At 44.5% G+C, this 72089-nt stretch overlaps 3 protein-coding genes and 1 long non-coding RNA gene across 5 annotated transcripts in view; 1 reads left to right on the forward strand and 3 right to left on the reverse strand.

Moving 5' to 3' along the window:
* Positions 1–7983: 7983 nt before the first annotated feature.
* On the forward strand, positions 7984–9405 carry LOC133117868 (uncharacterized). The gene is made up of 2 exons (XR_009706326.1): positions 7984–8120; positions 8658–9405. It is a non-coding gene; the product is annotated as an uncharacterized LOC133117868 (long non-coding RNA).
* Positions 9406–16750: 7345 nt separating this feature from the next.
* LOC133118610 (homeobox protein vent1-like) lies at positions 16751–17998 on the reverse strand. Its single transcript, XM_061228722.1, has 3 exons — positions 17995–17998; positions 17107–17321; positions 16751–16996 (listed from the first exon to the last, which is right to left on the reverse strand). Exons 1-3 carry the CDS (start codon positions 17996–17998, stop codon positions 16751–16753), a joined length of 465 nt encoding a protein of 154 aa, XP_061084706.1.
* Positions 17999–19467: 1469 nt separating this feature from the next.
* On the reverse strand, positions 19468–59185 carry LOC133118611 (kinase non-catalytic C-lobe domain-containing protein 1). The gene is made up of 31 exons (XM_061228724.1): positions 58914–59185; positions 54972–55170; positions 51831–51889; positions 45906–46052; positions 44479–44593; positions 43109–43761; positions 42608–42722; positions 42375–42446; positions 41894–41955; positions 41178–41336; positions 40085–40162; positions 39570–39648; positions 39222–39414; positions 38232–38977; positions 37688–37826; positions 33559–33872; positions 32776–33161; positions 32283–32315; positions 30987–31080; positions 30376–30473; positions 29996–30204; positions 29171–29281; positions 28185–28332; positions 27682–27846; positions 27190–27405; positions 26482–26558; positions 25999–26152; positions 24510–24632; positions 23842–23901; positions 23309–23466; positions 19468–21027 (listed from the first exon to the last, which is right to left on the reverse strand). The coding sequence occupies exons 1-31, from the start codon at positions 59016–59018 to the stop codon at positions 20796–20798; spliced, it is 5499 nt and encodes a 1832-aa protein (XP_061084708.1). The 5' UTR covers positions 59019–59185; the 3' UTR covers positions 19468–20795.
* Positions 59186–68526: 9341 nt separating this feature from the next.
* LOC133118239 (adhesion G protein-coupled receptor A3) overlaps positions 68527–72089 on the reverse strand; it is a 106059-nt gene continuing 102496 nt past the window's right edge. For both annotated transcript variants that reach the window (XM_061228068.1, XM_061228069.1), the window contains 2 exons: positions 71444–71539; positions 68527–70773 (listed from right to left, as the gene is read on the reverse strand). In XM_061228068.1, coding sequence (XP_061084052.1) covers positions 69510–70773; positions 71444–71539 — 1360 coding nt within the window. In that variant the 3' untranslated portion in view covers positions 68527–69509. The remainder of the gene's footprint in view (positions 70774–71443; positions 71540–72089) is intronic.

The raw sequence follows: 72089 nt of genomic DNA on the forward strand, positions 1-72089 counted from the left end.
CTGGAGCGACCTTTAGATCTTAATATTTAAATAATCCATGATTGAGCTTTAATTGGAGTCCTGCAGCACCATTAGCAAGGATCACACCAGCATGTCAAACCAACCAAAATTTGGGCCTGGAAGCCAACCCATACGGATATTCAGTGTAAAATACAATAATAATATTCTTTAATCACACAAAATTAAATCTGCTGTTTTGCCTGCAACTTAACCCACATCTATCCCATTATTCTTTTTCAAATCTTCAAAAACTGTGATTTGGAAGACAAGCCACTCGTGTCTACCTATTCAAACACACAAAGGCAGAATTACTATCAATAATTGTTTGTAAGATGACAGATGTTGTTTACATCAGAAGGGAAATACATCATAGTTTATATGGATTTCAGAAGGATTTCTCAGTGAGCTTCTGGTGAGATGTGGATTGGCTGAAGCATGACCTCACACAGTGCTGATTGGCAGAGAAAAGCGGATGGTATGTAACTGGAACTCTATGGATAGATGGGTGCACCATCATGCATAGTGACGGCAGTGCCAGTTCCATCTATGACAGGGCAATGGACAGCGTTTGGGATCGTTTGGGACAGTGTCAGGACACTGGATGGGACGGTAGTGGAGTGGTCGGTGTGACTGGCAGCGCATGTTACAAGAAGGCAGTGATGAGCCGTACCTTACCGGGAGCCCCGGATAACCATGCAAGTACTACCGACACAACTACACAAAAACCAGGCGAGCGCCATTTCAGGGCAGAAGATGAAGATTAAGTGGTCACACAGCCCAAAGACAAGGGACGCACTGAACTGTGAGGTAAAGTTGGTCTTTAACAGAGTGAGGAGGGCAGCCCACACACCCTACACACCATTATGTTCAATAAATAGTCAGACATTCACAGCCTGCGTCATGGCTCTTCAAAGCAATTCAGGAAGAATCCACAGACAAAGGTAAACTGACAAAACCAGACAACCCATAAACACAGGTTACCATTCTGCAAGGACTAAATGCAAATGGACAAAGTTAATTTGCTGTATACAAAAGGCATAGAAACACACACACAAACACAGGCCTTGAATCTGACGAGGAACCCCACATAATAGGCAATACTGACGGTGAAGGAGTCGGGGACCAATGATTCAGATTGACCTTGAGAGCTGAGCAGATAGTGAATATATGCAAGAGAACAGTGGCGCACAACGTAAGAGCAAAGAGCCGCGGTCATCTACATCAGTAATTACAGCAGTGCTGCAACTAAGCTTGGGAACATCGTGATTACATGGAAACTGTTCCACACAGGGACATAATGATGGAACAGTGGCAGTGGAATTCCAGATCGAGTATTTATTTATTCACGCATTTATTTATAAATTGAGAAAAAAATATATATCAATGAAAGACAGGACAATTAATAGTTATTGGTTAAAAAAAAATTAACGAATTAAAAGAACAATTGTTTAAACGCATCACAAGAAAACCCTGTACTATGGTATCCTTGTGTTTTGTTTACCGATTTCCATCAGAGTAACACCTTATTTGCAATGTTAGGTGAGTTTGAAAATGTACAACGGACACGACCAGTCTACAGACCAAGTTATGAGTCTACGCATCAAAATCATCAAGCACTTGTAGTGTAGTAGGAAGCGCCTACCTGAATAGCGGAATTGTTTAAATCGGGTTATATGCATGCGTAGCGTCTCTGCATTTGGCCAAGCGTGAACTTTTTTCTGTTAGGCTGTTCCAGTACGGTCATACTTTCCCACTGTATTTAGTAGAAGTTGACGTTACATCATGCCTACTACATAAACAGTCGCTACAGTAACATTAAAGTAAATACACGCCAAAGCAGTGTTATTTCATATCATTATCTTTTATTTTACTCATCAAACGGCAGGATTTGTATTGCCGCGTTTCCTCCCAACTCAAACCAAAACTGGCCATTTCGAATTAGGCCCCAGCAAGCTGCGCATGCACACTCGCTCCAAAAAGGACGCGTCCGCATGAATAGCGCTTGGATCCCTTATTGGACAATGTACAGTATCCTAATAGTCCTTTTGGGGCAGAGCTAAGAAAGTAAGAGCATTACTTTGAGTCTGCCTTGGACCAGCTGATTGGACCCATATATGGTGTTTTTATTTGAATTCCTTTTCTATTTATTGGTTTGTTTGTTTTGCTTTTGGTTATTAATGCAGTCAGTATTTTTTGCACTTTTATTATTATTGCTCTCCCACGAGTAACAATAAACAAGGGTGCTACTGCATCAACACCATCAGACTTTATAGTATTTTATTCAGGATCTGGTACGGGCGTGACACTGAGATGAAGGCAAATGTCCACTTATTTCCAGTAGTCCATGCTAGCACTGAAGTAAAGAAATATGCAGGCACATTCATTCAAACATTAAAACATTATTATTAAAACGGCGTGTATAGCCTGCTTCACTGCAGTGGTTCAGTGCTCTGAAAACCTTAGCCTAGTAAAGCTCCAAAGCAGCATTAACCTTAGGTGTGAAAAGGGTCTTTTGATCTTGAATAAGTTCTATTTGAAATGTTTAATTTGCTGAATCAAGAGTCTTTCTTTTCCGTTCACTTTCAATTAACTTCTGTTTTTGATACACGCATCCGTGCATGAAATGTATGTTCCAAGAACCTAATCACCAGATTCATCTGTTCTTAGTTTTTTTTTTTGAAGAGAAGTTGCAGGGGGAGGGTTGCCATTATGGAGCAATGGCAGGTGTTGCATCTTCACAGGGAAAGAGAGAGTGAGAAAGAGGGAAAGGGAGGGAGAGAGATGGATGGCTCTGCAGTAGCCCTGGGAAGGGCTCACAAGTTTTCAGGACCAAAAGTCTTCAGGACCACGGCCATTCTTCCCTTTAGTTCTGCAAATATGCTTGCTGATTTTATGGATATTCACATTATTATCCCTGTCTAATTTTATTATTACCCTTTTGATTTTACCCCTTTAATTTGATGTTAATTGGACTGAAAAGGGAGAGAGGGTAGAAGACAGGGCGTGAGAAAGAGGCAAAGCAATAGGTGTGTATTTTTCTTTATTCCCAATTCAACTTTGGATAAGTTTGCATTTTATGCTCATATTCAGAATCTAACAGAAAAAAATGGTACCATAGGGATGACTAGCCTATTTTCAGCTGGGTTCAAGATTTGATCATCTTTTCCCTTCCCTGGTTGGGCTAATAGGAAGGGCTATGGTCTGCCAAAGGGTATAGCTGAAGAGGGTATAGGTGAAAAAAGGTAATGGGAGGGAGAAAAAAGAAGGGGTGGATAGCCAAGAAGCTTGTATTTGAGCATCTACTTTTGCTTATTGTCCAGCAAATGATTCTGGGAATGCAGAGACGGTCAAGATTGCATAAGTATAGGATGCCATGTTCTATGCGAGACAGAGAGAACACTGGTACTAGAAAGGACCATGGTGATTAAGGCCTGTCACCCCTGTATTAGTGCACAATAATCACCCCACCCCCAGGAAATGCATAACTACTCTAAGCAAACAACTAAACCTACATCCTCACCATTTCCACATCAAACACCTGCATCCAATATATCACCGCCATGGAGTTTGTGTCTTTTTGCCACTGTTTTATTCTTTTTAGTCCTCTTTTTCTCTCTTGTAACCAAGAATATCTATCTGCTTCTTTTATCGCTGCTGTTCTAAATCTAACAAATTGCTGGAATGAGCAGCTGTTGCATTATTGAATGGTCATTTTTCATTGGTGGCTGGCAGTCCACTCTGCTAGCCTGGAACAGGAACCCCGGTACTCAACCTGATTCTGGCACAAACTGCTATGACTTGGATCGCAGCTTGTAGGTGCAAGTGAGAGCAATTATAATGGCTTGTAAACACCTGGCATACAAAAAGAACCGTGGTGTTGGCGTTAAGCCAGTGTATAATTTCAGAACACACGCTGCGAATTTCCACAATGATCTGGGCTACGGGGAAGCAGAATTGCTACTTCTGCTACTGGGAATAAATGGAGACTAAACATCGCCCTGTGTTCTCTGCTCTCAAAGAGCTTCGTTCGTGTGCCATGAGCTGACGGTATTGATGAACACTTTTTGGCCTGATACGTGCCTTTGCTCACAGTGCAGGATTCCTCGTAAAGTGTTCCTGTCTCTACTTTAACCAGCCAATCACGTGGCAGCAGCTAAATGCATAAAAGCATCTCAAAGAGCTTCGTTCGTGTGCCATGAGGTGACGGTATTGATGAACACTTTTTGGCCTGATATGTGCCTTTGCTCACAGAGCAGGATTCCTCGTAAAGTGTTCCTGTCTCTACTTTAACCCCCCTATTGAGCCATGGAGGCCAGCAAACGCCTTCTGTCAATAACAACCTTGTATGAAAGAGCACACGGTGAGCTCAGACACTTTATCAAAAGGAAACTTTCAATGCCGCGTCTGAAGGTTATATAGCGAGTGTCTAAATTATCCGCTATCCGAGCACTGCTGAAGCCGTCAGCAGTTTTATTCCTTAAGTTCTTTGCAAAAGTGAGAATAATATTGCAAGTCTGAGAACACATTTGCAATTGTCTAGTGCTGAAGTTGTCAGGCAACTCAAAAATGCCATACCTCACACATAAAACTCAACATAACAGTGCAGGCCTCATACAAATCAACAAGAGCATTTATTGTTTATGGGCATAAAGCTTCTCTATGTCCACACTGATTTATCTGGCTTTTTCTTGCACTCACAGTGAAAAAACCGAATAACGAAATAAAAATGGAATAAATACATAAAATTATATCGAGAAACACTTTTCAACTATGCGGTTTGATCTTCAGGCCAAACAAAAACTAAATGTATAAGAAGACTGGACTAGAATGTATTCAATAGTCCCGTCTCGATTTGCCAATACTGTTCCATAACTAATTCCCACAGTCCTCTGAGCATTATATGGTTATTTATTGGCAAGCTTGGATATAGAAGATTTCATGTCTTCAGGGTGCCAGCTTATTGCTGGGTCTGGCCATGAGTCCTCTATTCTCTGTGTGTTTCCCCACCAATCTCATCGGGCCAAGTTTCCATTCTGTACACTTCTGCATTCTTCTACAGATATTTATATAGCATGTGGTAGCATGCTAAATCAGGATTGAAGTACTAACCAAATGTTTAGCATGGAACAAAGGCAAGATTTGGGCATAATTTCTGATGTTCAAAAGCCATTAGTCCCTTCAGGGTAGGATCATAAATAAGGACATTTTATTTTGAATACAAGATAAAGGTCATAACTAAAGATAAAATGAATCATTCTTTCTCTGGACTGCTATGTGCTCATCACACAATAATGACTTAAAAACCATGCATACACAGACCCCACACACCCACCCACACACACACATACATTTCTACCACTATATTAGGTTGACCTGTACACCAGCTTGTTAATACAAATATTTAATCAGCCAATCATGTGGCAGCAGCTAAATGCATAAAAGCATGCAGACGTGGTCATGAGGTTCAGCTGTTTTTCAGACCAAATGTCAGAATGGGGAAAAATGTGATGAAGTGACTTTGACCATGGAATGATTGTTAGTGCTAGACAGGGTGGTTTGAGTATCTCAGAAACAGCTCATCTCCTGGTATTTTCAAGCACAAGAGTCTCTAAAGTTTGCAGAGAATCCTGCAAAAAATGAAAAACATCCAGCGAGCAGCAGTTCTGCAGGCAGAAATGTGTCATTAATTTGAGAGGTCAGAGGAGAATGGCCAGGGAAGGTGATGGTAACGCAAATAACCACGTATTACAACAGTGGTATGCAGAAGAGAATCTCTGAACACACAACATGTCAAACCTTTAAGTGGATAGGCTACAGCAGCAGTAAATCAATAAGTCTGAAAAATAAGCCTAATAAAGTATTCACTGAGTGGACATATATACATGCACACACATCCACACACAAATCGCACAGACTCACGGGCACACTCTCATACATACATTGATATTATTATTTTTTATTTATAAATACTGTATGAATATTTTTAGGCCTTTGCAGCAGATTTTAAATGATGAAAAAACATTTCTCAAGTGCTTGATTGTTCTCAGCAGTGTGCATCTCTCAAGGCCATCTGTGAAAAGAACACAAACTTACAAAAATCATCACAAATTATATTTCTCTTCGGTTCACGAATGCAAAAACAGTGCAAATGTAAACACAGAGTTCCAGACATTCAGCCCTGACCTTGTTCTCTCCCATATAAACAGGACTAATGATACATTAGCTTTGTTAACAGTTCAGTTCCTGCGTCCTTCCACTTTTAGACACAACTTGACATAGCAGTAACACAGCACTACTGATTAGTGGACTATCAGCATGTTATGTTAGCTTGCAAAGGTGATCATGGAAACAGTGCCCCTTTCTCAAGATGTTTTCACAATATAACGGAAACTGAGACAAAGTTGAAATGCAAAAACTCAAGTGTAGGGACGTTTCTCATTTTTCAATGAAAATAGGGCCTCACTGAGGATAATGTTAAGGTGAGAATGGCATTGGTGTCACTGCCATTCAAATGCACTACAACACCCAAAGTGCAACAGCACTTCAGAAATCCCGTTCCGTCAGGATGCTTCCTCTGCAGACACATCTGAGCAAGCGACAGCGCGAAGCAATAACAGCCAATCAACCATCTCATATGTCTGTGTGACAGCCAGGAAGCTGGCGTCTTCTTTCCATCAATGACCTGAGCTGCCTGAGCCACACACAGAGAAGGCCTGAAAATTCAACTAAAGTTTACCTGTGATTTGTAGAAATGTTTATATGCTGCCTGAACTCAATTCATCAATATCGGAAGCCTGATCAGGAGACCTTACAAACAAACAAACACATAAACAGTGCTATAGTCACATTTAAACTGTCCGGTTGGTGACTTTATGATACTATGAGCACGACCAGGTTGACACTCGGTCAACACTTGGTACACTTGGTAAAAAGGCAAATTACAATGATTACAGATCACAGCTAGCATATTGAAGTACATATGTACATACTGTATATATTGCCTATCTACTCACTGAACAATTTATGAGGTAGGTAGGTCTAATAAATACCTAATAAACTGCTCAGTGAGTGCATAACAGAATCTGGATTGTTGATTCAGAGTAGAAGTCTTGAAAACCCAGGTCCAGCAGTCTTGGGTCTTGACCTTCCTGGCTTAAGCTCCTGAATCTCTTCAAGGCCTGTTCACTGATCTCTTCAAAGCACCAGGAGGGGGTGTAGAACTGGTTCAGTGGAGACATTTAGCGGAGTGCTTTCTCCTGGACGATGCCAAAATCTTTCAGGCCACAAAGGCAAGGGCTTCAACAGCTAGGCCTCAGCTTAATCACACAGTTTATCCAATGATAGCAACGACCAACTGTTAGCAGGAAATGCTACCAGGTGTCTCTCTTGGAGCCTGTGTGTGTGTGTGTGTGTGTCTCTTTGGTCATGAGAAGTTATTTCCCTCTACAATATCTAATCAATCTCAAGCTTTGCAATGTCACTCTGTGCTAATATGCAGCAGTGTTGAGCAGTCCAGACAGTCCGAACATGCCTGAGAGTGACATTATCCCTGCCGAGCCCCGTGCTCTGGGGGAGCTGTGAGCAGGTTAAAGGCAGTGCAGGGCTGGGTCACGTCCTTGGTGAGCTGGGGGCCCCAGCAGAGAAGGTTCAGATCAGGGGGGGGGGCTTGCTTCAGGCCTTGAGCTCCCCTGGGGCTGAACTGGGCCGGACCCTGGGAGATAAGACACTTTCAACTGTTGGGAACAAGAAGTCCTACGTCTCCTGACTTTGCTCTGCTCCACTGACGTCTGAAGGAGAGATAGCAGATAATTTCTTTCCATCGTTAATCACTGTAGTCATAGCCAACCCATCTCACCACGCCACATGCATTTAGTTACATTCCAGGCACAAAGAATGTCTCTCTTTTCTTTTTTTGGTGGGTGTGAAGGGGGGGGGGGGTGTTGTTGAAGATAAATTTGTCTTGTGCTGGTCCCTTGCAGGTGTGGCTAACACCCTTGCCAAAAGAGGAGTATCCTCTGAGAACAGCTACTTTCTTTCCCAAACATCTTCAAGGTCTCCAGCGGGAATAAATTCTCTCGGGGGAGTTTGAGTCCGGAGGAGATCACCCCACCACTGACGAGGTACGGCCTGATGGGTTCCTTCAGATATCTTTTCCATTATTAAATATTCCTGAAATATTCTGTCTTTTTTGTTTATGAATGTTATTAAAGGTGTTTTATGCTGCTAAGGCTTTATTTGAGGGCTTGTTTTGCTCATTGTGCTGTAAATTAATTTGACATTTTTCTTACTGAAGATGCTTTCATGTCCTGGTGTCACATAGATCTTGTTCAAACCCGAGAAATATGCTTTCATTTCTTTTCATATTTATATTGTTAAACAGCTATGGTATTGACAGACAAAAAATATCCAGGGAAACTTACTTTATCAAGATGTTCATATATTGCTAATTTATTTAGCAGGATATTTACTGTGATTAATGATTCAGGTCAAGCAATTCTCTCTCAGGAAACTTTTGTAAGTGTGAGCTCAGATTCCTGACCAGTACTGCTGTTACTCTACAGCACTGAAAGAGGAAAGGGTTTCTAAACCAGACTGTGACTGTGCTGCTTACTCTGTTATGGTGATGCTGTGCCCCTCTGTCCTGTTCTCTCCTCCAGGTCCGGGCAGCGTGGCAGCACCAGCAGCGGACGCCAGGACTCGCTGTTCCTTTTTCCTATGCATATACCTCTTTGAGAGCTAGCTTTAAAGAGGCATGGCGTATGGGAAAATGGGGCTGTAGAGGTAATCTGCTGGGCTACTCTCCACCCTCATCTGCCGTCCCAGGACACTGCTCAACAGGGAACCACCACCCCCACCCAAACCTGCAGCAGGCTCCACCCGACGCCAGACGCCGTGGAGCTCCATCTTTCTCTGACTCCCTGAAGCTCCATCTTTCTCTGCCTCCCTGAAGCTCCATCTTTCTCTGACTCCCCTGAAGCTCCATCTTTCTCTGACTCCCCTGAAGCTCCATCTTTCTCTGACTCCCCTGGAGCTGCATCTTTCTCTGACTCCCCTGAAGCTCCATCTTTCTCTGACTCCCTGAAGCTCCATCTTTCTCTGACTCCTCACTGCCAGAACCTTGGCTCTGGTTCAGTGTCCATGTTACTCCTTTCATTTGTCATTGCAATATTCAGCACTTGGCTTAAAATATTATATTTGTCTTGTTTTCTGCTTGCTTGCTTTGTCATGATGAATTAAGGCTAAGGACAGAGAAAACAAATTTCATTGTTTAATAAAACCAGCTGTGCACCAGATACTGTTTGCCGTTTTTCATCTATTTCTGTAATCAGTACAACCTACTTGATTTATTCACTTTACCTGAGTACATTGCATCTCCAATAAAGTTGTTCTGTACAGTACATACAATGTCAGTGCATTTCATTATTTCTAAACATGTCAAACAAGTGTCTTGATTGTGTTTTTTTATATATGAGTCCTACATCGGTATATTTTTTAACTCAAATGCACATTTAATTGCAACATAAATGAAAAACTGTTGACATCCATTGATACTTGGTATTAATGGATTAATAATCCATTAATCCAATAATAATACATTTTTTTCAAGCAATTACCAAATCAATGATTTGATGACACTGAATTATAGGATATAATTTAAAAGTGTTTCTGGAAGTATTCACACTCAAACCAATTATCACTTGTAAAAAAATACTAAACAGGTCTAAATAAAAAGGTGTGATAAGCCAACCTGAATAAACAGGTGGTTATTATATATTCTATATTTCTGGACTTTTTGAGCCTGCTACTTTAGTTTAGACGTGATATTCACTATCAATATCACAAATTCAATTCAGGGTGATAATATGCTTCAGTTGGCAACTTTTTAAACTAATAAACCACTTTAAACAAATTATTTCAACATTTACAAAGTGTGTGTGTGTGGGGGGCATACCTGATGGTTACAACCCACGACTTTCCTCTTAGCGTTTAAGAATACAACATAAAGCACAGGCTATTCTAACTCAAGATTTATATTACAGTGGGTTTACTTTATGTCAGCGCCAAAAGTATTCATTTTTATTTTTATTTTATTAGTCTCAGCCAGCTCCGTCTACTGCAAATGTCTCATAACTCAAAAGCCAAGTTGGTTAAAACCCCCCATGTGAATAAACCTTATTTTTGATAACTGCATTCTCTGAAAATGATATGTAGGTTATATCTCCCTTGCCGGCAGAACATTCACACGAATGATTAGCCTTTTCATGTATGCTATTGGCTCTGGCTCATCTCTGCCAGGCTCCGATCTGTCTGCAGCTGTTCACTCCTGCTCCTGAGGTTACCCCTCTAACAGGGCTGTTAACACCCTCCTGCACTCAGAACAGTCCCGCATCCTCACGCCCTAACGTGTGCGTTAACTCGCCGTTAACCGTCACCGGGAGGGGACCTATGGAAGTAAGACCTTTTCAGGTTCACCCTCAATTAAATGAATGAATCATTCAAACATTGTGTGTGTGAGAGCAAGAAAGAGAGAGAGAGAGAGAGAGAGAGAGAAGAAAGAGAGTTTTTTTGGAAGGGGGGGGGGGGGGTGGTATAATTACTGGAGAAACAGAGGTGAAGTACCCTGCTTTAGGGTAGAGAAACTTACCGCAGTTTGGATCTGATTACCCTGGGAGTACTCAGTGGAGTGTTGTAAGTGCCTCTCCAAACAGCTGCAAAGATAAATTATGCATGAATTTTCCTACTTAGACAATATTTATATCACTATCGCCAGCTGGTTTGTCTTATCATGTTGATATTTAATGCATCCACCCGATTTTTCATTAAATTCATTGTTTGTATTTGTCATCACACAGAAATACTTACATATGTAAAAAAAAAAAAAAAAAAAAAAAAAAACTTCTGTGGTAAATACAAATGCTAGCTGCGATCCATAATAGAACAGTCTAAAATGCGCTTGGCTAATTATGAAGAGGGCTTAGCACCTCCAGGTGGCTGTTCTCGTGTCTGCTCAGCCTGTGTTTTGACTGGAAGGAGAAAGCTGTGGTTTCCAGGTGTTGCAGATGTTATTTCTCATCATTGCATCATTTCCCTTGAAAATTTGACCTCAACAATGCAGCAGATTGCTTAATTTTTCATACCAGTCTTGCAATCATGTCACAGCAATGTCAAACAGTCAGAAGTCAGTCTGATCCAAAATTATTAGAATGTGATGAAGTTCATTGAAATGAGGGCTTTTGATTTTAGAAAGGAAAATGACAAAGTTTTACAGATGCTCTAGAGTCTGCACAGCAGTCCAGTCTCCTTCAGAACATGTCTATCCTGTCCCTCTTGGACCTACTCTGCAGCTCTGATAACTGCACTATTCTCACCCAATACACAGGCTAATCCCTCTCTCTGCTATTTTCAAAGGTTACCACAACAGAAAACAATGTATTACTTGACTATGCTAATATTATTATTAAGTATTACAAATTATTACCAGAATACATTTTTTCATGATACCATCATTGTGCATTTCAAAGAAACGAATGACAACGACAACTAAAAAAATAGTGGTAATATAACAGCCTTTATGCCTCTGTAGAATTCGAGCACGTGAGCCATTATTTTTTTACTTAATTTTGGAAAGATACCAGACAGAGTGACATATTCACTAAATAATTTTCTGAGACTTTGTGTTTAAGAATTCTGAGGCCCCATATTCCGGCTCACACGGGTGTGCAAATAACTATGAAGTTAGGCTCTCTTGAACTTAAGAGACTTAAGTTAGCCTACATATCTTTTGACAAGACGGTACCTTGGAAATGGATCGTGGCTAAACGAATTAGATTTGCAATCGATCGGTGCTGTCACTACATTACGTTGGAATCATAAGAAAAATACAGCCTTGATTTAAAATTTAGCAATACTTTAATCATAGGCCTACTCGATGCCTGTGGCTGAACAACTTTCAGGAGCGGCAAAATACTATTTTTCACAGACTCTGTGGCGCCGAGCTCGCGCGATTACCCACCATGTGCGAACACTTCAGTTGAGACGCAATTAGGCTCAATGAATCTCAGTGATGGTCTGCTTATCTTCGCTTTGATGCCTCTTTGCACATGCAAATGTATTGCAAGGTGTAGGGGCCGGGAAGGCAGAACTGGATGTTCCCTGAAACCTTCTGGCAGAGATTCGTACATGAGTCAGGAGACAGACATCTGGTGTGCCTATGTGACAAACTTCAGATGATGTATTAATCTCGTCACATTCGAACAGAAGTTAACCCATGACCGTACAATGCGATAAAAAGCCCGGTCTACTGATTCAGTCTTAAGCGTTTATCTAAGTGTTGGTTAAATAGTTAGTCATTGGCTTGCACGTTGTATTAATAACAATTTGTAGGTCATGGTTGATTTAAGAAGAAACATTTCTACTGGTTTCTACGGCCTTCAACGTCAGAATACACGAAAATGTTGGTCCTATAGATATGGGCAGGCATATTGTGATGGTAATGCAAGGTAATGCAAACCAGGTTAATACAGGGATCAGCTCATTCACTCTTGAAAATTAAATAACGATAACACCAGCCACTGGTAAAGTCAATCTCGTTTTATTTTTTCATTGGGAAAAATAATATTTTCTTAGAATTATGACACATAAATATTATTTATATAAACATATATACAATTATATCTCTAAGCAATCAAAATTTACTTGCCATTAGTGCTTTTTAATATTTTTCTGATATTTACAGAAATAAATCTATAATCTCTAGCCCAAACCTTTAGGCCATCATTCAATAATATCCAGTTGTCAAAGTATTGTCCTACTGAGAATAAAATATTCGCAGTTCACATGTGTGTATAATAATGGGACTGGAGCAGCAGTGGGTGAATGAGCGGTGAGGGGACCATCTGCTGCACGGGAATCTGGTGGATCAGTGGTGGGTAGGCCGCGCTTGCAACGCGCTGTCCAACGTAGCCGTGGTGCTGAAGAGAAGCGGCGGCCGGAAAGGCCGACTGGCAGAGCAGCGCTGGGGCGAAGTACTCCGCACGCGAGTCCTGAACCTCGCGCTTCAGCTTCATCCTTCGGTTCTGAAACCAAGTTTTCACCTGATGGAAAAAAATGCACACGATTCAATTAGTGATTAACATAATGTTTTCGCATTATCAATATATTTGAAATGTCACCGTACAGTAAATGTTTACTGTAGATTGAAATCTTCTGATAAAGGAAATTAAATTGAGATATTATCACGTTTACCAATAGAATATTGGCCTTACCTGAGTTTCAGAGAGATGCAGCCTTTCCGCCATCTTCCTCCTCTGGGTTGCACCAAGATATTTGTGCTTGTTGAAAGTTTTTTCCAGTCTGTAGATCTGATCAGAGGTGAACTTTGTTCTCATTCTGCGGTGTGCGGAAGTTTCTCCTTCGCTGTCATCTCCCACTTCACTTTCGGAGCCCGATGTATACCCGCAACTGTCTGAAACACATCAATATTGTTAGTCTACGAGGAATAGTGTTTACAGTCACCATCACCAACGTTGCAGACAGCAACGCTTACCATTCCAATAAAAATGATACTTACTGGTTGGGGAAGCTGGAGTATACACGTTGCTTGTCTCTTTCAAATCTTCCTCAATGACAACTGGTATTTTCTGTCTGGTCTTAGGCTCCACGGAAACTTCCTTGTAGAAAGTTGGTGCTCGAGGCTGAACTACACAAGGAACGTGGGGTTTTAAAAATCCAATTGCAGCGTCTGTTGCTCTCTCGAGACTCGCCGTGGTACTGGAACTATGAAAGCTCTGAGAAAGCCATTCCACCGAGTAGTTTTTTGCCATGTTGTTATCCGGAGAGACTGTCGAGTTGTGTGAGCCGTAGGAGTCTGTTGTGAAGTAGAGGGACAGGCCCGTCGCCCTATAAAGCAGTTGGCCTGACTGTATTTGCATATGCAAAGAGATCTCAGCGGAACGATAAATGCTTAATAGTTGTTGTAATTGAAGTTAATAGATGTCGCAATTGTGATTTTCACACATCCAGTAAACGTGTTAAATCCAGGCGCCACGATGTCTGTGAGAATCGAAAAAACGTCTGGACAGCTCCCAACAGGGAGATCTCCTTTACATAAACAGAGGCGATTCGTTCAATATGGAAAACTGCTTTGGCGATGTTTTTTTAAAATTTACTGATCAATATATTCGATACACCTAGCCACTGAAATAGATTTTTGAGATTAAACAGTGAACAGATCTTAAATACATGGCTAAATAACTGTTGGGCAGGGATAGTTATCACAGTTAATGCATTGTTCAAGTTTTAAATAAATACATATTTTATCCGAAAAAGTATTACAAAAACAATTAATCTTGCCATGGTCGGAAATTATGGTCGGCACGGAAATTATATTGATTATTCCAATGGAAACGTAGGTTTACATTTTCGGGTACAAGCTTGGACCATGGGGAGGTAGCTCTGTTTTTGCAGCTATTTTTTAGATTGATAACAGATTGTTCAATAAAACCCATGGTAGCAGCATGTCTCCAGAATGCCTCAGTGTTTTGTTCAAAGTGCGTCTTAATCTCCTGCAGCGGTTCACAGAGTCACTGATTGTGTTTGACAGTTGGCGACAAACTCTGAGCTGATTGACTTGTGGTGAATCTACGACCCTATTGTTCCCCTTGCCACTGAAAAAATGGAGATGATTGACTTGGGCAAGCACCTGTGAGAAAGTGAGAGATTTCCTTTTGATCTTAATTGACAAGAGAATCTGAATTGGTGTCTGCCAGACCACTGGCGCCAGGTCTATGGGCCTCTGGGGTAGAATCCATCTCCGCCAATCTTTTATTTTATCACCGAATAAAACCGAAATTACCTTGGTGAAGTCTGTGAAATGTTATACTCGCATATGTGTGAGGACATTTTAAACCAGTTTTGCATTAAAACAACGCATCCTATTTGGCAAACATATGGTAAAGCACAGTTTGGTAAACTAAACCGCTCATGTTATTCGCATGGTTCAACAATCACAGAATATATGCAGTGAGTTGAGATACTGATAAATGTTGAATGTGAGCTAGTATGCCTTCACGGTTTATTATTTACAGTGCATTCACGAGTACAGGGGCTCTTGATTCGCCTGCGCAGATAAAACAGTGAGTTTCATTGAAATTGAAATCTTATCTTTCCGTTATACAGTCGGTTAATAACAGTACCATTGATCCGTTGAAATCGCCATTGCAAAAATCTTAATGAGTGTTTATTTTATTCTTATTTTATCATTGAGAGGACAGTCGTTTGTGTCGAATGTTGACGCTGTGGGCGATAGGGAGTGAACTTTAGCCCTAGGTAAAGTCGTACTGTGTCCACAGGAACCAGACTTTCTGGAGCCGGTCTTGCCAGCCTGTGTGGTAACTGTAAACTCAGCAGAGCTTGGCTTAATTAGTACTAATTGTTGACCATGATCTCTTCGTTAGGCAACCTTTGAAGTTCCGCAGTACAGACAAACAGTATTAGTTGACACGCATTTGAAAGCGCAGCAGGGAAGCGCGCCTTTCTTTGACCAGGTAGCGACCCTTTCTCTCATCTACTCCTGTGTCTGAAACGTGTGTCTGCGTCGCAGTGTGTGTGTGTGTGTGTCTGTGTGTGTGTGAGAGAGAGAGAGAGAGAGAGAGAGAGAGAGAGAGAGAAAGCAAGGGAGAGGGAAATGATTTGAGAGAGCGACATTCTGACCTCATAGAAACGTTTAGAAAATGTTTTCTGCTGTTTCTGAGATTTCCATATTAGTGAGAGAGGGAACGGTATAACGTTTGAACACTTTTTGTTTTGTTGTAGTTGTTGATATGCATGCGCACGGTCCCTATCACAGATCAGATTTAGATCGCCATAATAGCAACACCAAGTAGTAATCTGAAATATGAAATAACAATTTAAGCGCCATGCGCGCAGCTTCTAGGAACAATAAACGTTGACACATTACATTGATTAATCAATATGCTGGCCTAAACATCCACACTGTCATCAACCTGACAAAACAGTGCTGACAAGACCCTCTTCAACTGGTTATTGAATTTTTAATGATGAATATCGTGATCAATCAAAAACATTAATCTTCCAGATGCAACGACAATGCATGTTTTTGGGAAAACATTGTAAGAACACAACCCCGTTAAATGAAGGTTGAGATTTGCATTAAGTGTCTTCAGATTAGATACTGATAAGACTGGTGCGGGTTCACCTGTAACCGTTAATTCTGTCGAATGTCTCACCACTTTCACGGAATTACATCACTGGATACACAAAATTGCCATCATTACCATCATTGTGGTCGGTCGTTTTTACAACATTACATTAATGGCATTTGGCAGACGCTCTTATCCAGAGCGACGTACAGTTGATTAGACTAAGCAGGAGACAATCCTCCCCTGGAGCAATGCAGGGTTAAGGGCTTGCTCGAGGGGCCCAGGGGCTGTGCGTATCTTATTGTGGCTACACCGGGATTTGAACCACCGACTATATCCTATTAGAATAGCTTATAACTCAGCATAACCACTTGATGGAAAAGATCACACAGTGCTCCGTGGGGTAGTATGATGAATATTTTTATTTAAGAAAAATAAATAAATCTTCTCTTTACAATATTTAACAACACGAGAATACATTGCATTGTGCAAAAAAAAACAAAAAAAAAACAACTGCTGTTTATTTCCCCCTGTCCAGTGTCTTTGATGTTAAAGGTCCCCAGAGTCTTTTTGACGGTTGAACAACACATTCAGTAACAGATGGGGTGCAATAGGTGCTGCGCTCGCTGTGCTGGTATCTGCTCCAGTGGGCGCTGGTAGGATGCCAGTGCTGTTGAGATGAAGGGGTGTCGCTGTCCAGTGCTGCCGTGGTTCTGAAACGCAGGGGAGCATGGCAAGAACACCGCCGGGAAGCCAACAGCGGGAGTAAAGTGGTGCGTCCAATCTTGCACCTCCCGTTTCAGCTTCATTCTCCGGTTCTGAAACCAGGTTCTCACCTGAAATGAAAGGAATGAATGAATACATGTAAGCCAGCAAGCAAGTAACCGAGGACAGGTAGGATCACAAAACTTGATTGTCGTTCAAGAAATTACAGACAGACGCATACCTGCGTTTCAGAGAGGTTCAGTTCCGCTGCAGTTTTAACTCTCCCGCTAGGATCCAGATACTTCTGCTTGTTGAAGGTCTTCTCCAGTTTGTAGATTTGTTCGGAAGTGAACTTGGTGCGAGCTCTGCGGCTCTCCCTCTCTCGGGCCACTTCAACTGACCGGCCTTCAACGGTAGCAGCCTCGCTCTCGTAGCCGGAAGAATAGCTGCTATTTTCTGAAACTGAACAAGAATGGAATATTAGACTGCCCTATAATATTACTGTACATTGTTTATTTCAATTGTAAACCCTAGACCAATTCCAAATACAAGGTATCCGCAAAATATACTTACAGCTTGGGGAAGGGCTGCCAATTGGATTGTAAGAACAATTTGTGGAGGATTTGTTCATGTCGTCGTCCCCAGTGCCATTAGGTCTCGACTGAAAACAGACCTTGTTATTGCACGTAGAAGGACCAGGTTGAACTACACATGAGATGTGTTTTTTAAAATGTACCGGGGTACTTTGCAAAATGTTTCTGTCCTGTTCATTTGAAATGTCGTAATGGCTCCGAGCCAGCCAGTCAATAGAAAAACTCTTGACCATGTCGAACTTTGCGGTGATAATGTATCCACACGTTGTAGGCAATGCTTGCTCTGTCAATAATGACTTGAGCTTTTTAGGCGGTTTCAAATAGGAGCAGTCCCCGTAAATATTAGCATATGCAAAAGGACGTTACCACCTGACTGTTCTCGGTGATTAGAGCCTAATGGGTCGTTACAGGAGTTTTCACATTTTCTTTGACTGTGTGAAGACCTGGCGCCACCAAGTCTGTGAGAACCAGTCCACTCATACATTTGTATGCATCGAATTTGGAGGCGTAGCGCACCCTTATATAGATTGGCTTGCCCATGTTTGCCAAATGTATATTTGAAACTTTATAGAATCTGCATCGGAAAATAATGGACGGTTAGAATTGAGGCACCCTGTCACGTTCACGTGATTTTTTTCAACAAGATTATATAGGCCAATTCACTGTGCAACAGTAGAATTGTAGTATTTATGTTGGGAGGAAATGATAGGCTATAACCTCATGATCTAAATATTTTACTTTAAGTCGCTGTGAAGTATCTTAAGAAGTGTTCTATCTTTATTTATTCTAATGCAATCTGCTGGTTTCGGTAAATGAACAATTTCGTTTCACAATAAAAAAAGGCCAATAGCCACTCACCGCCTGGGAATGCAATATAACTGATAATAATAGCGATTACAATGAGTTTCTAATGGTCTGGTATTAACATGTTCTGGATTCCCCGTTGAGCACTGGCGCCTCCGCGATAGAACCGCACTGTTGGTGCGGGCGGCTTAACATTACAGATCAAAGGCATTACAGTAGCAACACAATTAAGTTTGATTGTTCTTCAAAATGCAAAGCGAAGGTGAGGCATGTGGTCTCCGGAACAGATGAAAACCCCGCCACTATCACATGCAGGCATATTATTGTAGTTTCTTACAAAAATAAAGAGGCTACCTCAATTTCGTGAACATAGGGTGAATTAAGAATAGAAACATAATTTTACTTAATGCCGCTCTTGGAGAAATACAATAATTCGTCGCCAAATGGAACGGTTCATCTGCAAGTAGGTTAACTACAGAGTAACAATAGTTAACAAACAAGGTTGGTGTAACCATGGCCACACACCTCAAAATCACTTTGAAAGGGAAATAGTGACCGAGACGCCTGGGCGACGAAGGTGCCACAGCCACTCAGGCGTCTGGACGCTTAACCTCAAAGATTCTGCGTGTTTGACGGGCAGGGCGTCCAACCGCGCGTAGACAATGTCCCAGAAAGGATCGTTTAGCAAAAACAATGCAGAGACGATGCTTTGCTGAATGTGTTCTTTATCAGCTATCTGTAGATACAAAGACTCAAAGATCTTTGCCTTCCAATTACGCCCTCTATCTAGAAGGCTTTGAAGATGGAGCCCGTGATCCTTGTGGAAAACAATCAGTGCCCTTCATCGCGGAGAGAAGCCGCCTCTGGAAGTTGTCTCCAGGGGCGCGTATTTCCTCGCCTTTATGTGACAATTTTCACAGCAGGAACAAACAAATTGGCAGCGGCCCTTTCCCGTTTTTCCTGTGAGGTAGTCAGAGGCCCTGACAGTTGTTATACGCAGTGATGGTAATGTCTGTGTGTGTGTGTGTGTGTGTGTGTGTGTGTGTGAGTACATATCAAAGGTACGCATATAGGGGTCATTCTTTCTCTTAATTATGCATCACTCAATTATAGTTTTATTCAAATAATGTTACTTAATCTAAATGAAACCAGCCTGACTTCACAAATTCTTCATGTGAATAACTAACTGCAGAGACAATATCATCAAGATTTTCCCACTCATTTTTAATTATTTAACATCTTTTTGTGGCTCTTATGGCAACATACAAATATATAAGTGGTTATTTACACAATTAAAACTTAAGTGATGTACATGATCCCAAAATAATTAAGAAGTGAAACGATTAGTCCTTCAACAACTGCAGTACATTTGGGGACAAAATTCCCTACATTTCATATGTTTAGACCAAAGAAATATGCAACACCAAATCATAAGAAAATCAATCAATCTTATATTTCAGTATACAATCCATTTGCTGTAAACTACAATTACATTTTGTACCTATAATAAAAAGACATTTTAGATTAATAAGACCCATACTTCAGATTTCACTTCAATCACACAGAATGGACATTAAGTCAGACTGGCACAGTATGGTATTGGTAGTCCGCAGTAATTTTGTAGTACGTGCAAATTATATGCGGAAAATGGCTAGCTCGTACTAGGATTAAGAACAAGCAGAATAACTAAAGCAGAATCTCACAGGAATACACAGAAATGAGCACCCTGGCCTTCAGTGGTGATATGATTATAGATTTACTGTCATATTAGACATTTCAATATAAGGTAGCTTTCAAATTTGTTTTAAAACCTCAGGATGGACGCACGCACGCGCTGACACACACACACACACACACTGTCTCAGACATGCTTACAGAAACACCAGCATAATGTCTCTATTCCTTCGTCCACCATTTTGAAGCAGCACTGAAACAATGAAGAGCCTTTGGTTTTCCTTTGCTAGCAGGAGAGGTTGACCTTATGAACCCAGACAGACAACACGTACAGAACAAGGGTAAAATGGGCTGTGTCCTGTTCTCTGTACACATCACTGCTGGTACAAATGCTTAATGAGAGAGGGAACGGAATCAGCTGAGGGAGGGAGCGGTATCAGCTGAGAGAGGGAACGGAATCAGCTGAGAGAGGGAACGGTATCAGCTGAGAGAGGGAACGGTATCAGCTGAGAGAGGGAACGGTATCAGCTGAGAGAGGGAACGGTATCAGCTGAGGGAGGGAACAGAATCAGCTGAGAGAGGGAACGGAATCAGCTGAGGGAGGGAACGGAATCAGCTGAGGGAGGGAACGGTATCAGCTGAGAGAGGGAACGGAATCAGCTGAGGGAGGGAACGGAATCAGCTGAGAGAGGGAACGGTATCAGCTCCGTCCTCTAACCCGCCGGAGCGCATCGAAGCTGAGCATGAGGAGACAGACTGTAAGGCCGGCTGTGAGATGAATGAGGGGAACAGCGTTCTGCAGCGCTAGCTCCGGGGCGTATCCTCTACCCCCTCCCCGAGCCCCTCAGCCCGGGGGCGGTCACTGAAAGGTGGCCTTCACCCGCCGCAGGGTGTCCTGGATCTTCTTGGAGTGGCGCTCGGCGGGGATCTGGTGGAAGTTGGCGTCGTTCTCGGCCGCCAGCAGGGCGATGTCGCTGTTGCTCAGGAGGGCGACGCGGTGGCGCAGGTACGCCTGGAGGTCTGGGTCCGGGACGTACGCGAACACGTTCTCCTGGAAGGCATGGACCTGGCTCACCACCTTTGCTATGTTCCTGCAGGAAAGAGAGAAACAGAGAGAAGGAGAGAGAGAAGAGCAGGACAGTAAGGGAATCTATTGTGAATATATTTCTATGTCTATTGGAGTATGATAAGACTAACAGAACAGACTTGGGTGGTGGCTCTCGCCCCTCTGTGAACCTGAATCCATGCCAGCACCAAGCATGAGCAGGAGTCCTGCTGGGAGAATTAGCCTGTTAGCTAGCTCCTCTGCCGACTCCTCCCACAGCTTCACCGAAAGAGCGTCTCCGAAAAGAACAGCAGCAAACCCGTCTGCGCTCTCCCAAACTCAGTCATCTCACCGGCGAGATGGGACCAGACATCCCAAATCGAAGAACAAAGAAAAAGGAAATGAAAAAGACATCAAAAATAAAAGTGAACCGAAGATTCTTCACATACACTCTCTTCCAGCTCAGAAGTAGTTGTTTTTTTCTCTTTCTTTTTGTGAGAAATGAACTTGTTTTCAGAACAGCAAACTGTGTCATTGCTATTCGGTTGGACGGCCCCCGACCCCCAGCATCTGCCTGCAAAGCTGTGGATGAAAGCACCTGGAGAGAGACGGGCCCCGCTATCGCTGCGCGTCTCTCAGGCCATCTGGCTCCTCCGCGCCTCCTCCAGTGAAACCTCCACGCTTTGGCAGCGGCGCTGCTTCGCCAGCTGTCTCCCCAGCACTCACCTGCTCTCCCTCACCCTCCACATCTGCCCCGAATCGCACGTCCTGCAGCGAGTTACACTGTCTCAGTCAAACTGCTCTATATCGCGTGAGCGATTGTTCCAGTCGGCCAAACGTAAAGGAATGGCTATAAATCCAACTAGTTATTTTGTCTCAAATTTACTTATATTATTGACGTTTATTGCATGTAATGAACTGAGGATTTGACCAACAAATCGCATAGCAAAATATTTTGGTAAGAATTTACTTAAATTAATAGGAATAAGAACTCGAGAAAAATAAGTAGACGTCCACTGTTGTTCTAGAGTTACGGCACAGCAGGACTGATATTGCAGAAGAAATGTTGTTACAGTTGTTGAAGTGTGCTGAGCTGAAGCCCCAGTGAGTAGTTATTGAGTTAAGGGTGAATTCACACCATGTGAGAGTTTACTGTGCATGGGAAGGCACCCTTGCAATAAAAACAGTTCTCTCACTGCTATGAACTTTTTCAAAGACTTTGAAGATTACTGTGATATCGAACTCAATTTTTATATTCAACTTCAGTGTTAATCTTAGAAGCAACACAAATTATCAGTTACATGCACTAAATTTCTAATGTGTATGTAAAATGATTTCAAAGCTTTAAAAGAAACTAAATATTTTTTAGTGTGAAAGTACAGTTGAGTGAAAGTGTGAAAGTAAATGTTACAGCAATATAATTGAGTGAATCAGGGGTCAGGTTTTTAGAATGTAAGAGGATGCGAGAAGCGTATTTGTGCCTGGACTACATTCAGACCCCCCCACCCCCCACCCCTGAAGACAGTGTGGTTCAGTGAGAGAGAGAGAAGTGGGCTGACACAGATTTGGAGCAGAACAGTGCACTTCAGGGCCCTCACTGGACAGCACGAGTCAAGCTGGCCTCATCCTCTGCCTTCACCACCAAGTCAGCCCATTGACACCAGGCCTTGAGACACTGTGTTTATAACAGGGCTACTTAACATCAGTTCTGCATCAAAGTTGACTTTTACAGTTTTTCTTTAAAGTGGAGTTTGATATACAGTCCAAGGCATGTGTATGGATGATTATGTTATTAGGATCAATATTTAATTAAATGTAAAATCTGAAATTAATGTATAAGAAAATAACCAAATAAATTATTAAACTTAGCATTAAGAACAATTGCAATGCAATATTTACAACCAACACAATTGTAAAGTAATTTAAAAACTGAAATAAACTTGATAACCATACAGTACAATATGTAATAAACAAGCCATAAGTAAAATTATAGTTAAGTAGTTAAGTATTATATACCATATATTTAGCATTACTATTACAGAATACATACAGTATTATAAGCTGGGAATGGCTTGAAGCAACTCCGATCCCAACTCATGCTCTGTGATCTTACACTACCTTACAGTGATGTGTCTACTTCTATATTGATTTTTCAATTTCTCTGAAACAAATTACACAAGTCCACATTCTCTTTCTATATTCCTTTGAGGTTCATTCCTGGTGTATGTCGATTTTCTGAAGAAATGTTTCAACTGGAGAAGCAACCTTGAGTCACATGCCAGACTGACATGACATCCAGTGTGTGGCTGCATGTCTGGGGCAGGTACCTCAGTTTGGGCCACTTGTAGGCCCCGTTGGCCAGGGTGAAGGCCCCGATCTCCAGCTGCTGGATGTGCATGGCCAGGATGTGGGCGGCCGGCAGGGTGGGCTTTCTCCTAAAGCGCTCTCCCTCCATCAGGCACAGGTTATCACTCTTCAGGAACACCTGGAACAGGGGTCAGAGGTCACCCGCACCCTACCTGTGCAATCAAATACTGCATTTCGCTTTCCTCAGCCGAAGAGCGATTAACGCGTTCGGCCTTTACACACTTTTCACACACTCGATTTAGACAGGCGGGGACGTTTCCTGAAGCAGCTCAACTTAACGTGAAATAACTCTCTCCAAAATACATCAGAGATTACTCTTAGAGAATTTAGTTATTCCCTGAATACTATTGCAACAAACAAAATTTGAGATAAAAAAGTTCACTATTAACTAACACTAACATCTAACTTATCTAATTTAGATAAGAAATCCAGTCTCTATCTGCTAGAGCGCTATACAGAATCCACCTGAAGGGGGCGCCATGCTTCTTCATACCTGCACTGTCCTCAGCTCCTCCAGGATCTGCCATGCTTTAGCAGAGAGATGTCTCCATGCCTGTCAATGAGAAACAGAGAGAGAGAGAGAGAGAGAGAGAGAGAGAGAGAGAGAGAGAGAGAGAGAGAGAGAGAGAGAGAGAGAGAGAGAGAGAGAGAGAGAGAGAGAGAGAAAAGCAAGGGAGAGGGAGATAATAGTGTGACCTCTTTGATTTGATTACTGCTCTAAAATACTTCATGTACTTTTATATATTTTCAGGTGAACTGGGCCTTCAAGACTTCAAGGCCTTCTCTACCTGGTCTCTACTTTTCTGTATCTACATCTAGCCAGAGGTATTTGAGGGTTAAAAGGGCTTGGATATCACATCACCATATTTACTGTGAAATCACATGCTCTCTATGTTATGTCTTTATTCCAACCTTTATTTGGGGATTATTTCTCCATGTTTCACATTCAAGGCTGACTGGCAGATTGCCCATGTACTTTTATTCAGCTGAAGTGAATGGTGAAAGGAGACAAAACAGAACAGAACCTTGTTGAGATTGTATTAAAAAAGAAAAAAACTTTCATATTCAGCTGCCAATGAGAGGTGGTATTGTGCATTCACAGCAGGGCAAGGAGAGAACAATAACAGCACTTTAAATAACTAAAGCGACCTAGCGACTCACCGGTAACTGCTTGATAATCACGTTCTCCAGGCCTCCAAGGATCTGTATGGCTGTGGCAAAATTTCTTGACTCATAGCAACACTTGGCCATCAACAGAAATTTTGTAAGCAGGCCAGCTTGCGCCTGGAAACATTATGGATATGAAAGAGTGAGTTAAATACTTGATACTGTGACAATGTAAAAATAAACTGACTGCTCAACACTGAAATAATTATCTTAAGCTCCAGCATCCCCCTTTAAAAGCCAACTGCAGTGTCAACAGCACACACTGTATCAGGTCACACTGTATTTGCCTCCTCCCGTACGGCAAAGAATCTTGGGGTGACTCTTGATAACTGCCTCACCCTGGCTCCACAAGTATCCTCCACTGTCAGAACCTGCAGGTTCTTTCTGTATAATATACGCCGTATCCGTCATCTCCTGACGGAGAAAGCCATCCAGCTCCTAGTCCAGGCGCTCGTCATTTCCCACCTGGATTACTGCAACTCCCTCCTAGCCGGTCTCCCAGCGTGTGCCATCAAGCCCCTCCAGCTGGTCCAGAATGCTGCAGCCCACCTGATCACCAGTCAGCCCAGGTCGGCTCATGTCACCCCGCTTCTCATTGGCCTCCACTGGCTTCCTATTGCCGCATGCATCCGATTCAAGGCCCTAGTGTTGGCATTTCAGGCTGCTAAGGGGACTGCCCCACCTTACATACAATCCTTGATCACTCCCTACTCCCCAGCTAGACCACTCCGGTCTGCCAGCTCTGGTCGCCTTATGGTTCCCTCTCTACGTGCACCTGGCGGTCGAGCTGCACGTTCACGCATGTTTCCCGTTCTGGTTCCTCAGTGGTGGAATGACTTGCCTACCACTGTCAGGACAGCAGAATCCCTCCCCCTATTTCGACGCAGACGCAAAACACACCTTTTCAAACTCTACCTTAGCCCTCCCTCCTGATTTCCCCCACCCCCCTTTCTGATATCCCTATCCTCCTTGTCTAACCCAAAAAAAAAAAAAAAAAAAAAAAAAAAAAAACCTGACTATGGTGACTATATGTTTAGAACAGCATTCCATGTGTATTTTCCTAGTTATGGATGTGATGCTTTGACTTGTGGAAGAACCTATGCACTTGTAAATCGCTTTGGATTAAAAGCGTCTGCCAAATGACTAAAATGTAAAAATGTAAATGTAAGGTCAGCAGGCCTCTCACAGGCTGTCAGTTATAGGCCAGTGCTAAGCCTGACAGGAACATTCTGCGTAGTACAAAGCGGCCGAAATGCCTTTGCTGCCCCCTGCTGTTCTGGAATATTATGTTCATGCTGCTGTTGATTGGATATTATGATTATTTTTGTATGCTGTGTACTTTGAAGACAGAATTCAGTGTCCTGGTCTAAACAATATACAATGTTGTGCCTTCAGCGGTCAAGAGCCCTCAATACCAAAATGGAGTTAGAAAACCAACACCAAAGGCATTGGTAAATTCACATTCTCATGCATGGTCACTCACCTTTAAGGAGTCACAGATGACGATTTCGGCTGAAACCCAGGTGGCAACACTGTCGGCATACTTCAGCAGTTGGGGGAGGTATCTATCCTGCAGCATTGTGTCCGAGGCAAAGAGGCTGCTGCCCTCTGTTGGCGGGAGGTCAGGCGACAGGTTTCTGAAAGAGTGGGGAGAGAAGACAGGACTGGTAATACGCACCACATCGACAGCCTGTCACAAAGGCAGAGAGCAGAATATCTGCAGATAACAACATCTAACTAAAGGCCAGAGGAATGACCAGCAAAAACACTGATTAAACATACACCTACAACTTATTAGCATTATACATTTTTAAAGAAAAAGTTAATAATAAATGAAAACTGAATCGAATCTGATGACCAGTCATGGTGTGGTAATCCTTAAGGAATGTGCCGACTCGTTCCACTCAGAGGAGCAGAGTGATGGATTGTGGGTAAGCTTTGGACTGTGTACAGTGCATGTGCTCACTTGCTCACTGCCTTGTCCCTGACTCCCTGTGCTCGAGAGTTCAGGAAGTGCACTGGGTGGCAACCTTGAAATATTTCCTGAGGAGAAAACCAAAAAAAGGGTTAGTATGTATGAGATTCCAGTATGTATTAGATTATGATCATTTATGAATGAGCACATTCTCCTTGTTTAGCGTTTCTACACAGTTGTGTCTTTTTATTTTCGACAGAAATGATCTGTCTCCACCTTGTGGTTGTATGATAAATTAGACAAAAGTAGAGCTGGAGAAGCAGGTCTGGACTGGTCAACCAGCTAAACCATGTCGAGTTGGGAGCTGGTCTGAACTGGTCAACCAGCTACCAGCTGTTTCAAACTTAGCTTGAGCAATTTTTTTCAGCAGTTAACCTGTAGCTAGCGTGCCACGCCTTTTGAAGGGAGTCAACCTGTAGCGAGTGTGTCGTACCTGTTGGAGGTAGCAAATGTGTAGCTTGCATGCCACAACTTTTGGAGGTAGGTAACCTGAAGCTAGCGTGCCACACCTTTTGGAAGTAGCTAACCTGTAGCTAGCATGCCACACCTTTTGAAGGTAGTTAACCTGTAACAAGTTTGTCATACCTGTTGGAGGTAGCTAACTTGTAGCTAGCGTGCCGCACCTGTTGGAAGTAGCTAACCTGTAGCTAGCATGCCACACCTTTTGAAGGTAGTTAACCTGTAGCAAGTTTGTCGTACCTGTTGGAGCAGTGTGAGCTGGTTAGCAGCGTGCTGGGCTCTGCGCTCACTCTGGTAGAAGGGGTAGCGGTCTTCAGTTCTGAGGGAGGCACAACTCAGCTCGTCCAGCAGGGAGGAGTAGCAGGGCCGGGGCAGGGCCGCAGCGATGGAGAAAGCCTTCTCCTTGGGCTGCGCTGACTGGGGCTCCACCACTCTAGACACCCTCCATTGGAAACTCTGCAGCACAGACAACACACACATTAAGACAAAGACACACATGCAACACCCACACACAAGAAGACACAGACACACATACAATACCCACACACATGAAACATTTTGAAATGACTTAACTGGGATGCTTAGAGAAATGTATGGACAAAACAAAGTGGATATTCAGGACTTGCACATCCAGAAAGTCAAACAGCCATCAAGACGTGACCACCCAACCACAGAGATACAGGTCTGCCCCAATCACACATTCAGGTGGCTGACCTGGTCAAGAATTCCCACCTTTCTACTAGAATCTTCCATGGAGTGCACGGTGAGGGTGTCGTCCTCTTCCTGAACGCTGGTCGGGCTCCCGCAGCCCCTGGACACCATGTGGCACCTCCTCTTTGTGGGCGGGCTCTGGAGCAGTGTCAGTAATGCCTCCCCCCGGCCCTCTACCGGAACCACCTACAAACAGCGCCCCCTAATGCATCATCTGGAACTGTCTCTAAACCCACAATTATCACATAAAGGTCCCAACCATTGGCCAAAATCTGTTTTCATTCCCTAAATAAATAAATTAATGTCATTCTATGTGGAGTCATGTAATGAAAAGCCAGTGTTATACAAATGGAAAATAAATGCCAGTACACTTGCACTGTCATTCAATGTCTTCTACCACTGCCATTCAACATGTCTTGAACATTTGCATTCAGCATTGTTTTGCATTCACAGGCAGTGGCTGAGGTAACATATTGATTGATTGATTGGTTGATTGATTGACTGATAGACTGACGGACTCTCACCTGGGACAGGAGGAACCGCTCCAGGGCCAGGCAGAGACTGGACTGGGGGAGGAGGTCTACCTGCCTACTGCTCTCCAGCCAGGCCTGCAGCAGGTCCAGGGTGCGGTGCAGTACCTTCGAGCGCTCAGCAGACGGCGCCAGACTGTCCCTGTGAGCAAATCACACGCTGCTGATGGGTTCTGGATTGTTCTGTATGCATAGTTAAGCATGTAGGCATTGTTGGTAACAAAAACTACTGTATGTCATCCTGTAAGAACGAGATAGGACCTCACAAATAAGCTGGACGGGTGCGTCAAGGCCGAGGGTGTTTAAGCCAGGCCATACGACCACGACCAGTGTGTAGAAGGTTTCTGTACTGCAGACTCGTTTTGTTTCAGTGATCTTCCCGCTGGGCCAGCGTGACATTCAATAAACCTATACTGTTCCCCAGTAAGTGTGTGGTAACTTGGGTGAGTTGCTGCATTGACCTGACTGCGATTCCACTGAGAGAAGCCGGGGTCCTAACACTGCATACAGAGCAGTCTGTCAGACACAGTCACGGCTCATGTCAATGCTGAAGCTGCACTCGGGTCAATATCACACGCATGCTCATAGCCAGAATTCAATCAAAATCACAGCTGAACAGAATTGATTCTGAGAAGTGTATTCAAAGTTTTTATGAGTTGAGTAATCAGCCAAATGAAATGCCGAACTGTGCTTGATAAAAAAGCAGTTGAATTTATTTGTACATCACAGTTATGTACACATTTTGATGTACAAATAATTGCATGTATACCCGTGCTGCCTAAATATATTATGAGTTAAATCTCAAAATTTGTAAAAAGTATTAAGGCAATCAATACATTTTTAATCCCATGCAAATGTATCTATGAATATAGCAAGCAGACCTTACATATGGCTCTAACTGTAGGATCGCTAAAGATAACGTCACTTTTTATTCTTATGGACTGATTTACAAGCTGTCCGCAGAGCCAAGGAGAGCTTACCCCGCCACACTGACGAATCTGTCCTTCAGAAACTGCAGGAAATCTTCAGGGGTGCAGAAGTAACGGTAGGCGTACATGAACTGCTGGATGTAGCCCTCGAGAGGGGCATTCCTGTCAGTGTGAGAGAAGAGGGTTTGAGGGGCTCAATTCATGCCGTTTCCAAGACAACACTGACACCTCCTGGCCGTGCACCAGTACTGCTGTTTAACAGTGAAATGAAGTGGGAATGACAGGCATTATACAGACCCTTGCAAATCAACGATGTAATTGTTCCATTATACATAAAGGGCTAAAGAAAACAAGCACTGTGATATAAAGTATAATCTATTCCGCTGAGGTTTAAAGTGAGGCATTTTTACGTAACACTGCCCCCCTAAAGGCTATGCTCATTCGGAGACCACGCTGCATATGTGGGTAACATGGCGATTTAATTCAGCCAGTACTCTGTCCATTTCATTGGCTGCCAATAAGAAGTGAAGTAGAAGAGAATGACCTCTACAAGAGGCATCAGATCTCCATCTCTGGTACTCTGGTAAATTACACACCTTACATGCGTGAAGACAAAACACTCATCTTTACTCGGTAGCTTAATAAACACTTTAATAAAGTGATGGCACGGGGTGCAAAGATGCAAAGGGTATTTAGCTACAGTGTATGAGCCTCTCTCTCTTCATTAAGACTGTATAAAGCCAAATCAAAATCAACACATTAGATAAAGCTGCGATCTATTTACCAGTTACGTGTGAGGTAAAGCTGACAGCGTGTTGTGGGTTTCTCCAGTCATGCGTCATACAGGCAAGGCTGCAGTGAGAAGAACAGGCTTACCTGGCGTACAGGTAGGACATGAGGCCCAGAGGTGTTCCCGCCTGGAGGGAGGCGGCCCCGCCCGGGCTGCCCCGCCCTCTTCCAGTCCCGGGCTGGAAGGAGAGGACTGAAGGGTCCTCAGAGGGGCAGAGCTCCAGAGGGGCGGTGCCTGAGACCGCCAGAGAGCGCAGGAGGGCCACGTCCAGACCCCATTGGTCCATACACAGAACCTGACAGTGCAATTCACCAATGAAACAAGTAAACAACACATTAATCAAACATTTGTTTATTCACAGGTCATCAGCTTTGATGTATGTATTCAGACTTAACCAATAGGAAAGGTATAAGAAACATTTTTTTAAATTAATTTGACACAAGATACATCTCTGCAGTCTTCTCACCTCCAGATATTTTCTCACAGAGTCCAGAAAATCCACCTTAGTCTTCATCTCCTCCAGTTGGACCTTTATTTTCAAGATCATGATTTTGGCATCTGACCCTACACGTAAAAAACCCCCCACATAGAATGTTAATTTTACAGTACAAGGAAATTGGTGCATTTTGTTCATTGTATGCTTTGAATTAATTCATCCATCCATCCATCCATTATCTGAACCCGCTTATCCTGATCAGGGTCACAGGGGGGCTGGAGCCTATCCCAGCATACATTGGGCAAAAGGCAGGAATACACCCTGGACAGGTCGCCAGTCTATCGCAGGGCACACACACCATTCACTCACACACTCATACCTACGGGCAATTTAGACTCTCCAATCAGCCTAACGTGCATGTCTTTGGACTGTGGGAGGAAACCGGAGTACCCGGAGGAAACCCACGCAGACACAGGGAGAACATGCAAACTCCGCACAGAGAGGCCCCGGCCGATGGGGATTCGAACCCAGGACCTCCTTGCTGTGAGGCGGCAGTGCTACCCACTGCACCATCCGTGCCGCCTGAATTAATTCATGGCACATTCAAAAAAACTATGTTTGGGAGAAGCAATGTTCATCACCTTTATTTTTCCTCTCTTGGTGCAGCAGCCTGTTGTAGAAGTTTCTAGTCTTTTTCAGGTTTCTGGACTCGATCATGAGCTGCTGATGAAGTTCCTGTGAATGAAAGTAACACGTCTAACTGCCTTCTCACAATCACACGCTGTGCACGGTGGTTAGGTAGCATAGCATCATAGTGGATGGTAAAAAATGAAAGCGGGTGAGCTTTTGGTTGCACTAAGAGGAGCAGCGATGTAGCGCTTTGCTAGGGCTGTTTGTCAGGGTGGGATGTAAAAGGCAGCACCCCTTGCTATGGTTACAGAAATCAATAGCCCCTTTGAAGTGGGAGAAGCTGCACATCTAACACAGGGCGGCTCGAGCCTCTTAAGCCGGCATGAAAGTCCGCCACAGTCTGGCCGTTTATAGGTGAAGGGAGGTTTAAAAAAAAGAAACCTATGTCGACTACAAAGAGAATGCAGACAAAGAGACGTCATCGTTATTTCAGATCAGACGTTAACAAGTGGCACATTTGCCATAGAAACGTGTAATGCTTCCACTTTAAGATTATCATTTTAAAAAAATGATTTCGCAATGTAAAACGAGCATCCATTTCCCACCCCGTAAGAAACTTTCTCCCAAGCAGGATTGATAAGTGTCGACTGAAGCAGGGTTCTGTGCACCACTCACAAGGTTAGAATGCGGCTTTTATTCCAAAATGAGAAAACTTCCCGAATGAAAATGTACATAAGCAAACCAAATGCATATATCCCCTTTAAAAGAACCCATTATCACCAATTTGAAACAGCTTTCGGCTAGGTTGGCCCCTATGCCGCTGTGTCCATAGCTAAAGAAGCGGCCTTGGATTTGCCAGAGGTGAGACATATCTCTTTGATAGCCTGGGGGGCCTGGCATACCTTGGCCCACGTTTGCCCACCACTGTAGACTCTCAGTCCTGGTTGGCAAAGCCAAGCGCAAGCAATGAATCTACTGCTTAAAATCCAGCTCTGAAGGACTGACTGTACCCTGCAGCTGATACAGTACCAATTTTAACCAGTGCTTCAGACATTAATGTGTCTCCTCACAAGCCTTGTTGTTCATAAAATACATGTTAATACAACACGTATGTGTCATACATTACTTTAACATACACCACGCCATGCTTTCACGAAGGCAGAAAAGATCACGCGTGAGAAAGCTCTCATGCTTTATGTCAACATAAAGCATTCCAATTACATGAAATAAAAACTTCAAACTTCATTCACAAACATGTTCTGGGAAAAAACAAAAAAACTCAATGAATATTTGTTGAGCAAACATACCTGATTACAATCTTGTTCTAAGAAAGACTTGTCCTTTTAATTTAGTTGGCATAAAGTGAACATTGAAAATAGGAATTAGGAAAATCAGATGACAAAACGTGTCAACCACAGAAACACACCAAAGCTTACTCTGACAATGGTAAAACGGTGCTAAAATGTTAACAGCTGAAGAAATGTTTACAAAAGGCTGTTTAAAGAAAATATTTTTAAAAATCAAGATGACAAAGAACAAATTATTCCTGGTGATCCTTTATCCAGTGGAGCAAATGCTGCTATTTCTTCTCATGAGGAAAACATTCATCTTAAATTGCAGTTTAAAGTAATACCCACAAAATGTCAGACTTATTTTGTGGGGAAGTACACACACAAGCAGTGAATCACAGAACAACAAGTATGTCTCTAGTTTCCCTCAGGGACAATCCCCACAGATGTTATGGTGAAAAAGAGGGCCAGGATCGGCTCCTCTGCCAGAGCCCTGTCGAACACTACCCACCTGCGACTTGGCTTCCAGGCACGGTGACTTGCTTCCTTGGCCCAGTTTCTTAGCGTACCTCAGCACGTCCTCCTTGAAGTATTCCTCCCCGTAAAAAGATAGAGCCCAGTCCTGGGAGCAGCGGCATCCTTCCGCCCCCAGGGGGCGCCCTTCGTCCTGCAGCCCTCCCATGGACGCCAGAGTGTCCGTGTCCTCTAGGTCCTCGGAATAATCCAGACTGAGCTGGCTGAACTGGCCCCTCCTGAGACACCTCTCCCCCACCCCCGCAGGCCAGGGGGACTCAGCGGGAGAGGCCTCCACAGCGCCCCCTGCAGGACACTCCACACACTCCATTTTTAGGGACCCACCTTCTGTCACTTCCTGTGGAGTGGGTTCTGGGGAAGTGTCTATATATGGGTGAGGAACAGTAGGAACAGGGAGTCACAAACGTTCCAGCGTGGTCAACGTCGGTGCACACTAATTAAGGACTAAACTGCGTGTCTGCTTGTGTGTGCATATGTGTGTGTGTGTGTTTACGTGTGTGGGGCAGAAAGATACCCCCATATCTGCAGTTTGTATCCATGACAACCATCCCCTCTTGAGAGGAGCACGATGACCTCATCCTATGCGTCCGCCCTAAATACATTCCCCCCGTTTTGACCTCGTCCAACAGCGAACCGAGCCAGGACAGCTCAGTTAATCTGACACCTTTCAACTTCATCCACAAAATGGAGGTGCCCAATTATGTTCTGGCTGAGCAATAAGCCTTCACTTCTGTTTCCTCCTTGGGCGCCAAGTACTTACCTATAACCTGAGGCTCCACTGACACGTCTGTGCTCTGTGTCTGTGACGCTTCAGGTGTGGGCAGCCCCTCGGAGCTCCCGCACCGCGTACCCAGACCCAGCAGCCTGTCCTCAGCCCCGGGCTCAAGAGGGCCCGCTGGGGCCTGGCTTCCCCCTCCGGGCTCAGGCAGAGCGGGCTCCAGCTCGTCCCTGCCCGGAGCCCCCGCGTCTCCCCGCTCTCTCCTCTCTCTGCCCGACGCTCTGGCCGCCCTGCGCTGCCCGTTTGATGGAGGCTGTGCGTTAGAGGGCTGTATGCAGGAGGGGTCCCTGGGGGATCTAAAAGAGAGAACACATCGCATGTAACCCCGCCCCCACGCTGATGTCAGCTGTCAGATGAGAGATTAATCTCCACCCCCCCATGTAACTCCGCCCCTCAATGATGTCAGCCACACTCTCACTCACACTGAGATCAAACTCATCACACACCCTTTTCTAGCATCAATTCATTAAAAACACCGAAGGCAGTAACAGTGTTACTTGCTGAGGAATGAAAACAAAACCATAACTACACACCGCAAACAATAGTTAGGGTTAGGGTTAATGATGGAAATAGAAGGACCATGACAAAAAACTAAAGATAAATGCTGAAAAGTAACATTAAATCAGAATGATTCATCAAGCAAATAATTCATTTAAAGCAAACAAGACTTAAAAGACTTACTTAGTTAAAATCCAAAGATTTACAACAAGTACAATTCAATACATAACATTGATTTAGCAGCTTTAAAGCTTATAAGCTTAATGAGATTGTGGTCAGAGGTAACAGAGTGCAGGTGTTGAGGAGGCAGGGGAGAGCGACAGATACTGCGCTTCCTTTGTGAGCTCGCCAGAATAGAAAAGTCCAAAGGTGGGGTGATGCTAAATGATAGAGATGACTAATTCTGTTCACGCAATTCCGCATTCAGCACCTCTTTTCTGCCAAAACAACACTTGGTGAGCAATCAAAGCAGAGGCCCAAATTAGCAAGTGCCTAGGAGAGAGACATAAATGAATGGAGCGGCAACCATTTTATTAATTTATGTAAACTTTTGTCTCTCTATAATGCTCTGTACGACCGAGATGCATTATGAGGGATCTGAAGAGTCTCTGCCTATATCGTTATAACGAAATCTTAGAAGGACAAACAAACGCGCGACCCGTTGCCATGGGGACCCGCCTGCGTAGGGGAGGCACCCAGGCGAGCGCAGCGGCAGTTTGAAATGACGCCTCGCTGAATTCTGATTATGATCTGGAGGAGACCTGGCAGCTCTCAAGTGCCTATCTACAAGGACACACAGGGGACACTTTAAAGTGCTCACCACAAGCACTGCCCATTCCAGTGTTTACCCCCTCTCACTCTCTCTCTCTCACACTCGCTCCATCTCTCTCTCTCTCTCTCTCTCTCTCTCTCTACAGAACAAACACAATCCTGCTTCCTGTTTATTTGCTCACCCCAGAGGTGTTGTCTTCTGCTATAAGGAGTCATTCACACACATTACAGCTGCAGAACAGGGGTACAGACAGGAACTTCCCCCTGGCAAACATCAACATCAGCTTACAGTGGGGTGCAAAAATGTGGGCATCCCTGGTTTAAATGTCTGTTACAATTAATCTGTGTGTGATTGAAGGCTAACTGTAAATGGGTTAAACATGAGACTTTTCTGCTAATTTTAAATCAAAATTGCTTTTTATTTGAATTTCTTACTGTTTATAAATCATATGAAAAATGAAAAGGGCCCTGTGCAAAAGTTTGGGAACCCTTTTGGATTATTCTTTGTTACTTTTTAAGAAGATGATTACCAAGGCCCAGACCCAGGTGATTTACTTGTTAGGGCTTCAATGAGGCAGGTGAGTATAATACCAGGGCTGAACTTTTTGTTCCGAAGAAACTCCAAACCTTCTAAAGTATCCAACTGCAGTGGCTGTTCTGTCTGGTGTTTGGAGAAGAAAAGGTGAAGCCTTTGTAGATAAGAACACCTAACCGTTGAGCATGGAGGTGGATCCATTATGCTTTAGTGCTGTGTCGCAGCTGGGGGCACAGGGAATAATGCCCTAGTGGAAGGACGAATTCCACCAAATATCAAGAAATTCTATAGGCTAATATTAATGTCAGTCCAGACATTGAAGTTGAAGAGATCCTAGTGTAACGGGTGAGAAATTGCCTGAGTCCGAGGTGGGATTTGAAACCCGGCCTCTCACTCATCCAAATATTTGTTTGAGAAAATGTTTGAATTTTATTTTTATTTTATTTTTTATTTTATTTTTTTCAATTTGAGGGTTAAGTCATCAGGGAGTGTTGTCGACCTGCTACAAGCCTTCACTATCACTGCACTTCGCCATGCTTACTAGCGAACTAGCTGAGCTAACCACGCTACACTAGCAAGACAATGATCCAAAGCATACCTCAAAATCAAACATGAAGTACCTCCAGGAAAGACAGTTGAATGTTTTGGAATGGCCACCATAGACTTTAATATTAGGCTGAAGAATATTTCTGAGCTAGAGGTGTTCTGCCAGTAAGAATGGGGAAAAATTCCAAAAGCGAGAACTGAAAGACTCTTAGCTGGCTACAGAAAGCATTTACAAACTGTTATATTTCCACAAAGTTACAAAGTACTAACTGACAGGGTTCCCAAACTTCGGCACAGGGCCTTTTTATTTTTATTATTATTTTGAAATATGTAAAAATTTTAAATAAAAAGTCTTGCTCTGAAATTTGAAGAAATGTGTCATGCTTAACTTTGTTTCATTTAGAAGTCACTTAGATATTAATTATAAAAGGCTTTTTGATCAGGGGCGCCCACATTTTTGTATCACTGTTACACATATCTCCCCACTGAAATTAATAATATTTTCTAAGCGAACAGAATTTCTTTCTAATGGGATTGCTTGGCCCTCTTTATGTTGCGTGTCCCTTGATGAAATGTGTAGTCCATCCATGCCCAAGGCACTCAAAGGGGAGTCACCAGAATGAGAAATGACCCTGCCAGACAGAATCAGGGGAGTGGGGTGCCCATCACAACTCCATTCCCACCAACCCCAGATTATCTTACAATATAAATGTCAGAGACCTGATTAAAGTTTAATGATGCCAATAATATTATTGAATAGATGAATACTAACCAATCACACACATATCTCCATGGTGTGGTGTAAATGTAAAACCCTCATATTGACGTAAAACAAAGCAAATCGAACCACAGAACAAGTCAAGCGGATTACTGATTCCATCAAGAGTCTGATTGGATTTTGAGAGATCATTCCTAAGATGTCAGCTAAGGGAGGAACCCACCGTCAATAACAGTCTGATGGTTTTGGAGATGACTGAACAGACTTCAGTCACACCTCTTCTCTCCCAGTTCAAAGCAGAAACCACACTCGATTGGCTGCTTTTAGTCAGCGCTCAAACCTGATTTGTGGAACTGTGCAACTGTGCTTAGTGTAACATCGCTGAGCAGGAAAAGTTAGGAGTTGACTGCAAAAGCCACAACACCAATACAATGCAGCAACAATATTTCATTCGTCCCCTGTATTGTCCTTTTCCAGGAAAACCAGTATCATGCTGAATCTGTCATTAAAAAGAAGGCATATTCACCAGTACATCAGTGTTTCCATTCAACTTGTCCAAGCTAGATTTGAAAAGATATTGCATCTGATATTAGCAGGCCTGAAAATATTGTTTTCATTTGGTGAACACCACAATTGACAGCGGTGGCAAATCATGCTAGAAAAATTGTATCTTATCCGGTGACAAATTCCAGTTTGTTTTGGTTCATGGTCTACAGTAAAGAAAAACTTCCTCCAGAGTTTGTAAATGTGCAGTCCAGATGCTCCTGGTGAACAGGAAGGAGCATCATCTCTGTGTAACTGCTGTGACCACACACCGCGATTCAACATTCCTGCCAGCCACATACAACAATAACAAAACCGTACTGTCCTTAATGCAGACAGCCCAATACAGGCTAATGAATGGCAAATGCACTAGTCAACAAATTAATAAGGAAAATTAGAAGAGTACACTTCAACAGTGGATTGACAAAATATTTGGCATTCAAAAGAAAGTTCCACTAGCTGATGGTTAGAATCAGGTCATGGCAAACAAGGATACTCACAGTGCAGTCTCTCCTTTGTTGATGACATAGTAAAGTGCATCTAATAGCTTCTCATCCCAGTACAGATCGTGATACTTTTCAGACACTGCACTGCAAAACGTGTCGTACTGGAGACTCCTCAAGGAGAATATATACTCCCCTGGTAACAGAAACAAGGGGCATTAAATCAGTAAGCCAGCACTGTTCTTTGTTTTTTATATTTTAGAAAACTCATTGATATTACAATACTGGTTCTCTAGGTGATGCTGAAGGCAGGGAACACAAAGCATTTTTCTTGATAATATACAAAACAAAACAAAAAATGTAAAAAATTGTCGATTCATCACAAAATAAGGAACGCCTGCACCGATTTAGATCTTTGCTGGCAAATCTAGTAATGCGCTGTGCTACACATTTGTGAAAACTGAAGACAGAAAATTTAGTAAAGAGGACCTTCTGTAAGAGTCTTTAACCCCAGTGTCACAGTCAAATTCCCCAGAGACTCGCCCTCCTAATCTGGTCACTGCATTACCCCTCCCACACCAGCTCTGACACACATCTTTACCCATCGCTCGATCCTCCACGCCGTTCTCCAGATAGCCCTGAAAGGCGAACTCCTCTCTGACCAGCACGATGACCGCCTGCAGAGAGGGGTGCATCGTGGGAGTCTGTGGCAGCGACGCTTGAGAGGAAATTCTTGCCGTTCCTCCCTCAGCCCCTGAAGGACCCCCCGGGGCAGGGCCGTGTGTCCCGCGGGGGTCTGCGGGGAGATGGGCGGGGGTTTGGGAGGAGGGAGCTTGCGGGGTCTGGTCTGACCGCGGGGACTGGTCCACAGGCGCCCTGGGACTGGTGGGTACTCCAGCGGCGAGAATGGAGCCGTTCTGCCCCATGGCCTGCCAGTCCTGCCCTGGTGACTGGAGCCCCAGATCCAGCCCAGGTATGGGAGCAGGGACGGAGATCTGCACCGGAAACAACGTCAGCAGGCCTGTCCTGGGATCCTGCCTCAGCAGGAAGCTGCCAAAGCTGCCTGGCTGCTGATTGGAGGAGGGACAGGAAGAGGCAGGGCCACAGAGCAGAGGAAGGCCGGGCACCTCCTGGATGGTGTGTTTGTGGGTGGAGGAGGGTGGGGAGAGGGAGTTGACCAGCGTTTCGGCGCTGGAGGACGTAGAGGAACAGTCTTGGGAAGCTTCGGTCTCCGGGGCGACCGCGTGTCGCGGCTCGTCCTCCCTGGACTCCGCCCCGGTCACCCGTGAGTCGTCCACGTACAGAAGAACCTCTGACTCATCAACTCCAGGGCTTTCAATCTCTGACCTTTCACAGAGATACAAGAACATAATTCTATTCAACAAATATTTACACGGACAATATTTACACCAAAAGGCTTATACATCAACTGCTGAAATGGACAAGCAGCAAAAGAATTCCAGGTTAAATTGGCTGATGTGTTTATTTCATATTTTGTTTTAAATGTTGCCCAACATGGATGTTTTGCATTGTATGTGGGTGATGAATGTCTTTAATTTAATGTGAAGGTGGAGGTATTGGGTGAACCTACCCTTCCTCCCCGGGGTCTCGGGCCCCAGCCTGGCCACCTGTGGCCCTGTCACGGGTCAGGATGATGGGGGTGAAGTGGGTGGCAGGGGAGGTGAAGGCTTCAGGGAGGTGGGGGTCAGAGGAGACACGGTAACGATGGGGAACAGGGCCCGGGACAGGAGACAGCCCGCTCTCCCCTGTACACGCCACAAACCCTGCGGTCGACAAAGGTCACATCAGTCACCTGGGTGAACACTGCCACAAAAACCACAAAGACAACAACAACAATCACAACAGCGTGTTACACACACTGCACACTCCACGCACACACTGCACACACTCACACGCACAAACGCTTCATTAAACTTACCAATTTTCATTTGGGAAGACTCCTCCTGATTCTCCACACTGTCCAAGGAATTCTCAGAATCACAATCCCTGTGGTGGGCCTTGAAATGAGTAAAACTACCATATGTCAACTGTTCAACATAACCAATAACACACAGAGCCTACATCTTATGGGAACCATCAGTACTGCATTCCCTCACTCTGACTGAAGGGGGCAATCAATCACAAGACATAGAGCTGAATCTGACCCACCCACACTGTAACCCAGCCTTCGTACTGCGTAAATGCAGATGAGCTAACGCCTGAATTATTTGACTGAAATGCGAGTCGAGCATGACAAACTACATAATCCTTTTCATATTTTACAGTAATTCATGATTCATTGTTAGGTCATGGTGTTCTTCAATGTTGTCTTTGAACACATCACTTCCAATATACAACATAGCAGTTCTAAAGCTCTGGTTAAGTGCTGCTGTAAGGCTGTATAAATGTGTCAGACAGAAGGAGAGAGTGACGGAGAGAGTGACGGAGAGAGACCTGACGTGCTCTGTGGATCAGTTGAGCCCACACCCCCTCAGCGGTGACCCCATGATGGTTCAGGTAATCCCAGCAGCACTGCAAGATTACAGACACCAGCATTACTCTTATCTCTCCCCGAGCAGTTAATCCGCGCAGGTGAGCGGGATTAGGTGGGAAATGTTTATATCTTTAATCAAACGGATAATCCTGTGTGATCAGGAGAGAAACGTTACGTAATCTTCTGTAAAAAATCTAATCTGGGCATCCTGTACTGTGAAATTATGAGCGTGATGTTTTGGTTACTATGAAGCATATCAACTTTGGTGATATTATAAGTGGCATATCATTTACATCGCAAATATGTAATTCAAAACAGTTTTATGATATCGGGTGAGTAATATGCTGTGTTTATTGTCTAAACACTTGCTCAATGAGGCCTACTACAATTAATTGAACAACTAATTAAGATGAACTGAGACAGCTGCTCCAGTTGTGCTCCAGTCAGCTCCACCGAAGAGCTAATTACTCTTTATAAATACGTTTGAGTACCTTTCCGTGTTGCTAATTTGCTAAATAAACCTATAGCTGCACCTTTCTCTTAACAGGACTAGAGGTACATCAGAACACTTCATTTACAAAGCAGGTACAGCAAATTAAACACAGTGATGTCAGTTGAAGACCAAGACCCACTTAACAATTCATATCAATCAACATCATTTAGCTGTAATAAACATTTGCATTAATAATGCATTCACAGGACTCAAGTTCAACTGATCAACTGAGGCGAAGTCAGAAGTGGCAGGTAATTTTTAATAAAAAGCAACAGTAAACAGTTTATATAATATAAACACTTGTAATTTAAAACTATCTTGAATGATTCCTGAACCCTTGCCTCTGATTTATGCAAGAGCTATCGATTCCACACGCCTGCATATTCTTACAGCCAGCCACAGGACGTGACCTCTAAGGTTTAAACGTCATTTTATTTTATTCACATTCACATTTTGTTTACTTATTAGATTTTATTCATTTGATAAATTCTCCGAGAAGCAATGGCCTGGAAAATACTCCTTATCTGTGATGGAATAAGCAGCGGAGCAGGAAATTGTACCTTTTTAGCCGTGGCGATGGAGGGTCGCTCCATGGGAATCCTCTTCGCCATCTCCAACAGCAAGCGCTTCAGCTTCCGAGGCATCGCCAGCTTCTGATTGGCCGAAAGGCCGAACTTGGCAGTGGCCCAAAGGATGGCCGCTACTCCATAAATACAGGCCTATAGGCACAGGCCCAAATAAAAAATGCTTGCTTGACTGAAACTTTATACTTTCTCAGGAGAAAAAAAACATTATTCCAAAACTTATACTTTAACCTTGGGCTCTGTATGGTGGCTACATGCACATTACATGCATAGAATTTACTTTAAGATTACTTAATAACTTACTTTAAGATGCTATAGATTACTTTGGTTTCATTTGGTTTTGTTATTGAATGCATGAATGCAATGACAATTCAAAATCAGGTCAAAGGTGAACAAATAAGGACTTTTACAAATAGGAGATACCTCACTTTCACTATGCAGGCCCATAAAGTATTGAAAGCCTCTTCAGAAATATGTCATATGACCATTTCCAAGAGATTATCATGATTTCAATGTGCATTTCATTCTGTAATGATATCATATAATTTCAATACATGTCATTGCTATTTACTGGAAAGGAGTGTCCTGTTTGGAAATCCAGTATAATAACAATAATATTTTGTTTCTTTTCCATTTCTTCTTGTCATTATTATACAGTGTTCTTGTTCTTGTTGTTATTATCATGAACAAACCTTTTCTGTTACAATTCCATGTTCCTGATATTCCGGTGCCAAATAGAATGGATCACAAGATCCTGTGAAACAGAGAAAACAAAAACACAAACACAACACAACACACAGGGCAATTATACACTTTGTATCCAAAGTCCTGATCGTAATGTACAGGCACATCCGATGAAAACATGCTACTTATTAGCAGCAGTTACCTCCATGAAATACTGTATGTGTGAGGTGTTTACTTAAGGAAGTACAGCGGCGACTATTCCGGCTGAACTAGGTCAACATATGAATGACTGAACCAGAATACAGCTATTACTGGCTCACTGCACAGTACGACTGCATCAGCAAGGCTACATCAGCTATGACTGAGCCAGTACACTGCTTCTACCAGTGCTGCCCTACATCGAATGGGTCAGTAAAGTGCGACGATTGGCCAAGCTCACTGTACTAAAACTGACCCGGCCTGACTATCAGCACGCAGACGTGGCTGTACCTGTGTTTTTGGGTTTGAGAAACAGAACCTCTCCTTCACAGCCAATGTAGACAGAGTCCAGGCATAAGTACACTGTTTAAACACAGCAAACAGAGAAGGGCCCACCAGGGGCACAGAACTATTATCTGCAATGTCAGTCAGAGAGTATTCAAATCAGCAGCTTTTTATCAATATTTTCAAAGGCTGTTATGAAAATTTCCATATCAAAGGCAGGCAGGAAGTGGCTTCCCTACCTGGGAAGTCGATGTAGGTCTGCAGGGTGGAGAGGCAGATGTAGCAGAGGGCCCACAACTCGTTCACCGATAACGGACGACAATAACCAATCAGCAGCTCCCTCAGAGAGATCCACTGTGGGGAAGACACAGCCCCTCACACACAGACCAAACAAATGCATCTTTTCACAACCAACCAATCACAGGTCAGCGCACAAACTACCCATGGAGAAAAAGTTCCACGGTTCTAAGAGAAAAGGGTTCCAGAGCAATATTAAATAGTCAAGGTGCTTTAACTAGGTGTGGTCTGTAATCACACTTATTTTATTTTATTTGGGGAACTGTATAGTCTTTTCTTTCAACAAGTCGTCTTGTGAACATTTCACTTGGACCTTTCACTTGGACCACAGGTGAGACTGAAACCTGCAGGCTCCATGTTATTAGCCCACAATGCTGCTCTGCAGTCCTCTAGCATGATAACGTCCTAACTGAGCTGATTACTCGCGATGGGGAGTGACTCACCTCGTCTTGAAACTCCTCGTTGAGGCACAGCATGCTCTTGGTCATGTGGTTGTCGGCACGGTGCATGCCGTTCCTCCTGGGCGCCTCGTCGCCCTGGGAGACAGGGCGCTCCTTGTGATTTGTGACCCCCTCTGGAACAGGCTCCTCGGGGCCCGAGTCTCTCTTCCCGTCCAGAGAGGACGGCGAGTCCTGCCACGTCCCGGCGTGCTCTCTGGCGGACCACGCGCCCGTGTCCCGCTCGCGGAGTCCGTTATGAAGCTCGGCCCCGTCCGTTTCCTCCGCCCCGATCTCTGTGAGGTCGGCCAGCGGAGGGTTGCGGTTGACGTGGAGGGGCGGGGGCGTGGGCGGGTTGTTGGAGTCGGGGACGGAGGAGGAGCGGTCGAGCGGTCCCCTGGCTCTCCCTGACCGCGGCAGCGCCCTGCGGACCGGGGAGCTGTCCTGTGACCGGCTGCTCAGACACGGTTCAGAGAGAGCTGGACCGTGCTCCCCTCCCGACGGTGAGTCGTCCCTGCTGCCCGGGACGCGTTTCCCTGCCGCGTGATGACCGCATGCGCTCACGGTCTCCTCCGTGTCACACAGCCCGTTCACCGCCGCCCACCTGGCCTTCCCACACTGCTCCAGCTCACGGGCCGCCCAGGAGTGCCCCAGCTCCTCTGGGGAGGAGAGAGGAGGAGCTGGCTCAGCAACAGGGCTAACTGTGCAGTTACAGAGCTGGCTCAGCAACAGGGCTAACTGTGCAGTTACAGAGCTGTCTCAGCAACAGGGCTAACTGTGCAGTTACAGAGCTGTCTCAGCAACAGGGCTAACTGTGCAGTTACAGAGCTGTCTCAGCAACAGGGCTAACTGCAGTTACAGAGCTGTCTATGTAACAGGGCTAACTGCAGTTACAGAGCTGTCTATGTAACAGGGCTAACTGCAGTTACAGAGCTGTCTATGCAACAGGGCTAACTGCAGTTACAGAGCTGTCTATGTAACAGGGCTAACTGCAGTTACAGAGCTGTCTATGCAACAGGGCTAACTGTGCAGTTACAGAGCTGTCTATGCAACAGGGCTAACTGTGCAGTTACAGAGCTCTCTCAACAACAGGGCTAACTGTGCAGTTACAAGCTTTCTCAGCAACAGGGCTAACTGTGCAGTTACAGCGCTGTCTCAGCAACAGGGCTAACTGTCCAGTTACAGAGCTGGCTCAGGGATCATTTTACTGTGATTATCTGGTGGGGGAAGGGAGGAGGGTAGAGGGGGAAAGAACAGAGATCGAGAGAAAGTGAGATATAGAGAGAGAATGAGAGAGATAGAGAGTGAGAGAGAGAGAGAGAGAGAGAGAGAGAGAGAGAGAGAGAGAGAGAGAGAGAGAGAGAGGGCACTTCTACCATGAAAAGCTCCGAGAGATTCGATGGACAGGATTCGCCTCCCAATGGCAGACAGCTTTCTGCAGACGCTCATGGAGGTACACTGCAGGTGCCCCTCTGCCAGAGTGACGATGTCCTGTCAGACAGACAGACAGACAGACAGTCAGACGTTCAGACACAGACACAGACACAGAGTCAGATGTACAGACAGAGACACATAGACAGATGTACAGACAGAAAGAGATCACAGATAAAGAGTATATGAGTAAGCGTTTCCCCTGGTCCTGATCGGCACAGAGATCTATGCAGCCCTGATCTCAGTGAAATCTACTCATATTTCTCATAGTTATTAATTTTCCCCAAGCCACTGTCAGACTCAGCCATAATTCACAGGTAGAGAAAAAACATTCATATTCAAAAGTTATTTCTAATTACATTTTCCAAGGACACCTAACACAAAACAGTGCGGCCATTTATTTTTCTAGGCTGCTTTAATCCATTATAAAAGCCATAGACATTAATATAATATACAGAGACAGTTTATTTGTGTAGTAATGACCCTTTTGTGAGAAGCACTCAGACAGCCAGTTAATAGTTGTGACAGAGAGAGTCTTCAGTGTGCGGCTGTTTAGTGAGAGGAAGAGACAGTCAGTGTTTGACTGTTTTGTGAGGGGGTTATACAAACAGTGTGTGGATGTTTTGTGAGGGGTGAGGCAGTCAGTGTGTGGATGTTTTGTGAGGGGTGATACAGTCACTGTGTTGTTGTTTAGTGAGGGGGTGATACAGTCACTGTGTTGTTGTTTAGTGAGGGGGTGATACAGTCACTGTGTTGTTGTTTAGTGAGGGGGTGATACAGTCACTGTGTTGTTGTTTAGTGAGGGGGTGATACAGTCACTGTGTTGTTGTTTAGTGAGGGGGTGATACAGTCACTGTGTTGTTGTTTAGTGAGGGGGTGATACAGTCAGTGGGTTGTTGTGTAGTGAGGGGGTGATACAGTTACTGTGTTGTTGTTTAGTGAGGGGGGAGGCAGTCAGTGTGAGGGGTGAGGTAGTCAGTCTGTGGATGTTTTGTGAGGGGGTGATACAGACAGTGTGTGGATGTTTTGTGAGGGGTGATACAGTCACTGTGTTGTTGTTTAGTGAGGGGGTGATACAGTCACTGTGTTGTTGTTTAGTGAGGGGGTGATACAGTCACTGTGTTGTTGTTTAGTGAGGGGGTGATACAGTCACTGTGTTGTTGTTTAGTGAGGGGGTGATACAGTCACTGTGTTGTTGTTTAGTGAGGGGGTGATACAGTCAGTGTGTGGATGTTTAGTGAGAGGGTGATACAGTCAGTGTGTGGATGTTTAGTGAGGGGGTGATACAGTCAGTGTGTGGACGTTTTGTGAGAGGGTGATACAGTCAGTGTGTTGTTGTTTTGTCGCGGGCGGTAGGGTAGGGGACTCTTGCCTGGATGTCAGGCCTGTCTGAAGGGTTCTTCTGCTGCATCTGGTCCAGCAGGCGCCTGACCTCCAGGCCCAGGTCGGGCTCCAGCTCAGGCTCGATAACGAAGTCCAGGGCAGCCGCCAGGGTGGAGCCCAGAGAGTATATGTGCCCCTGCAGAGGAGGCAAAGCACCCTGCGGTCACATCACCTCCAGGCAGCGCAATTCTCAAAACAAACACAAACAATAACCAGACTAACCTTTTTACATAAAGCAGAAAATTAAAGACAAAATGGTGGTTGGGCAAAATGAAAATGACAGTTGGATATGCACATTACAGTTGGACATGGACATGGTAGGTCAAAGCAGTTGGACTCCCAGACAGCCTCAGCTGAGCTGCATTTCCTGACCCAAAAGAAACAGGGAGGCGGAACTTCAGTTCCCTAGAATGTGAGAATCTGCTCTGAATTCTCCACCATGGTAGCTGCAGAGGCTGCAGCTCTCTGCTCTGAGTTCCCCACCATGCTCTCTGCAGCTCTCTGCTCTGAGTTCCCCACCATGCTCTCTGCAGCTCTCTGCTCTGAATTCCCCACCATGCAAGCAGGAGAGGCTGCAGCTCTCGGGGGAGAGGAGGGAATGTGTGGTTTTGGCAGCGCGCTACAGAATGTGGGAGGGGGCCGTGAGAAACACAACGGCAAAAGCAACACCACATATAGGCCAAGGATATCACTACGCACTTATCGCTGTTGTTTTATTCCTCGTATTCATATCACTGTAGCTCAATTTATTCTTGTTTTTTAAGTCAGCATATGCCTTGGCAACATAACTGTATTTTTGTCATTCCGGCGAAACCGTCTGAACTGAGCCGAACCAAAATTCTGTGCATCTGGGAACAGAGCCATCATGTCATAATCAACAACAACTGCTGGCTAAAGACTTCATCCCAGGGAGGGGTGCTGCAGTTGTACCCTGAAGCTAAACTAACTCAGCGAATATTCAGCAGCATAAACACCAGGAGCGTTGGCCTTGATAAAAGACAAAAGAAGGAGGGCGCTCGATGTGATTTGATCAGTCCAGGGGGCGGTAAACAACAGTACCACTGAAGATCAATGCTCCTGCACACTTCTGTGCTGTATTCAGTGTAGGTTTCCACGGATACACGAGAACAAACTGACGGATTCTGACATCGCCCGGCTATTGTGATGTCACGTCAGTCTCGGACAGTATCTGTCTTTCATACATTGAAGGCATTTAAGGCCTATTCAAACAGGCAGACTGTGGTGAGTGAGGTCGAGCCTGTATGAAGCCACAGAGGGCGGGACTTAAGGGAACACAGAGCTGTCGATAGGTCCACCTGGACCGGGCGTTACCACGAGAGGGGACACCAGGCTTTTCAGAAAAGGAAGGCCCAGCCCTTAATTCATTCAGCATTTGTTTTCTTTTTGACTCTTGATTGAAAGCACATGCTTGTTCTTCTCCCAGACAAACGCAATTTGTCGAGTACAGTTATCACCAGAATCAACTCGCCATACTGTGATTTTGAATAGCTGAACATTAGTGTGGTGTCTGATTACAGTTCCATGAACAAGCCTAAACAGCTGGAGCTCTGGTAACACTGACATTGACGTCACTTTCCACTTTTTTCCACTTTCACACACTTCAGTGGCCTAAGACTCCACCATTACAGACAATAAGCGTATGAAGTGCAACCTATAGATAGCACATCCACGATTTCCTGTGACCACTAAATACAAGCATATAATGAACTCGTGTTTTAATCCCTGCATCTCCCCTTGTCCCCAATCTCCACCTATCATGTGGATTCAGATTGATCAGGTTGGGGAACTAAGAGGCAGGGCATGCACCCAAGTCTCCAAGTCTACTGACCATTTTGCACCATCTTTTGATACCCAGTGTTCACCCAGCTCCTTATCACATTCTCCCACGTTAATTGAAATGCACAATTTCAGCCCAGTATTTATTTTTAGTCAGACTACAAAGTCACCACATTCTGGTTTGTGTGAGGAACCACAGCTGGGCTACAGTGATGGAGCTCGTCGTGTTTTTAACTCCACACACTGGCAAAGCTGCACACAGAGAGCGGTGCTGGCAGGGCAACAGGAGTCTGGGGTCCTGCTCTTTGTGTGGATCGCAATTGTGCATCACCTCCCACTGCATGGAGTCCTGCTCTGTTCAGCTTTCAAATGTTCTCACAGCTCATTTCCTGCCCCCTGCCAAAAACGGCTCCCTCACTCGCCGAAACAACCTCATTAAAAATATGCATGAGAAAGCCGGACCAATCAACGAAAAAGGAGACTGAGAGAGAAAAAGCAAGAGAGAGATAGAGAGAGATTATTAATCAGTATTTGAAAGTATCACTTTGCACGCTTTGTATTTCCTGCCAAAAAAGGAGCTTGGTTTCAATTTAGCATTTTAAAGAGAAAGAGGGAGAAAATAGAAAAGGGGGAGAGAGACAGAGAGTGAGCGACAGATAAAGAGAGGGAGCGCGATAGTGAGCGAGGGAGAGATCTTCATAACTCATGCTTTATTGAAGGCGTTTTTAATGAACACTGTCAAACACTGCCAGGGACATTGTCCGCCCCTTGAGTCCTGATATGGAGAATGATAATGGAGTTCGTTTGAGTGTTGCCGTGCACAGCTTCCGGAGTTTACTTCCAGAACCCGCAAATGTTTCCAGAGAGCGCACAATTTCCGGTCTTCTCAAATTGTTGATTTTGAGTCTGGTATTATTTACGTAGTATTGCAGGGTTTAAACGACATTCCTCTCAAACTAAAGAAATCCAGACGAAAGATTACACAAGCTATTTTCTTCCTGTCTCCTGTGTGTCAACAGGATAAATACAAAAAAAAACACAACAAAGCAATATGCGTTCTGAGGAAGATTAAAATGCATGTCACTTTTGCCCAATTATTAATGAGTGTTTTCTTACCGTTCCTCAGAGGCTTTTGTCTCTGTCTTCATGACAGCATTGGTTTGAAAACGCAGGCATTAAAATGATGCAGTGGAAAATTATAATGCTATGGCAACTACGATAAGACGTGTCAAGTGCAAAAAAATGTTTTACAGAGTACCGAACCGTCACCAGAGAAACACAAAGCTAATTTTGACTGCCATTATGAACATCTCAATCCAGAGACTACAGCCCTACCATGCAATCCCCTGGTATTGTAACCGTGGCCTAGATGAAACCCTCTGCAGGTCTAAATGAACTTTAGGTGGAAGTGGAGCTTTATTGGCATGCTCTCAGGTAAAAAGGCATTTATCAAGCCATTAAGTCATCAATAATGCAGTATCAGGCCAGCCTCATACAAGGGCAGCCTCCCATGGAAACCACTGCAGTAAAATTCATCATATCTGACAACCAATCCATTCCAGGCCTCATCCAACAAACGAGTGATTACTCTTCTGTCACCTTGGCTTAGCTTAGCGGATATGCCATAGAAACAGTGATCACAACAGGAGTCACAACGGTACACACAGCAGGACGGAGAGGTTTGTTTTTATGAAGGATATTCTGCTCCTGCAAATGCACTGCTAAAGGAGCTGTGGGAAGAGAGGGGTGACAGGGTGAAAACACGGAGAAGAAGGGAGGAATGAAAGGAGGAATGAGCCCAGTCACGGGAGAGGTTTGAACTCTGAGGCTGTTCCGTTCGGCAACCCTGCTCCACATGAGTAGCTAACCGTTTCAGGGATCATCTATTCTCACCCTGATAAGAAATGACAACTCCACCCAGGAAGGAAGAGCAGCCGTCAGGCTGGATTTAGGAATGTCAGCAGAATGTTTCAGACCTGGTAACAGCACTGTGGAACAAACAAACAGCTCTGCATAATGAGCTCTAACAAAGCAAACAAAAGGACAGAGCAAACTAATTCAGGAGGCGTTTAACTGAACAGTCTACCGAAAAGTTACATTCATTTCAAAAGTTCAATTAATTAAGCAGAATGCTAAACCTGAGCATTACTATATTGAATACGCCGGGCCAAGCCCGGACTACAAAGGAAGCCGTCACCCTTGGCAGGAGCCAGACGTGGAGACTGTGTTCAGCCATCATCACAGCACACAGAGATCACAGCTGACTGACAGCACAAAATGACTGCTATTAACCCCGTCCCTTTAAATGAGTGACAGAGAAGACAAATGCCGTTTCACTGAGCCCACCTTCGAGTGGTTCCACATTTGAACAATCGTCCATTTTAGTAAAATATTGAATAAAACACAACCAAGATGAAGATGTAGAAGGAGAATGACCCTTCACAATCAGAGCACATTCATCACTACTCATTTTTGTCTCATTACGAGGCCACAGTTTAACTAATTGTACGGTAAGCAATGTTATTAGTGTTGTATTCAATACTGATTAAGTTGAGTTTTTCTCATTTATTGCAGTTTACGCTTCAGTCATATAGCATGTCCTTACTGTATGACGCACCAATAAAGCACTTTAATTGAACTGAAAGGGAAAATGAAAGAGGGAGAGACAGAGACTTGTCAAGACTCATGAAAGCCACAGTACAGACAGAAGGAGGGAGAGCTGACACAGTCTATTAATCGCGTAGGAGCCATTCCGCAGAAAGGGCTGTTCCTTCCAGAACCAGAAGAAGATTTCCCATCACTAACGCCGGACTTGTTTCAAGATGGCAGAGACAAACATTTCAATGTAAAGATGATTTACAGCACGAGGCTACAGCAGATGCTGCGACCTGGATTAAATCGGTTTTGTCTGTCGACCCACAATTAAAAACAAGCATTAACGATTTTCTTCACAGTTTGGTGAGTTCCAACTCACGGTTGCATTTGTTGAGAATGAAAAGCTAATTTTGTCTTTATTACATACAATTCAAGGACAACTATTGACAGAATCCAGCCCAGCATGGCAAGCACCTTCAGGCACTGGTTTTGTGAATATAACTTATTGAGAGAAACAATATAAGAAAGCCATTCAAACAGCATGGACAAGGCCCTGGCTGCCCTGCGAAGAGGATGTAGCCCTTTGATTTGATTTTTTCCCAGCATGTTTGCTCTGAAAGGCAGGTTGTGGGGCATTGATTTCCATTAAATGAAATGCAGACTAATTTGCCGCAGGTAGGGACAATATTCCTCAGACAAAATGTCAATACCTCTCAGAGTTTCTGTTTCAGCGAGCTGCGTTTTCTTTTATAAAGACCCAAAAATGCCAAATTGTTCTAGCTGACAAAACTCTGTTTCTAGTCTTCTTCTATTATTGAAATGCTGAATAATATACTTGTTACATTGTCATTTTTAAAATTCAGCACACTAACTGCAAGGCGTGACTTCCTAACAAGCAGAAACTCGCAAGTAAATAAATCCTGTGAGCATCCCAATCCCCTGTGTGATCTATGAAATATCCCAGAATTCTTTAACATAAACTTCAATAAGATACAGAGGCTGGACTAATCATAATGAGTCAAACAAATTTATGACTTAACTGACAGAATTATTGTTCAATAATTCTATGGACAAAGAACACTCCCAAGGAGCAAGCTTAGTTCTAGTATCTACCGTTATAATTGCACTCAATCAGTATTCATTAAATGATCGATTGAAATGACTCGGGGGAACCTGAAATAGGTTTTTTTAAATGAAACTCTGCTTTGTGCAGGAGGCTGCTTACTAAGCCAGTTGGACAGTAGAATACATTGGGTCATACTGGTTACATTATGGCTGGCAGCTCTGCCTACGTCTGCTCACGCAAAGTCTCACTCTCAGCCACACAGAACCATATTTTCAATGGGATGCAAGGAGGCACAATCACACCCCAGTTCACAGGTATGATTTAAGGGCACCCACAGACCCTGATAGCACATCTTTGTGATATGGGACCTGATTGGTGTGAACACACAGGTATAATGGTAGAACTCAGTGTACCGTTGGGACCTGATTCAAATACAGGTAGCAATGAGACACTTACTTCAAAGGTGTTTCCTGTCCTGTCAAACTCCGGAGGCATGAAGGTGCCCTCTGGGTCATCTGGAGGGGGAGGAAGAAATCAAATAATGCAAGAGAGGCCTCCAGTCTAAAACTGCAATGCACAGATACAAACATACAAGTACACTGAAGAGTAAATATCTAGAAAATACATTCTCACAGAGTGCCGATTCATTCTGTAGCCAGCTGTAAACATAGCACCGGCCTTAGAAAAAAGATGTCTGTAAAAATGCTTTCATTGAAATAAAAGAATGAATGAATACAATTTGGAGCATTCCAGCTGTATCTGCCTTCTGATCAGGGACTGTTTGGCAGAGTTGCAGATTCTTAACTAACTTCGGGGATACTCTGATTAAAAAGCCCTTTCTGTTAGGAGACTGCTGCAGGGCCTACTGTTTGCGTTTACAGTGATTTGCTCCACTTAGTAAGCCCTTACAATTCTGAACGCAGTCCAAGAGAGTCCAGCAGTGGTGGAGAGAACTGCTGCATCAGCTGGCCTAAGTAGGGCAGCGGCTGCACCTCATGCCAGCCAATAGCTCCCCACACAGGGCATTAGAGCCACACATGGGCCAATAGCTCCCCACACAGGGCATTAGAGCCACACACGGGCCAATAGCTCCCCACACAGGGCATTAGAGCCACACACGGGCCAATAGCTCCCCACACAGGGCATTAGAGCCACACACGGGCCAATAGCTCCCCACACAGGGCATTAGAGCCACACATGGGCCAATAGCTCCCCACACAGGGCAGTAGAGCTCCACACAGGGCATTAGAGCTCCACACAGGGCAGTAGAGCCCCACACAGGGCATTAGAGCCCCACACAGGGCATTAGAGCTCCACACAGGGCATTAGAGCTCCACACAGGGCAGTAGAGCTCCACACAGGGCAGTAGAGCCCCACACAGGGCAGTAGAGCTCCACACAGGGCAGTAGAGCCCCACACAGGGCAGTAGAGCTCCACACATGGCAGTAGAGCCCCACACAGGGCATTAGAGCTCCACACAGGGCAGTAGAGCCCCACACAGGGCATTAGAGCTCCACACAGGGCATTAGAGCCACACACAGGGCATTAGAGCTCTACACAGGGCAGTAGAGCCACACACAGGGCATTAGAGCTCCACACAGGGCAGTAGAGCCCCACACAGGGCATTAGAGCTCCACACAGGGCATTAGAGCCCCACACAGGGCAGTAGAGCCCCAGACAGGCCAGCAGAGTCCTCTGCTTCATCTGATTTTAGAGCACAGAGTGGATGAAAAGGAAATGGGTCAGGTCTGCACAGGACCACCCCCCCCCCCCCCCCCCCGCCCCCATCACCCCCCCCAAGCCCCGTGCACTAAACCTAAACGGTGTGCTGCATCCGATAAAGTGAAGAGGTGAAGAGAGGAAGGTACAGAGGAAAAGATAACGGGGAGGGAAGGAGAGGGCTCTTTTCCGGCCAGGATTCAATAAACATTTCTCCTCAACTCTGACTTACAGATAATTGCAAGCATACATTTATTTTCTTAACAAACACAGTTTGTGTGTTTTCTTTTTTGAAGAATAAGAAATAAAGTATGTCAAAGAGGAGGACAAATGCTGAGTACAGGTCACGGTATTCCTTCTCGACGTGCTGGAAATACACCAGGGAAACAAATCTGTTTTCACTGGAGAACATTACTCAGCGTCAAACATCTTACATACATATATTCGGTTTTGGTTCCCTCGTGTTTTGGCATCCATTCCATAGGCTGAATCATAAGTGTTGGCATTTATAACATGTATGCATGTTGAGGAATATTCTGAAGGCATAGGCATTACAGATGCCAGGTACCTGTGCCTGGGGAACAGGCTGTGTGTTGTGATGCTACTGGGAGAAGATAAGACTCTCTGCCAACTAGCTGCCGCTGTACCGCTAATCATTTAACACCTGTTTACAGTACTTTTGAAGATAGAATTTTCAGGCAATTTAAATTAAATTAAAGCAATTAAGGCATATCAGGCCTATTTTCCCTTTGAGTTTGAAATGGCCAATTAATTGCCTTCAAGCCTACTGGGACCTCCTCTGTCAATTTAGGTAGGAGAGTTGCGGGCTTGTATTCTCCGCAGAAATACTGGATGTTTCCTCCACCTCGAAGCCCACAGATACTGAGTGAGAACAGGGCACTTATCACATGCTGCACTCGTGCAGGTAGAGGGGGTTGCTACTGTGAGATAAATCACCAACATCCCTCCCCTGCCAAGCAGCTCCACTGCAGATTATTCTCCACCCAGCAAGGCTGGTGCACACAGATGTTTTTTTTGGTTGTTTGTTTAGTTTTGTTGTGCATCAAAGAGCACTGTTTTACTAAGGATAATGAGGAGTAAGCCACAGCACACATTTAACATGTCTGTGAGGATGCTCACAATTGACTTTAAATGGAAGTTCAATTGGCAAGTAAGTTTAAAGGCACATATAAAGTCATAGTATTTAATAATACTGCGCCCAAACAAACCCTTTCCCATAGGACAACTGTGTGGTTTTTAAATCCCAAAGTGCAACGCTGCCAGCACATTATAGCAGCAAACAGAAATGGAGTATTATAAGAGCTGTATCCAGGAGACAATTGCCTTGGTTACAGTGACACTCCTGATGGCATTGATTCTCATCATTTTCTGAAGTTGCCAGAGTGCATACACTCGGCCGTTTGTGTGTGTGTGTGTGTGTGTGTGTGTGTGTACTGGGGAGGGAGGGCTTGGTTGAAGCATTTTGCTAACAGGCACATTGCTGATTGACAGGTGGGTGTTCATGATGACATAACCCCTGTGCCAGGAGCAGGGATCCTGGCGAATCGGCATGAAGATTTGTCCCTGGAATGTGTGTGTCAGAGCACCTCGCTTGTGACTGATGTGATGTGACATGCTGATGCTTTGGTTCCCGAAGAGCATAAGGCCGGAACATAAATCCAACTTGATCAGAGCAGGCATCTTTTGCAAAAGGCAACCATTCTCTGTTTCTGATTCTAAAGGACTCACTAAAGACAGTGTGTGTGAGAGTGAGTGAGAGCAAGAGAGAGAGAGAGAGAGAGAGGTAATGCACACAGCTGGCAGTAGTGCAGTGGCTGATAGTCACAGAGAGGGGGGGGTGTGAGAATGCTGACTCACCGCTAAGCTGCTCCATGAAGCAGACGTTGCCGTGTGCGTTGAAGGCCAGGGTGTCGGGCGTGATGCAGAGCATGTGGAACAGGGGGGAGTGGGCTATGCTCTGCAGAGCCAGGACACACTCCACACACACAGCCCACACCTCCAGCTCAGACAGACAGCTGTCCCGCAGCGAGAGGATGTCTGCCAGGGAGACGTTCTCCTGTCGTCACACATGCACACATACAAACCCATACAAACACGTGCACACGCGCACATACACACACACACATGTGCATACACACACACATACAAACCCATCCGCATGCGCGCATACACACACATACAAACACGTGCACACACGCACATATACACACACACTCACACAAACCCATCCACACGCACACAAACACACACACAAACACATGCACCAACACATAGTCACACACACACACACACACACACACACACACACACACATACATGCATTAACATTTAACATTTCTAGAACTTTTCCATTTATATATCATGTACACATCACAACATTAACACTGAAGCAGCTGACCATTCATTTAAGTGAATGATAGAATGCATTAGTATAATTCTACGTATCCCTACTGATCTGTACTTCTGCACGAGTGTGCAAAGCTCTCGGGTGACACTATCATGGAAAAGTTTATTATGTGTGTGGAAGGAGCTACATAAGCGCTTGCGTATGTACGTGAGGATCTTGGTATTTCCTTTGTGGATAAATGAAAAAGGAGGCTTTTTGCGCGGTAGCAGCGTTTAGCTGACATTTGATGGCAGAGACGATCACAGATGTGGCTTTGTTCCGGCTGCATCAGCAGAGAAGAATCCAGCTCACATGCCAACATTCCCCCTCCCCACAGACCTCCCCCACTAAACATATTCAACCCATCATTACCAAAAAAACCGACAAAACACAAAAACTTTCCTCCTTCGTTTACCTGGTCTCAATGCGACTGTTCCTTTTTCAGCATGACTTTTCAGTTTTGTAAAGCAAGCCTTGGTAGAGCTGAATGTATTGAGTGAGATGACCCAAATTCCTATTTCTGGACTGTCTGGTCACACCCATTACAATCTCAGACAAAATAAAATCAACATGGTTCATTCAACTACTTAACTAGTATATTTACCTGCAGTGACTACCTCTCCCAGCGACCTAAAAGCCAGTCGTCAGGTCCGATGTGAGTGACATCATCAGCGCTAACTTGCCTGGGTACTAGCAGCATATCTCATTTCATCCCGTGCTAATGGACTAGCTGGTTATTTTGTAGTCTACAATTCAGCCATTTGCATTAGCGGGGCTTCAGTGGCACACTACGGGATTGGGTGCTGTGCTAATTAGCTGCTGAATCATTCAATTTGCAATAGCTACCAAGCTCTGACACGCCCCAATTTATTATCGCTATGTGTTTGTGCTAGTTGGGACAACTGGGCGTCTTGACTGCAGACATAAGCCATGGTGAGTGACTGAGTGAGGGTGAGAGCAAATGAGAGCAAGCAAGCCTTGTCATTTGCATGTGCACCTGTTTGCCATGCCAATTGGCACTGGAAGCACTTTGGACAAAAGTGTTTGGCAAATAAGAAATGAAAGTAAAATGTGAGTGAGTGGGGACATGGCTGTTTGTAAGGCTGCTTCCTGCTTTGATTAACAGCAGTTCAGGGCCTTTAACAGGAAGGCCCTTCATGGCCCAACAGAAGGCTTTTGTGCCCTGCTGGGTGACATCTTTATCTCCGCCTGGTGAAGCTCTGAGGCTGGGACACAGCCGGGCACTGTTCTCCCACTGCCAGCACAACACTGGACCCTCCATCTGTGATGGTGCTACGAGCCCTTCTGTCACTTCCTGTTCGCTGCGCTGGCTTCAGAGAGCATCCGAGCCGTCAGGTACACATACCGCACACTGCTCTGGTGCCAGTCTCTGAACCCTGCTCTGATTCTGCCAGTCTCCAGATCAGAGACACTCCTGAACCCTGCTCTGATTCTGCCAGTCTCCAGATCAGAGACACTACAGAACCCTGCTCTGATTCTGCCAGTCTCCAGATCAGATTCACTCCCAGACCGAAACCCTGCTCTGATTCTTCCTGTCTCCAGATCAGAGAAACTCCTGAACCCTGCTCTGAAACTGCCAGTCTCCAGATCAGATACACTCCCAGACCGAAACCCTGCTCTGATTCTGCCAGTCTCCAGATCAGAGACACTCCTGAACCCTGCTCTGATTCTGCCAGTCTCCAGATCAGAGACACTCCTGAACCCTGCTCTGATTCTGCCAGTCTCCAGCTCAGATACATGCACAGACCTCAACATTTCCACTTTAAAGCCACTTTAAGCAGCTGCACAGGCCCATAAATAGACTGGCATAGTCCCGAGAGAATGCAACAGAAAAGTGGAGTTTCTCTCTCCTCTCTCTCACTTTCTCCCCTTTCCACCTACATATTTCTTCTTTTCACTCCACAGGGTCGAGTGACTGATTCTTCCTGAAAACTACAGACTGAGTGTGAGGTGCAGAGAAAGGGAGTGAGTGAGTGAGTGTTCGAGTGAATCAGGAAGAGAATGAATAAATGTGAGGATGAGGGAGTCAATTATAACGTAAGTGAGCCAGTGATTGAGCTATTGGAAGAGTGAGCGAGGTTGTGAACAATTCAGTGAGTGAGTCAGTGATTGAGTTAGTGAGTGAGTCAGTGATTGAGTTAGTGAGTGAGTCAGTGATTGAGTTGATTGAGTGAGTCAGACTGCCATACAATGATGGAAGGTAAAATATATTTGAAACTGTACAGCCTTGTCAAGTTATATTTGTATAACCTCACAGAATATTGTGCTATGACAATAATCCAATATTTATCCAAAGAAATCTACTGTCCACAGAACTAAATCCAGCTGGAAATCAAAACAGTGTACCTGGAAGCAGGGATAATGATTCACATTCACATTCTTGCTCACAGCATTTCATCATCCAATTACATGTTACATGCCACACTCTAGTGCTTTTAAATGACGTTCCAATTTGTGAGGGGTACTAGCAAAATGTAATGGACAGGAATTAATCTTTGAGCTGGTCAATAGGACGCTGTGCAGGAGACTGATGCCTGTTGACTCAGACGGGCCAGGAACATACATCCATATTCATCCAAGTGATGCCAAACAACCAATCAACACTGATGTCACCTTCCAAACAACCAATCAACACTGATGCCATTTTTCAAACGACCAATCAACACAGCTACCACTTTTCACCCAACAATTCTTTCAGATGGGAGGAGTTTCAAGCTGTACTTCACAGTTGATTTTGCCTGGTTTAATCCCGGCCATTTAGATTCACATCACATTACAATGTGCGTCCTTCATAAATGTGTAATTATCCAGTCTATGGCCAGGGTCAAATTTGAGCAGAAATGTCACAGTAATGTGTGGCAGACACATTTAATCCTGTTAATGCTGACTGGGAAAGAGTTACAGTGGAAAAAATGTTCAGAGGAATTCAGTATTTAGTTAGTAATGTAATTTCTGCATTGACATGACTTATTTGTCTTCTTCAATTCATCATATTCAGGTCATCAATGCCCAAAGGCATTACAGTGGTTAGGGGACAGGAAGAGGAGACCAGAGTACATATCAGTGCATAACATTGAAACCCCACACAGCTGGGCCATGTCAAAGAAACAGTCCTGCTCACAGTAAGGTAAAGAGATGATAGCGATAGGCTGTATCATGCATTCATTGGTTCATAACTATATGTGCGCAACAGTCCACAACACATTTATTGTTTTGTATGTATTTTATGAACATGCATTCATTTTACCATATCAGGCATTATGGACATTATGAAAAACAAAAACAACAATAATAATACTAATAAAATACTAGTAAAAATACTATAATAATAATGTGATATATTTAATAGTATTACTTATGGGGAACAGACACATAAGTAGTTAAAGTCTCACCTCATCTTCTAACAGTGCAGGGAGAGGCTCAAATTCATATAACTCGTCCTCTTCCTCCTCTTCTTCCTCATAATAGGCGGACACGGCAGTTTCAGAAGTCCCCATTGTATGTAGATAAATTGCATTAAATCACACTAGATAATCTTCCTTTAAAACTGCCATGACGCAGAGTCAACGTTTCCACAAGACAAAAGAGCTACTTCACTACTGACGTTTTCCTAGCAACGCGGTATTGAGTCGGGACAGATTGTATGCCTGAGCGGAAGAGCCGAACACCAACAGAGAATACTTTTTCAAACATTCTATGTCGGACCAGCATTCTGCGGCATTCCAGGAGACATAAGCAGCACTGCAGTAGCCTACTCCTCGCGCAGAACACACACCCGTTTTGCTTTCATACCAATAAAATCGGCTACGGGAGTCTTTTTAAACGCAAATAACAGAAGGCAACCTAAGTTTCCTAACTATATGCTGTCATGGCAACGACCGCCGCACCTACACATAAACAGTAGACATGATATCGAACTAGGTTGCTGTCACCAACCCCTCCGCATAGCGAGGCTACAGCCCCCGTCGATATGGAAAGGAAACACGGAGACACAGATTTGCTTTTGGGGCGGGGGCGGGGGTTAAAGTTGCTACCACTTTCCTTGTGCCTTTATCTTACCCACTCATTCAGACAACTTATTCATAGCGAAGGATTGTTCCGTTTTTGCGGAGGATACAGCCAAAAAAGGTAGAGCTGGCTCCACTGAGGGAGACAAAGTGGCTCCTTCGGCAGTAAAAGGCAGTATCCTAACAGAATAGCCCTCACTTTACACTAGATGGCAAAGTAGTCACAGCCCTAGAACAAAGTTCAGTTATTTTGACAACACATTAACGGACATCGAAAACAGCACAGGACATAACTGGTGACGAATAATAAAAATAAAAAGAGAAACAGAGAGGGGGGGGGGGGGTCAAAGCGCCCACTACTGGTCATTATTGGGATTATCAGCAGTGCTGCAGTGCATGCATTTTAATAGAGAATTATATTATGAAATATTTGATTTCCATTAATGTGTGTGTGTGCGTGCGTGCGTGTTTTGGCGGTTGTCCCGATTGGCTTCGAATATTGCAGTGGCTGATTAAATACTACATTCATAAAAATAAAAAAAGCCCAGTAAATTTCACATAGACTTCACATGAAACCATTGATACATGTGTTAATATCATAGCCTTTGCCACCTCGGAACACCAAAAACTGACCTGAGGCTCAGCTCAAGAACAAAGCAGATAAAATGGATCAGTGTCGGGAGAGACGGACATTATTCTGTCAAAAGTCACCTTTAGGGCAAAAATGATAAGCTTGTCTAGACAGCACTTACTCAGGTTGGTACCACAGCAGGGGGGACGGAGCCAGAGAATGTTCTGGAAGCACAGCTGGTGGACCCCAATAAAACATTATTGATTTTCTATTGCAATAACCAACAGACAGAGCTGCAGAACACACTGACATCTGCCCAGAGTGAGAAAGCCGCATGCATCCAAAAAGAAAACTTCATATTACTTCTGTTCGGTACCCTTCTCCTCACCAAAGTTGACCAACAGCTCACCTGCAGGCTGGGAACTTTAAAGAAAAGAACTCAAGGTCACTATGCAGCATGTGTGTGTGTGTGTTTGTGTGTGTGTGTGTGTGTGTTCGTCTTTGTGGCCTTGAGGTGGAGAGACTGCTGGGTACAGGGAACATAGTGATGATATGCGTTAGTTAGACACGATGACAGCAATGACACAAACCACTTCTGACAGATGAGACCACTGGATCTTGGACGATGCTTCTGCTACACTACAGGATGTATACAGTGACATAGGCTGTGGATGGGTGGAAGATATGTGTGTATAAATGTGTGGTGGTGGCAGTAGGAGAGGGGATCAACTTGTCTCTACAGACACGATTCAGTGTTGATCATGCTCACGTCAACGTGTCTTGAACATGTGTACAGTTGTCCTCTGTAAAGGACCGCTGTATACTGGGCTGCTCTGTGTCTCCTGGCAGAAGCAGGACAAAACATATTTGACCCACACCATCAAACCCTCTTCCCAAACAGTCTAACCTTTCAATGAAATTAGATGAAAACTCAACAGCACCAGATCAAAGGCTATGTCATACTAGAGGCAAATCATATACAGAAAAACATTGATCTTCAACATCTAATGTTTTACTGAAATGCTATCTTCTAAGGTATATCTTATTTATTATTTTTATTTTTATTATTATTTTTCTAGAATAATATGACAATATAACAGAGCAGTTGAGAAACAATAATAAAAACAAGAATATTACACCTGCCCTTCTGAAAAATGGAAATAAAATACAAATCTGACCTTCAATTAAATTGCAATCTTTCTTGCCTTCCTGGAGAAAAGGAAACAAACAAGCCCTAGTTCTCGCACAGAGAATCATTTTGCACAAAGCGTGGTGGCTTCCAAACACACACACATACACGCATGCATGCACGCACACACATACACACTCACACACACATGCAAGCCTGCACGCACACACACACACACACACACACACACACACACACACACACACACACACACGTGCAAGCACATGTGTATGCACTTTGAAGAACTGCTGCCTGAGGGAACCATCTTTTGAAACAGCACATTTTAACATTACTTTCTGAAACTCATAACATGGCTTAGCAGTATTATATGCAGATGAAACCTTTTCTTCTCTCAAAATTGAAAAGGTTAGAGGTTTCAAGCTCAAACAGCTGAGCAAACTGGGAGGGGCACAGTGTACAGTCAAAGAGGTTTGGACTGTAGCTATGCAACCTGGTAAAGCTCCGCCCCTTCTCCACTCTGTGCCCTGACCGTAAGGACACACAGGGTAATGGAGAGAGGGTGCTCATAGCACCAGTCAGTCTGTGTGGACCAATCACAGAGCTCCCCAGAAGGATCTTTGGTGTGGAAGGCCTCAGTTAGTAGGAGCCACACTCCCACAGGCTTTGATTGAACCTGTATATATGACACTCTCATCTGTCAGCCAATGGCACTGCAGGAGGCTTGCCCAGAACAGGGAAGTACAACAAGCCTTATAGCTCACATTCAATCTATAAACACTGAAGGGGTATGGCTCACAACAGCGTAACAAACTGCCATCCCCATCTCTTTCTCACCCCCCCAGAAATTCCTCCACATGGGCAGGCTTGACCCACACAATGAGCACCAACGTCACAGACAACTGTAGGGTGAAAGAGCTCTCTGCTGGACTAAGAGCACTCACACACACCCCGGACATGGGGTCTATGATGGAGAAAAGAGAGCGCACGGTGAAAAGCCCTCCTTCACGGAGAGGGCTTGGCATTCCTCTCTACACCTGACACGTCTCTGAAAAGGACAGCTGGTGAAAAGTGGAGCTCTGGGTTTGGGAACGGCATAGAACATCCGAGCAGGGATTTGAGGGAGAACCGCAGGATTCCCGGCAATTCCTAATTAGCTGTGCGCATCAATATTTCATAAGCGGCCCCGTCTTTCTCTGTAAACCTTTCATCTCTGACGAGGGTTGAAATGGAGCGTGCAGGCATAAAGACGGGCGGATGTGCGTAAATACTCTGCGAGCCTGCCAGACTCATCCCAGTCAACAGAGAGCTGACATTACAATCCGCACACGCGTCCTGAGGACGTCGCTCGCTGGGAAACTTCTAGAACAAAAAAGGCATTTTGTACGCCTGAGCCTGGAGGGGGAGCTGGGATTTGGGGAGGGAAGGAGAGGCGGGGGGGGGGGGGGGGCGCTGATATCATCTCATCCGCAGGTTTCAGAAGTCCTCTCTTTACGACGCGGAACTATCGCAGCGAGCTAATATTTCACTCTGAAAAATCAATGGAAGTTGTCTGTGGGATAATGAGGCTCTGAGTTAGGGAGCTGCTCGGGAGATTGGGGGGTTTTCGGCCCACACTGGACGGCTGTCAGCCCAGCTGTTAAAAATAACACACCTGTTCCCGCGAAAGCACCCCCGTCGCCCCGTGATCCGCTGTGACCTGGAGGTAATGAGGTCCCTCATAAAACAGCCCATCCTGCCAGCCAGGCTCTTATGCAACACTGACACACGCTGATATTCACTGCGGCCAGCAGGTGGCACTGTCTCACAGCATGGTTTGAACACAGCGCGCTGTCGGCCAGTCAGCTTGAAGTGTGTCATTACCGTTTTCTTTATAAATCCAGGTAGTCATATGTCATGTTCTATATTAAATACTACTACTGTTTGTGAGAGCTCAAGATCTCCCTACTTTCTCTCACTCTCTCGCTCTCTCTCTCTCTCTCTCTCTCTCTGTTGCATTCGCTGCCCACTGACTGTGTCTTCCTCCGTTTGAATAAACGAAAGATAATGCTCACAGAGAGAGCGAGAGAGAGAGAGAGAGAGAGGTGGGGGGAGAGACCTGTCCATCATGTTAATGCGAGTCTGTAGATGAATAAAAAATAAAAACCTAATCTTGTGTTTACAACAGTTCCACCCCAGCTGTCGCACAGTTTAGGTGGCCATGGTGACAGAGGCTCAGTAGGAAGGCTTTATCACAACATAATCCAGGAGAGGACTGGTCTTTTATGTCGCTCCATTACAGTTAGGTCCCATCAACTTATACAAAAGAACCACAGCTATAAATAAACCAGTGAGAAGAGAGGAGGCAACCAGAGTCAACTATCTTTAGATAGATAATCCTTTTCACATTCAGCCAATGGAAAAGTGAAATGCCCTTAAAACACGGTGAAGTCAAGAGAATCAACAAACTCAGCACAACTTGCATATCCATACAACAGCAAAAAAAAAAAAAGACTTTGACTTTGTGGCAAAGTGAAAATAATGAGGCTTGCTGTGAAATGCAATTTTCCAGAGGGTGAAAAACAGCAAATTGAAGTTTTTTTCTCCGTTTAATTTTTTGGGGATTTACACTGGCCTTCATACAAAATGGCAGATTTAAAATGTTTCTGGAGAAAAACTCCATTTCCTCTCCTTTAATCCAGTGATTTTGACTTGGGAGAAATGTGGAGATATGAACAATCATTAATGGTAGTGGGTAATGGTAGCTACAGAAATATTGACACCGTTAATAAACATGGAAAAAAAGGCTGCATATAAGAAACGAGGATAATGATCAATATTTTATGTTCAAACAGAAAAACCACAGGTGCCAAAAATATTGGCACCCCAAACAATTACTGTAAATAAAATCAAACAAAGTGAAATTGCCAATCTAAAATACTTACTTTAATTTAGTTCATCTCAGTCAAAAGGAATTATATTGTGTCATTACATCACTTCCTGTTTCACTTGAGCCTAAAAATAAGGTAACAAGCATGTAAAATCCCTTTGTCATCCATCAGCAAGGGGAAAGCCAAAGAACTGTCAATTCAAAAGACACAGATGGTAATTAACCATCACAAGTTGGGTAATAGGTACAAAAAAATGACATGAACAGCTAAACACACCACTTACCACTGTGACGGTAATAATAAAAGGCATAACACACATGGAATGGTTGCGAACTTGCCAAGAAGAGGATGCAAGTGCATATTATCTCCACGGGTGGCAAGAAAGATGGCGAGGAAGTACAATAACAAAAGGAGCGCAGTTTAAGAATTGCAGAGAGAGTTTAAAAAAAAAAAAAACACATAAAATGGCACCTTCATACGAGCAGACTATTTGGAAGGGTGGCATAAAGACACCCCTTACTGAGCACAATAAACAAAACCAAGTATCTTGCGTTTGCCTAACCTCATCGGAATTATGACTGGAAGACTATGGTGAGATGAGACCAAAATTTAATGTCAACATGTTTGCTGGAATGCATACATGGAGAAGCACCTCATACCCACCGTGAAATATGGTGGTGGGTCATTTATGTTATGGAGTGGTCCAGGGGCACTATTTACCAACAAGATAATCTGGTTGCATCTGCTAGGAAGCTGAGACTTGGTCATAAATAGATTGCCCAGCAGGACAATGACTCCAATCATACATCAAAATCCAGACAGAAATCGTTAAGTAAAAACAATAACCTAGATGTTCTACAATGGCCATCTTAGTCTCCACAGACTTAAATCCCATGACAAACCTGTGATCTGAACTGAAGAGGGGGGTATCTCAAGAATATCAATGATTCTGAGAAGTTCTGCATGGAGGAATGGTAACACGCCTCCCAAATATATTCCCTAACATTATCACAAATTATACAAAAACACTCATCTTTGCCAGGAGTGCATTAAGTATTAAACCAGGGGTGCCAATAATTGTGGAACCTGTTTATTGGGGAAATGCATTTTTTTTTTTTTATGTAACTTTGGTTGATTCCATTGAATCATTAATATAGCACACTACTTAATGCATGTTGGAAAACAAAGCTTATGTCAATAACTGTATTATGTCTTAGTTTACAGCACTTTTTGTGCATATTTATAAAGGTTGCCAGTAATTCTGGAGCTCCACTGTATGCTCATCATCCTAAAACTACACAAACTGTGCTGTTACAGCTTCAGAATTCAGCTTCATGCAAATATGTAAGCACTGCATAAAAGCTTATTTGTTCACTCTTGTTGGTGCTCAAACAGAAATAGAGGTTCCATGCTTGTACAGATCAGTACTTTGCTCAGGTGCTGTACACTGGTTAGTGTGTGAGTGCTATGTGTAAACATACAGTAAATTACACGATCTTCACTAATAGTATGCGTTTGTGGGTGCAGCTGTGTTGAGTGAGAGATGGGGTGTGTGGAGGGGGTCATGTGCATGCAACTTGTCTAGTACTGTGTGTTAGTAGAGGCATAAGCTAGTTGTGTGTGTGCTGGTAAGGGCAGGTGTGTTTGTGTGTTCTGCCTGAGAGATTCCATACCAGTAAGACCTCTAATTCCCCCCCCCCCCCCCCTCCTCAAATACCCTTCTGACCCAATCCTCCCTCAAACACCCTACTCTCTCCGTCTTCCTTCCTTCCTCACTCAGTCAGTCTCTTGCACTGGGGTGTACAGTATGTATCAAGGATGTGTTAGGATTAACATTCAGCCATACTGTTTGCAACACTAAAATAACCTATGGTCTTTGAATTTCAATACAAGGCTTGAAATAAGACAGATGGGTTTTTATACACATTCATATTCTGAATTGGCAAGTTATTCACTGTTTTATGCCATGTTTTCTAAACCAGGGATTCCCAAGCTACTCCTTCCCAGAATAGCCACTCTGCTGCAGTGGACCCCAACTGCAATAAAATGGTGTTTTTACATTTACTCAACACCCACTAAAAGCAGTATTGCAGGGCTTTAATGCTCTGTAATTATTTCAACTATAATACTCAAATGATCGCAATATTAACATGTAGGCCCATATTTTATGTGAAAGTCTGAAATATTTATGCAATTTTTGAAAATGTTCCCCCATCAACAATCAATCACTGGTGTAAAACCCTGCAGGGGCTTCACTACCGCTAGATTTTTAAAAAATACTCAGAACAGCCCCGGAATTTCAATAGGAAGAAGCAGAGCAGGGTAGGAAATGTAATGTCAAAGGACTGCCCTCATTATCGGCTTCTCATCGGCAGCCGTAGAAATAAAGAAGAGTGAAAGCGGTTTACCTCCCCCCAGCGACCCCTGCTACCCGGTTCTCCCGGAACCACGGCTTTTGTGGCGGAGTTTATTCAGATTCTGAGCAGCGGGAGAAACAGATGCCAAAAGCGTAATTGTATCACAAACATCACAGCTGCCTTGCTCGATATAGATCCATACTTAATGAAACAGATGCCATACTTTTTTCCGCCATTTTCCGCGCATATTGGGAACACGACACACCGGACTCATTCGCCCGATTTTTTCCATGCGTTGCCGCAAATACCGACATACCATAACGGGCGACGCGTATGTAAAGTCTCGCTCAGGTATTCTCCCCCGCGCCGGAGGTGTTTAAGTGATGCGTTGTAGCGTTCGCCCTTGTCCGCCGCAGCACGATGTGTACTCCCTAATCAAATAAAAGCCCATTACACACACATCGACTTCCAGCTCCACAAGGTCATCTCCTCATGAGCACAGATAAAAAAGGCAGCTCTATTTATTCGCTGTAAGTTATAAGAAAAATCACAAGGGAGAGATGGAAGGCAGTAATTCGCCCGCAGTATAAAACAGCGCATCTTGAATTCAGCTTCAAATTAAACGCGTTCTGGCATTTCATAGCCCGTCAGCTTCCTGTGATTTGTGATACAGAAGAGCTACCCCCACATACTCACATGCACACACTGAAACTCTTTACTGGGGAATGCGTACACATACACACATACACACATACACACACACACACACACACACACACACACACACACACACACACACACACACACACACACACACACACACACACACACACACACACGCGCACCTCAGGTAACAAGGTCATACAAGTAGCACGCATGCAGTAAAAACAAATCTGTGCACTCATGGTGAAAAAATACATTTATTGGAATCCGTGATGATGTAAAAAAGGTGGAAACTTTGTTTTCAGGTGGAGGGCTTTGAGTTTTGAGTAACAGCACCACTGGCCAATACATAAACTGACCTAGGATCAGCTGTACAGCCACTGATGAGAGAAAGATGGATGAAATTCACAAACACGGAAATCCCATTTCTGTTTCTAAGACAGTCAATGTACAGTGACTCAAAGAAAGCAAAGGACTGGTTGCTTGGTATCTTTTAAGCAGGCTGTATACAGTTAATCTGAGGGGCAAAACAGTTTGTAGTGCGGTCACTACCCGATATGAAAACACACTTCACAATGTGTGCCATGTTCACACACTGACAGCAAAACAAATGAACAAAACAAAAAAAACATTTTTACTCAGATACTGAGCAGTAATATCACAATTTTGCGCTTGTCCCATTACTTATTCTATATTAATATTTCTTAAATATCTTTGCCATAGTAATACAAAATAATATCATTTTAATAAATTCTATGTACATTACGGTAAAGAATGTTTAACGGTGATGTCATGCTGGGCAAGGATTAATAAAAGAATGTGATTGGCCAGAGGCCCTTGCCTTCTGTGTCCTCATTACTACCAAAACTCTCATTTCTCTGAGTCGTCCTGTCCATTCTCCTACAGTGAGTGCGGGACCTCAGAAAAGAAAAGGACAAGCCTGAATGTCACTATAATGGGGAAATGTTGGGAGAGGACAAATCAGCTGAGGAGCTATGATGCCGTGTGAACCAACACACACACACATACGCTAGCATGGGGGTACACACACATATCTCTTTACACAGGATGATACTATATAAATAATTCTATAAACATACCATCCCTTTCCCAGTAATGGCATAAAGACAAAAACTATTTAAAAAATCAAATCCATAAATACGAAGAATATGTTTTCAGTGAAATCAGTATATATTTTTTTCTCCGAAGACATCATTTTTGTGGGACGGTAGTATTTAACTGGCAGCTAAAAACAGTCACGTGGTCACACACGACAAGCAATCCATGCGCTGTCTTCACACACACACATACGCACACGCGCACACGCGCACACGCACACACGCACATACGCACACACGCACACACGCACACACGCACACACGCACACACGCACACGCAAACCTATGCCAGGTAAAAGAGCTGTTGATAAGTGGAACTGCAGTTGTTGTATTCATCGCTGCAGAAGTCACAGCACCACTCGCTGTCCTCCATATCAAACCAAGTGGTGGGGGCTACTGTTGTTTTACTCATCGGTGTGGTCTGCTGACTTCATGCTACACAGTTTGCTGTCTATCACAATATACAACTTCATGACATGGCAGACATTTAGCACCACAACCCCATCGATTTAACAGTGATGGCACTAAATGATTCTCTCGGACGACAAGATATCAATATTCACAGAAGGGGTATTCGGCTGTAGCTGACTGGACAGACACTGAACAGGCATTGAGAGGCCATTTTAAAACAGGCATTTTAGTTTCAACATACCTGCCTGGCCTGCATAAAAGCGATGTACTTTTAGTATAGTTATGAATATATTTTCAGTTACTGTTCACAGTATATAGTATGCTCATTTAAAGAATGATTCTAAATTGCTGGTGTGTTGGTCTCATATAGATACACTGACATCTCTCAGAGTACTGAGAACACATGCCATACTTCAGTAACGCAAGGAATGAGAGAATCTACTTTTAATACTTTTATCTGCAATGATACACACAGACACACACACACACACACACACACATACACACACTCACACTCACACTCACACTCTTCATATAGATTTATATTTATGTAGTTATAAAAATACTTCAAATGAAAGGTCATTTCTTTATGCATGTGTTCTCCATCCTTTAAATTCTAAAAAGGAAAATTAAATGGTCTGAAGCATTTCAATTGTCTACCCGGAGGCCAAAATAAAAAACCCAAAACAAACAAAAAAAACTGAATGAAAAGTAGAACGTGAAATCTGTACAGTAAAAAAATATTCCAGACGGAAACAGACATAATATAAAAAGCATGTGTACTGAAATGCTGAGTTTCTCTTCTCCTAAAAAGGATGTCTGGGGCGGGGGTCGGGGCTCAGAACTACACGGTAGTTTCGTTCCTCCAGGGCCCAGTCCGGATGTTTCCGGTGCTGTCCGAGCTGTACAGGAAGCCCTCGTGCATGCTGCCCTTCAGGATGCCGTTCTGATTGGGCGACGGGTTCTGGGGGAAGGACTGCCTGCGCGGGTGCGGGAGCATCTCCAGGCGGGCGCGGTGGGCCAGCTCCTCGTCGGCCATCTTGGCGCAGCCGTAGAGGAGCGAGGCCTTGGCGCAGCACACGTGGCGGTGGCAGAGGGCGTGGCAGCCGTGCGCGGCGTGCCGCGGGGCGTGTCTCTCGTGCGTGCTGTGCGGGCTGTCCGTGTGCGAGCTGTGCACGCTGCCCCCGTCCACGCTGGAGGGGATGTGGTAGGCGTACTCCCGCTCGCCGCCCGGCCGGTGCCGGGCCCCCAGGTGCCGCGGCTTAGTCCTGCCCTTCAGGCAGCGGTGCACGTGCACGTTGGCGCGGTAGCCGTCGGCGTCCGCGTGCAGGTGCACGTGAGGCTCGTCCTCCAGCAGCTGCTGGCTGTGCAGGGCCGCGCAGCAGGGCCCGACCGGGGACAGGCAGGCCACGTGGTTCTGCATGGCCTGCAGGCCGCTCAGCTTGCAGGGGCCCGCGGGGCCGCGGCCGGGGCCCAGCAGGGCCGTCGCCGGGCAGGGGGACTCCAGGGGGCAGTGCGTGTGGCTGTGGGCGTGCGTGTGCAGCTGCGTGTCTCCGTTGACGTTGACCTTGGGCCGGGCGTGGCCGTGGGCGTGGCCGGGGCAGGCGTGTCGCCGGGCGGGGCAGCAGGAGCACCAGCAGTGCCACACGTCGTCTCGTTTGGCGCAGTGGTGGATGAGCACGAACAGGCCCAGCGTCACCGAGAAGGCCCCGTACAGGCAGCTGAAGATCATGTCCAGGAAGTGGCCCTGCGACACGGCCAGGGCGCCGAAGGCCCAGGTGGCCAGGAAGAGGAAGAGGGTGAAGGCGGCCGTGCGCAGCTGGGCCTTGAAGGAGTGCTCGTTGGCCAGCAGGGAGGGGTTGAGGGCGGGGCAGGAGGCGCGGGCGTGGGGGTGGGGCGGGGCCCCGGGGTCGGGCGTGTGGCAGTGGCTCATCTCGGCCGCGGCCAGGCGCTGCTGCTCCTCCGTCACCGGACGCAGCTCGTACTTCCTCTCTGGGTGGCGCTTCAGCTGGATGTAGATGCACAGGAAGTACACGCAGGTCACCAGGACGATGAAGGCCACCGGCCCGTAGAACGCGCCCAGGCTCATCTCCCACGTCATCCAGCAGCTGGGCACAGGGGTGGGGTTAGTCAGGCAGGAAGTACACACAACACACAGACACACATGCAGACACAGACACAGACACAGGCACAGACACAGATACAGGCACAGGCACAGACACAGACACAGGCACAGGCACAGGCACAGGCACAGACACAGACACAGACACAGGCACACACGCTATTCAGAACTCTGAAACAGGTCCAAAAACAGATAAACACTGAAAACACTTGACTCATTGTACATATCCACGGTTACTGTACGCCACAATCAAAGCCACCAACCAATAAAGTCTGAATATTATATCATGGACAAACCGCTGAACAATAAAGGAAATGTTTTGGAGAGTTAATTTCTAGCTTTGCATAATTCATACCACATAATTTGGCAACAACATAAAGAGACCAAATAAAATATTTAAACAGACAAAATGAATATTTAAATTGAAAAAACAAAATACTGTCACATTGCTAACTCAGTTGGTGTCCTCAATACATCATCAAATGAAAGTTGGAGGTTGGTGTATTTATTTTTGAATAAATATTTTAGAAACATGATGTGTGCAAGCCTTATTGGAGTGAAGAGTGTATTATAGAGAAAAGATACAGGAGAGTTTTTTTGGTTTACTGACAAACATAAAATGAGTGTGACCTTGAGATGAAACGGCAGGGACTTACTAAGGGGCCTGTTCTCCGCTGCCATAGCTGTCAATGTTGGTGGCAGCTGTGATTCCACAGATGATGAAGGGCACTCCACCACTGACTAAATAAAATCTGCAGAGGGAGATGGAGGCAGGGAGAGAGGGAGACAAACATACAGAGAGGGGGAGGGAGGGAGAGAAGAGGAGAAGAGAGATCTTTTACAGATAATTCAAATGAAAACACAACAGGGACTGTCTATGGGCGAGGGTGGACTCAGCCTCTGATCTGATCTGAAGGACCCTTAGGTTTGAGAAACAGCTCACACAGAAGGTCATTACATTTATCAGAATCACTGAAGAATTGTGTGTGTGTGTGTGTGTGTGTGTGTGTGTGTGGATGTGTGCTGATGTGTGTGTGTGTGTGGATGTGTGCTGATGTGTGTGTGTGTGCCGGTGTGTGTGTGTGTATGGATGTGTGCTGGTGTGTGTGTGTATGTATGGATGTGTGCTGGTGTGTGTGTGTGTGTGTGTATGGATGTGTGCTGATGTGTGTGTGTATGGATGTGTACTTATGTGTGTGTGTGTGTGTGTGTGTATGGATGTGTGCTGGTGTGTGTGTGTGTATGGATGTGTTCTGGTGTGTGTGTGTGTGTATGGATGGATGTGTGCTGATGTGTGTGTGT

Source organism: Conger conger, chromosome 18 (genome assembly GCF_963514075.1).
Source record: "Conger conger chromosome 18, fConCon1.1, whole genome shotgun sequence".
NCBI lineage: Eukaryota > Metazoa > Chordata > Actinopteri > Anguilliformes > Congridae > Conger > Conger conger.

Excerpts from the sequence above, each read along its gene's own strand:
- LOC133118610 (XM_061228722.1), bottom strand. Across the intron at positions 16,997-17,106 it reads TGAACCTCTCTGAAACGCAG|GTGAGAACCTGGTTTCAGAA; the intron begins GTATGCGTCTGT and ends CTTTCATTTCAG.
- LOC133118611 (XM_061228724.1), bottom strand. The coding sequence starts at position 59,018 with ATGGGGACTTCTGAAACTGCCGTGTCCGCCTATTATGAGGAAGAAGAG. Across the intron at positions 24,633-25,998 it reads TCATCTGTGACTCCTTAAAG|GCGCAAGCTGGCCTGCTTAC; the intron begins GTGAGTGACCAT and ends TAATGTTTCCAG. Across the intron at positions 23,902-24,509 it reads TGATTATCAAGCAGTTACCG|GCATGGAGACATCTCTCTGC; the intron begins GTGAGTCGCTAG and ends TCTCATTGACAG.